General features: G+C 39.2%; 2 protein-coding genes across 3 annotated transcripts; one reads left to right on the top strand and one right to left on the bottom strand.

Annotated features, from left to right (window-relative positions):
- The first annotated feature begins 17,648 nt into the window (after positions 1 to 17,648).
- AGR2 (anterior gradient 2, protein disulphide isomerase family member) lies at positions 17,649 to 28,437 on the top strand. The gene is made up of 8 exons (XM_043589031.1): positions 17,649 to 17,747; positions 20,538 to 20,683; positions 20,897 to 20,960; positions 21,079 to 21,131; positions 21,606 to 21,679; positions 23,871 to 23,934; positions 26,305 to 26,388; positions 27,576 to 28,437. The coding sequence occupies exons 2-8, from the start codon at positions 20,545 to 20,547 to the stop codon at positions 27,623 to 27,625; spliced, it is 528 nt and encodes a 175-aa protein (XP_043444966.1). The 5' UTR covers positions 17,649 to 17,747; positions 20,538 to 20,544; the 3' UTR covers positions 27,626 to 28,437.
- A 5,806-nt stretch (positions 28,438 to 34,243) lies between these two features.
- TSPAN13 (tetraspanin 13) lies at positions 34,244 to 66,454 on the bottom strand. 2 transcript variants are annotated; one of them, XM_043589030.1, is made up of 7 exons: positions 66,277 to 66,454; positions 43,843 to 44,009; position 43,582; positions 43,056 to 43,136; positions 42,064 to 42,177; positions 40,719 to 40,832; positions 34,244 to 35,323 (listed from the first exon to the last, which is right to left on the bottom strand). In XM_043589030.1, exons 1-7 carry the CDS (start codon positions 66,337 to 66,339, stop codon positions 35,249 to 35,251), a joined length of 615 nt encoding a protein of 204 aa, XP_043444965.1. In that variant the 5' UTR covers positions 66,340 to 66,454; the 3' UTR covers positions 34,244 to 35,248. The 2 variants fall into 2 exon arrangements, with proteins under 2 accessions (XP_043444965.1, XP_043444962.1); XM_043589027.1 differs by lacking the exon at position 43,582 and having other exon boundaries at positions 66,277 to 66,383.
- Positions 66,455 to 72,089: the final 5,635 nt, after the last annotated feature.

Below are 72,089 nucleotides of genomic sequence, written 5' to 3'. Positions count from 1 at the left end.
TTATATAAGATGTCTCCCACTGACAATTAATGGGGACAACCGCAAAGGATGTTGATGGATCAATGTTAGGCCAGTCACCAGGATGAAAAACACAACTGAGATCACAAGTACCCCAACAATAATTCAACACATTTTTTGAAACAAAATGACAGCCATCCTCATAGCTCTGGCTGTTTGAGGAGTTAGAGTGACACCACCCTTTCAAGCCATATTCTTCCTTGTGTCAAGTCGGGGAAGGAAAGCTGACCTAGTTTCTCAAACAATGGTTTTAAAAGCCAAATGGGATGATGCACACGAAAGAACTTTGTGAACCCAGACACATTCTGACATGCAAATGTATAAGTAGCTCTATCTTTCTAGGAATAAGAAATCTTTGTAGGAATATCTTTCTAGGATAAGGTTGCACATTATCATATCAACAAAGCAGTAGTCTGATTCTCTAAAATATCTATTTTTTTATTTTTTTAATGATTATTTATATTGACAGAGAGAGAGACAAAGCACGAGTACAGTAGTGGCAGACAGAGAGGGAGACACAGAATCCGAAGCAGATTCCAGGCTCTGGGCTGTCAGCACAGAGGCCGACGTGGGGCTCGAACTCACAAACCGTGAGATCATGACCGGAGCTGAAGTCAGACACTTAAGTGACTGAGCCACCCAGGTGCCCCCTATAAAATATCTATTTTGATAAACATATTTTTACACTCGTGCAAGATTTCCTGAAGTTTGTTCCATTGAATGCTAATAGATATTATGCAAATAAGAACAACAACAAAACACAAATTGTATTTGATCAAATAATTTGGAAAAATGCTTGGTTAAGCAAAGTTAAGCAGACCTCTTTCCCATAGAGCTTCATAATGCCTTTAATATGCTAATGTGCAATACACCAAGGGCACTGTAGAATGCAGTGATTTCGAAGTTTATTTGACTATAAAACCATTTTCCCAGGCAACATCTCTTAGCAATAATGTCCACAGAGTATCATTAGAAAACAGAGCACTAATAAAAATGTTTGGTTTTTGTGCAACTTGCTGAATGAAGCAGAACCTATTCAGCATGTGCCTCAGACACACAGGAAGAAGCCAGAGTAGCAAACACTGATTCCAGCTGGGTTAATCACTTTTGTAACAACATTAAACTAAATTGCTAAATAGGGCTTCTGAGCAGCAGATATTCTAGAGACAAGGTCTTTGTTTTTGTTTTTTGTTTTGCTTCCCAGGATTTAAAGTGAAAGTACAGGTAAGCCGATGTCATTTGGCCGAAATTTACATACCCACATCACAAAGCTGGTCTCCCTTTTCACCCCCCACCGCGAACCCATATTCTAGTATCTCGTGTTCTAACGATTTCTTTTGCTTTTCTATTCAGCATTTAAAATCCTAAACTTACTGGGACTCACCGAGTACCCTAGTGAAAGACAGCATATCACAGTAAATAAGAAGTCTCGTGACTTTGGATTCGAGTCCTAGGTTCAACATCCAGAATTTACTAGCTGCGTGGCAAATTGTTTCACTTTCCCTGGCCTCAGTTTCCTTATGAGTAAATAGAATAAAATAGATATCCTTAGTATTTAAATTTAGGAACTGAATAAATTTGAATAAATCCCTTCCTGTCTGAATTCCCACTACGTCTGTCTGAAAATCAGGAATCAAATTGATTTGGATGGCATGATATCCCTTGTTACCCAACTTTGCTACCCAAGCACTAAATAAATTTGATAGCAAGGAGTATTTGTGGTACCTACCTTGTGGAGTCATTGTGATGATTAAATTAGTATCTGTAACGAGACTGGCACATAGTGAGTACTTCCTAATCCTACTGTTCCAACTAATATAACATAAAAATTCCATGAGTATTAATAACAGACCTCTTCTAGGCGATTTATTCCTACTTAACAGAGGCTCTTAGTACTTTAATCCTTTTATTGAAGGACTGAGCTTCAAATTTTATTTATGTATTCATTTGTTTATTTTTACCAGAGGATCTTTCTTAGGAAGGAAAAAGAACCTGGGGATATGAATCAGGAGACATCCTTTCTAGTCACACTAATTTCTAGCAAAGTAGTAGTCATAATACATTGGGCAGCAATGTGACCCCGATTTCAGTTTCCTCTTCAGAAAAGTGGCACAGATCCCTACCCTTCCTACCTCATGGAGTTTCAGAGAAAGTGAATGTAAAAGTGTTCTGCAAATGGTTAATGTGTAACATTTAGAAAAGGGACTGTTTTCTACTCCACTTGGGCCACTGCTTATTCTTTTTGTGGAAAAAGAAATAAAAAGAAAATTTAGCCAAATAGAAATAAAATTTGGCCAAAAGAAAAAAAAAAACCTCAGGATTACGGTGCTAAAACATGTATGAAACTCACGGTCGTGAACAAATCTGTTCATAGCATATTTCACAGTATTTAACAGACTGCTGGTTGTACAACAGGACATTTTGGAAACAATATTCACTCAAGCCATGAACACTTTATTGAACACCTACTAGGTGCCAGGAGCTGCTCTTGGTGCAACTGTGGTTGAATTATGGAGTGACTCATTACCTACAGAACCAGATGTTGATGTAAATTTTCCCTCTCACCCAACATACTGCGTTTCCTTATCAAGTTGCTTATATTCTTTGCTCAAGCCTCCTTCTTTGTAAAAACGGCCCCCTGTTTCATGAGACTAGGACTATTCATAAGATCACGTTACTAAAGTGTTTGTACTTCCTCAAAAGGAAAGTATAACTGGAAAACAGTCTACTTATCAGCAAAGTACCACAGGACTGATTTCCAGCTGCAATGACTGCTTTGTTGTTCATTCATTTTCTTACCTAGGAAATTTAATAAACTTTATCTAAAGGTCATGAGTTCTTCCTGAATAGCAGCACCAAAGGTATTTGTATAGCATTTAATATTTAGCCAACCTTTTACAATCTTACTGTTTATTTTCCTCTTAGCAACCCAAATTAGTTCATTACTATCATATTCTTCTTAGAAATGAAGAAGCTGAAGCCCCAAGGCATACAAAATTGATCAAGTGTAACCATCAATGTTATCCTCATTCTATGAGTCAAGTGAGAAGGAAGTCATCAAGTTGAACATTTTTAGCTTTTTAAAAATTGTATGCCCAAAGTACATTTGACTATGCAAATGAGATTTAATCCTAGCAGGAAAAAAAGCTTAGATAGAATATGAATCTAGTGCTATACAATAAAAAATATTACTGTGTTATTTAATATGAAAGAAATTCTTCTTTCCCTCTCTACTTCGAATATATTTCCCCCTTATCCAAATTATCTGCTAAATTATCCATGAAATATGCTATCAGCTTATCTCCTACTAGTGTGAAATTGTTGGGGGGGGGGGTTAGAGAGGAAAAAAAAATCCAAGCAATGACAAACTTTAGACTAAAAACAAACAGGCAAAACCACTAAGAATGAATTGGAACTGCCGAGCCACTGCTGTATGATTTCTCTAATTCAAAAACAATTTGTTCGGGGCGCCTGGGTGGCACAGTCGGTTAAGCGTCCGACTTCAGCCAGGTCACGATCTTGCGGTCCATGAGTTCGAGCCCCGCGTCAGGCTCTGGGCTGATGGCTCAGAGCCTGGAGCCTGTTTCCAGTTCTGTATCTCCCTCTCTCTCTGACCCTCCCCCGTTCATGCTCTGTCTCTCTCTGTCCCAAAATAAATAAAAAACGTTGAAAAAAAATAAAAAAAAAAAAAAACCAAAAAAACCAAAAACAATTTGTTCTTCTGAAGAAAGGTTATAAACATCGGCTGTCCATGACTTCAAAGTCATGCTCTGATCTCACTTTGGCCCTCACTGACTTATACCTGTTTTATCCATTCTTATTATGTCTTATCCCATTCACAACTCGTGCTTCATCCCCAACACATAGGGTGTGCAAGTTGCCTCAGTTTTGGGTAAGTGGAGTTTTACTATTTATGATGAATGAAAGAGCCTTTTCCTTCTCCAATTTCCAGCTTCATTTAAGCAGACAAAATCATCGCTTATTTGCAAAGGACACTAAAGCAAATCACATCGAGTTTCATCAACTTCCCTCTGCCTCTTTCCCACATTTCTTCCTGCTGCTCAAGAAAAGATACTCCACCTTCTTGTCAAGGAAAACCCTTGCACAAGAATTCCTCCACTGCTTCCCTAAGGCTATTTTCAGTCTTTATTTTACACCACCCCTCACACAGTATATGTGTAACATCCGCAAAAGTTAAATTCTAGAAACTATCTAGAAATTTCTGTCATCCTTAACAGTTGGGGGGATTAAGATCTCTTTTCCCAAGGCTCATAGGATCTCTCCATATATTTTTCTCTTGAAAGCCTTCAGATTATTCTTAATGGAGCAATAATTTGTGTTGTTTATGCAATAAATGTTGTTATAAAGATAGTGTAACTAGAGAAAAGTAAGGGCTAGAAAAGGGGAAAGAGGAGAAAATCTATTACTTGGGATAATATGTAACATTTGCAAAGGTCTTGGTGTGTTCCAGGTGTTATTCTTAGTCCATTACATTAATATCATTTTTTCTTCTAAAACACTTTGTACCATAGCTACTATCTTATCCCTAGTTTACCAATGGGAAAGTGAACAACAAAAAGATTAGTAACTTACCTAAGATCCCTCAGTTACTAACCAAGATTCAAACCCAAGTGCTGTCTTTGTGTCCCATGCTGGTAACACAGCATCAGATTGTCCCAAAGGACCACGCCATGGTCCAGATTAATGCAGGGCACTGATGATCACAGCTCAACATAAATCAATTTTTATGGTTGTTCACGGTTTTATGTTATAAAACTCTCCAGCGAGGGGCACCTGGGTGGCTCAGTTGGTTGAGCATCTAACTCTTGATTTCAGTTTGGATCACAATCTCATGGTTCATGAGTTGGAGTCCCACATCAGGCTCTGCACTGGCATTGTGGAGCCTGCCTGGGATTCTCTCTCTCTGCCTCTCGATCCCTGTTCCTCTCCCCCGCTCAACTTGTGCTCTCTCTCACAAAATAAATAAATTTAAAAAAATAAAGAATAAAAATAGAAATTACTGGTAAGTTTCCCCTCCCAAAACATATCTCCCATACTGTCAGTAACCATCCCTGAAATTCTGTCATTAGAATTTGTAGTTGTTTATGCAAGTCTGTTTCCTCTCCATCCCTATCTTATACAGTAAATTCCCTGGGGGCAAGTGTCATGTCTCCCTCCTCTGTGTACCTCCCTGAGGGACCTAGCACAATGCCATACGTGCAATTAAATACAAAAGTAAATTTCTATGTGCGAGGAATCAAATTGAATTCTCTTTGAGTCTTAAAGGAAGTTCATCCTCAAGCATCCTATAGAGGCAAAGTGGGTGACAACCAGGTATCAGCCAGGACCTAGGCCTCGACAGGCTTGTCAGATGACTGATCACCGCAGAGCAAGGATTCTGAGGCAATGCTTCAGGGATGCAACATAGGCTGAAACTGTCGAAGTAGGAATTGAGCTGGCTTTCAGCAGGAAGTTTCATGGGCTCTGCCATTGCCAAGGCCAACCCTGGGAACAAAGTGCGCCCCCTCTAACACCACCCAGAATTCTGCTCCACCCTTTAATCCAAAGAATTTGCTCACACAAACATCCCAGCACTTTGGCCCAGTGTTCTTAGTTTCATGGAGATTGGACGAGGTGCCTTCCGCCGCACCCGGAAATTTCCACAGTCCTTCAGTGGAGCTCTGGCTTTGTCTCCTACTCTCCCCTCCTAAAGCACTCAGCTCCACCTCCACAGACACTCCTTCCTCCACACATTTGCCCTTGCTCTTGCCTCTGCCTGGCTGGCACCCTTAACCTTTTACTCTGTGAGGTCTTCCCGAAATGCCTGATTTAAAATTACAGGCATCCACCACCAGCTCTCCATGTCCCTTCGCTCGCTTTATTTTCCTCTACCCCACTTACCTCCATCTAACACACTCTAGGTTTGGCTAACTTACTTTATTTATCACCTGCCTTTCTTCACAAGAACGTAAATTTAATGAGGGCAAGAATTTTGATGTTTTCATCACTACTGAATCCCCTATGCTTATAAAAGTACCTGGAACAGGTAGCACATAACAATCATTTTTCGACTGAATTAAGTTTCCTTCACTTTTATAATGGTTCATTACCACCAAAATACTTAGGCACCTGGTATAGACATAGATGTAGATATAAATATAGATGATATACACATATATACACGCACATATAAATATGTATTTATATGTATACATATATGTATACTCACATGTACACACAAACAGCCCTGGATAGAATATTAGCTAAGTTAAGAAAATGGTATGGGGCTCTTGGGTGGCTCAGTCGGTTAAGCATCCGACTTCAGCTCAGGTCGTGATCTTACAGTCCGTGAGTTTGAGCCCCGCGTTGGGCTCTGTGCTGACAGCTCAGAGAGTGGAGCCTGCTTCAGATTCTGTGTCTCCCTTTCTCTCTGCCCCTCCCCTGCTCATGCTCTGTCTCTTTCTATCTCAAAAATAAATAAAACATTTTTTAAAAAATCAAAAAAAATAGCATGGTTAGTATTAAACACTGTGTGTTCTTGTAATAAAGACACACATCCTAGGAAATATTCTAACTCATCCTCTATCCCATTAGCTTACTTTCTTAGATGTTTACACTAGGGCACACATATCCTGAATGTTATCACTTCCTATTTTGAGAATAAATATATAAAAGCAGGAAATAGAGGCCATCTTCTACCCTTACAGAAAGAATTAGATAGTATTGTCATTCTACCCAGCCTGAATCAGGCCTGTCACCGGGTACCCATCTGCTATGCACTACATTTGTAGTTACCACCTGGCTCATCCCAGGCTTGTGGCCAGCTCCCCTCCTCACCTACTTCCCTTCCTTAGCCTCCTCTCACCAATCAATAAGTAAAGCCTAGGGCTGGCTCCACCACAACCTTAAATAAAGACACTCCCTCATCGCCATGGCAATAATCACTTCTTAGGCAACACTCTATGCTGGCCCACTGGATCCTCTTTTCCGCTGAGCAAATACAGAGTAAAAAGTAATCACTTGCATGAACACAGATCAACTCAGACCTGGATATTGTAGGGGACTGGGTTGCTTTTATACCCTACTTATTGCCAACTGACCGTTCCAGACAGTGCCAAATGGTTCAGGAAAAGTGATTTTGGTCCAAGATAGAGAGCTAAAACTACGATCTCTGCTGAAACAAGAGAACAGGGGAAAAGGGGCTTGAAAATCCACCCTGTGGCCAAGAAACACAGGAAAACAACTTGTCTTTCCAGAGACCTAGTAAAGAAAGTCAAAATAAAGCAAACATGGTCTTCTTAAAAAGCCAAGTTCTATGCTTGTCATATGCGTGGATATGGAAATGAAGTTTACCCTATCCCCATTGTGTTGGAATCTTCTAGAGGAGAATATAAAAACTGTCCTCATCAAAGATACTATTCAGGCACCTGCCACACACAAATTTGAAACTTCTCTATAGAAACGTATCTACAACCCAGCAACTGGACTCCCGCAGAAAAATAAACCCAGTGGAAGAATGCGTTCACAAGCAAAGAGTACAGACCTCTGCAAAAACTGGTTCCCCAAGGAAGAGTTAACGAGCAATTAACAAAGAAGAGGTTTGGTTAGCACTGCCAATTCAAATAAGTAGGTTTAAAATTACTAAAGCAATGTTTAAAGGAAAGAAACAATAATGGTATAATGCGATATAAACAGGTGGGTTGATAAAGAACCCAATTAAACTTCTAGAAATGACAGAAAACGTCGTTTAAAAATAATCAGAGCATACCATATCCATGAACTGGGGTAGTGTAAGTGGAACGTCATCCGGGTGCTCTCCAGGAAAACGTGAAGTGAGTTCATTTGAATTCTATAAAAGGACACTGTTCCAAAATGTCAAAGGATGGCACTCTGCCCCAATTCTAGCAATGAGAACACACGATAATTCTCTTCAGAGCCCCAGTGCCATTATACTAACAGAGGAAAGACTCCATTCTGGTTTGCACGACTTCTTGTAACATAGTGCTCTGCCTAGTGAATATACAGGCAACCTTGGAAGAGGAGCTTTGAGAGCAGCACATGTAGCTGCGGAGACATGCTGAGGGTATAAAGAGGGCCCAGGGTCTTCTGGATCTTGCTGTTAGGTGGAAAAAGCACTGTCTTTTTTCTTCTTCTTCTGCATTAATCATTCAGGTATGATTCTGGAATTACTTTTTTTCTTGGACTTCAGATAACAAGACAGACTAAACAGTGCATTTTTGTAGCCATATATTCGATGCTGACTTGTGGTTGGAAATAAAATATGAAATTCTTTATACTCACCCAGCACCTGGCAATAGGCTAGCATAAAGTGGTGCCCTGGGCACCACTTTTGCATTGGTAGTGTCCTTCTTCTGAGCATCATACATCAGTGTTGCATTATTACCTAACCTGAAACATTCTTCCAGAGTGCCTTGCAAAAGGGAAAATGGCCACAGAATCTGAAACTCAGAACAGTATGCAAAGCTACCTGTGAACGCTGTCATTTTAAAAACATCATGAACTAGTTCAATCTGCAGTTCCACTGAAACCTGAAGTGTTTCCTAGGATGTATTATTGTTTCCAGCATGATATGCTTTGGGGATTCATTTTTTAAGTTTAGCCTTTCTTGGATCACATGCCAGAATAAATATTCTGTTACTTCATATTAGATCTCTGGTTTAATCTAGCTCAGAACATGTAGTCAGTCAACAAAGGCAGGCAGTTTTGCCAAAATTCAGTAATGTATACTGTTTGGAATGGTTACAAAAGTAACACCCAAAACCAATAGAAATAAAAAAAATTATTTTTACTTATGAGAGTAATTTTGCAGAAAAAAATTCTTCATTAAAATTCATGTGTTAGTTTAGTAATCCCAAAGCTATCATTTGAAGTCCTTTTATCCACTTTTCCATAGTGCAGTAGTACTAAACTATTTAAATGACTCTAACAGGCAAAATTATGCAGGAAAAGCTATGATAAACATTGACAAATGGGACTGCAAGGGGAAAATGGTCTAACCAGGGCACCCAATTTACTACCAAGAGTCAAGAGAGGCACCTGGGTGGCTCAGTGGCTTAAGCAACCAGCTCTAGATTTCGGCAGGTCATGTCATGACCTCACGGTTCGTGAGATTGAGCCCCATGTCTGAGCCTCGTGTATGGCTCTGCACTAAAGGCATGGAGCCTGCTTGGGATTCTCTCTCTCCCTCTCTCTCTCTGACCCCCACCCTGCTCTTGCACAGGCATGCTCTCTCTCTCTCTCTCAAAATAAATAAATATTTTAAAAAAAAAGAATCAAAAGAATATTCAACATAGGATCAGTAGTCAATTACATTTTGAGAAAACTGTGTTTGTGTTAGCACCTTAATAAAACTTCAGAGATCATAGCTATAGCTATCAATAACAATTTAAGACATACACTAAAATGTATTATTTCAGAAATTTCAATCATTTGCACAGATTTTTTTTGCATTATTTCCTTTGTCCATCTTCAGAAAGCCATTAATCCCTGTTTTCTAAACTGATCTGAGCTGTACATGACACAAATTTTGGACATGTCACATAAAAGTCTTTTGCAATTACTTTGAGGAAGTGAAGATTTTCATTTAAGAGTGGTATAAAATGAGTCTGAGTAGGGCTAGTGAAATGAATCAGATAAGAATAATCTTTAAGTTGTACAAAAGATGTCCATGTATTTGTTCGAATTTTTTAAAAAAAAATGTCCTATACATAATTTGGTGCTTAAAAAAAAAAATCCTTGTACTAATTCTAGTATTTTAAACAAAATGACCTGAATGATTCCAAATGAAAACCTCCTTATAGAATAGCTGCCTTTCAGGTTACCTGGGTGGCTCAGTTGGTTGAACGTCTGACTCTCCACGTCAGCTCAAATCATGATCCTAGGGTCTTGAGATTGAGCCCTGCATTGGGCTCTCTGCTGAGCGTGGAGCCTGCTTAAGAGTCTCCCTCTCTATGCGGTGCTGGGGTGGCTCAGTCAGTTAAGCGTCCAACTTCGGCTCAGGTCATGATCTCACAGTTTGTGAGTTCGAGCCCTGCGTCGGGCTCTGTGCTGACAGCTCAGAGCCTGGAGCCTGCTTCGGATTCTACATCTCCCTCTCTCTCTGCCCCTCTCCCACTCATGCTCTATTTCTCTCTGTCTCAAAAATAAATAAACACTAAATAAATAAATTTAAATCCTAAATATTGACTGAATTAGAACCCATTTTGTCCTACTGTGGAGAGTTGAAAAAGCTATAATGAACAAATGTGATATTTACATTGGAAAAAAGATGAGAAAAATGCAATGTGGTGAACACCACAAAACTTAGTCTTGAAATGATGACGAGGTCTTAAAGAAATCAGGAAGAAAGTAAATGTGACGAGTTTCTTCCCTGTTTGCTTTCAGGGCTGACTGATTACTGAGGACTTTGAGAATAAAGTTATTGCAGAATGAGTCACACAGAAAACACAGGCAAATAGAATACTGAGAACACGAGTACGTGTTACTGTTTCATTGGTGCTTAACTTTAAGGATAAAACATAAAAATTGGATAGTGCAAAGTGTCCCAAAAAGATCAATTTGTGAAAGCCATTAGTGATCATATTTCTTTAAGTCAACAATATAGAAGTGTTTTTTTTTTTGAAAACCTCACAATTATCCAAACTCTTATTTTGAAACCAATTATTCCATTTGGAGAAACAATATAACAGAATTAATTGGTATATAAAAGACACACACAAGCACACTCAAGGGAAATTTAAAATCACAGAAGGATTATTTTGATCTTCCAAGAAATATATTCAATTGTAGGCACACACAAAAATGAGGTTTTAGAAAGTTACTTACGACTATCTGTAAGGTGAGAAAAGTATAAGTATAATAGTACTTTCTTTTTTAACCCATTTGTTTTAATAGTAAAGAGTGTTTTCTGCTGTAGGTGAAAATATTAACATTTATAAGCTTTTTGCTTGTTAAAGAAGACCTCACTAATTTTGAAGTGTTGTATTATGTGATAGAGTATACCATGTGTTTTATATATCAAGCTGATATTGACATGTAATGTTTTTGTGTTTCCATATTGCATATTGTATTCATTTAACACTGTCCCTTACAAAACACCTGTCATGTCAGTGCACAGAGGGTCAGATAATAAGATAGAAAACTCTACTCGTGACTGTATGACGATGTATTCACTTTGGATATGAAAATAATGGTATAATAGCTTTTAAAGGAATAAAGGTAAAAAAATCACCAGAAGAAATTTCATGGATCTGAAACTATATAGTAAAACTATCTCAGAAGGTAGGATTAGGCTTTTTAAAAACGTCACTTGCATAAGGAGGAATGACAGCTTCAGACAGCATCTTTGCTTGTTCAGGTCCCCACCCTCAGAAGTGTATTTGTCATGTAACAATATTGACTCTAGGGTCAGACTCCAACTGCTAAGGACACGTCTCCTTAATGTATTAGGAAACCTTCATTCATATATAGCTAAAGTAGTTACAGCATCTAGTGTATTTTTTTTAATTACCCCTGATCCCAGCCTATCCAAACTCGTCACTAGCATATCACTTCAACAGAAGGTTCTAAGTATTTATGAGGTTATTCACTTCAAACTCTCCTGATTTTCAATTCAATTTAACAGGACGATGTTAATGTTTCCTTTATAAATACTCATCTTCAAAAAGATTTTAGAGTTCATAGGGAAAGCACTTACCCACACTGGATACATTTTAAATTGCTTTTTATTTTTTCTGCCCTATAATAAGGCACACCTCTACCATGATCTAAAAGGATTTCCAAACGTGGACCTTCATTCAGGTCAAACAAGAGATTTTAATGCCTATGAGATTAGGATTCCTTCCAGTTTAGTACCAGGTATAAAATTTCTGATAGCCAGGAAGAAATGTTAGACTGTGCTATAAAACAAGTACAAATGCAAAATCCTAAAGCTGTGGGCTCCTTATGATGGCTAATAGATACACAAATGCTTGAGCAAGAGTTTTTAACCTGGGGTGTACGGATCCTGCAAAAGGATCCTGAAATTAGTTTCAGTGTACAAATGAGCCCTCTGAAATAACTGTAAAATCATCCGTGTGTGAGTATTCTTCCAGAGACAGCTCTGGAAACCATTCGAACGCTTATAAGCCCATGCATAGGGACCCTGCTCCAGCCCTGAACTGTCTCAGCTACATTTGACGCTGGTTGTTGACTAGGGCTTGGGGGTCCTGCTACACTTGGATTCAGGGCATGGCACGTCTCGGATGTCCTCGTACTTTTCTGTCTGCTTTTTTGTGTGCTTTACAAGCACATTTTTCTCACTCTTCTAAATGGAAGAATATGACCAAGGCTTGGTGCTGATGCTTCTGCTCTACACTTGCCCTTGAGAAACACACCTAATTGTACAACTCTCAATATAACATGTCAGTGACGATGTTGCAGCCTTTGATGCCTATCATAGTCCCAAACTTGAGTCCCAGAAACATTTGTCCACGTGAGAGGTAAATCTGCTCTCTCTTTGCTAACCCCTAGGAGGAATGGAAGTAAGAATAAAACTGACAAAGTTCCTCACTCATATTCATAGTATCAAGACTTCTATGTGAAATGGAAGAATAAGTTTTGAAAGCATTGGAATACCTTTATGTGTTTGTTATTTAAGTGTTGGTAAGATAGAAGAAAAGCTAATATTTTAAAGAATCTGAATATTAGCCTGTGACTGATTAAAAATAAACCAAAATTAGACTATTAATTTGAAAATGATATTTACTGTTCATGAGCAATATTTAAATGATTCATAGTACTCAAATTACTATCCAGTAATTTCTATTTACAATATTTACAAGAATTGCTAAAGTGCTTGGAAAGGTTTTGCTAATGACATCTGCAAATCTGCCCTGTGGGGCATTTCAAAAGTCTAAGAGAACTGGGGTGCCGGGTGACTTAGTCAGTTGAGCGTTTGACTCTTGATTTTGGCTCAGGTTGTGATCTCACAGGTTCATGGGATCAAGCCCTACATCAGGCTCTGCACCGAGAGCGCAGAATCTGCTTGGGATTCTCTCTCTCTCACACATACACAATAAACAAATAAACATAAAAACAAGTAAAGTTTAAAAGAATTAGTTATGCAGGTATTAAATTTGTGAACTCGAGTTAAAAGCATTTGAGGGAATTTCATTAACAAAGTTTGTAAATAAATTATTAATTGAATTTAATCTATTGGAATAAAAATATCAATTTGTGATTTTTTTAAACTTTTTTTAAGGTTTATTTATTTTTGAGACAGAGAGAAACGGAGCATGAGCAGGGGAGGGGTAGGCAGAGAGGGAGACACAGAATCCAAAGCAGGCTCCAGGCTCTGAGCTGTCAGCACAGAGCCCGACGTGGGGCTCGAACTCACGAGCCGTGAGATCATGACCTGAATCAAAGTCGGACGCTTAACCAACTGAGCCACCTGGGGGTTCCAATTTATGATCTTTTAATTTAATGTATTGAAGTCCATAGGTTACATTTAATCTGGTAAATTTAATTTACTGAAATTGAGTCTTAAACCTGTAGATTTAGGAAAAGGCTAGGCTTGAAATTTTTACCTTTAATAAACTGAATAGCAATTAAACCCCAAGACGTGGGAAACAATTAATTTTGTACACAAAAGCCCCCATCGTATGTCAAGATTAAACTGCAATGGCAATCAACTCATCCTATATGTCAAAACACTAATGCTATGTGTCTATTTCTCTAAGCTAGAGTTTAGAGAAAGCTTATTTATTCAGCAGTCTGGTTTGCTGGTTAGATGAATATTTTTGAAAAGCCTCCAGCAGAGGCAAAGTCCTTGAGGACATGAAGCTATTTTCATCTTCCTCTACACAAAGCTCATCATCATTCCATTTGGGAAGGTTAACATTTGATTACGGTTTCCTCTCTTTACTTCCTAACATCAGAAGGCAGCTTGGTAGACTGAAAGGAATATTGGATTCATTATCAGCAATTATGAGGGCTTTGAGTCATCTCTCTACTCATCAGTTTCATGTCATTGGATCAGTTACCTCCACACATCTGAATTTATTTTCTTTATTTTTAAAAGAATCATATCTGGTGAGGTTGTTACGATGACAAATTCATTTTTCCAACAACATGGTTTGAAAGTTTAAGTCCTATGATAGGCTATAATCAAAGAGGAATCAAAGATTCTTCCATCACAGAGTTCACACACTCAACATTATGTAATGGAGTTAACGGACTAAGGCCTCAATGATTATAATACAGAGAAGCAAGTGATACCTTCTGTAACAATAACTAATATTTTTGAACACGTACTATGTGCCACTTATCATTCTAAGCAGTTCTCTTCAGTTATTTTACATAATCTTACACGGATTATATAAAGCACGTCTTGCTGTCTATCCACACTTTACAGATGAGATGACTGAAGTACAGAAAGTTGAAGTAATTTGAAGGGGTTAGTAGAAAATGTAATAATCATAAAGGTAGATTTGAACTCAAACCAGTCTGAATCTACTACTCGCCCTCTTTACCACTACAGGACACTTCCTCTTAAGGATGAATTCCAGGGGCACCTGGGTAGCTCAGTCAGATAAGCAACAGACTCTTGATTTCAGTGTCGGTAATGATCTCCCGGTTGTTAAGAGCGAGCCCTGCACTGGGCTCTGCACTGCCAGCGTGGAGCCTGCTTGGGATTCTCTCTCTCCGTTTCTCTCTCTGTCCCTCCCCCACTCACTCGTGTGCATGCGCTCCCTTTCAAAATAAATAGAAAATTAATAAAATGTTTATTTATTAACAACAGATTTTTACAGTATCAAGCAAGTCTGAAAGACTGATTACAGGACATCGCTATTAAATGTAACGACATTTAATAACATATAAGAAAAACTGGTACCATCTACAAAACCCTCATTGCTTCACACCAAGACAGATATGTGAGCCAAGGATACCACAGTCATTACGATGTGTGTAAGATATGTTCGAATAATTACTTCCTTCCTGCCGTATCTTAGTCACTACGACAAATACTGGGTATTTATTGACAAAACAGCAGGCACAGGAGTATAGTAAAATAGGTACGATATTATTACAATGAATTATAACAAACCAGAGATACTTTTAATCACCAAGTGTATGGTCTGAATTATCCCCTCAAAATTCACATGTTGAAATCATAACCATCAGTACCACAGAATATGCCCATATTTGGAGATAGGGTCTTCAAAGAGGTAATGAAGTTAAAGATGACTGGTGTCCTTATAAGACAAAATTAGGACACAAGTACAGAGGGAAGGCTGGGTGAAGATGGGAGAAGATGGCATCGAGAAGCCAAGGAGAGGCCTCAGAAGAAACCCAATTTGCTGATATACCTTGATCTCAGACTTCCAATCTCCAGAACTGTGAGACAATGAGTTCTGTTGTCTCAGCCACCCAGCCTGTGGTCATTTGTTACAGCAGATCTAGCAAACTAATACACCAGGTACTTTCTCATTTCTTAATTCATTAAAATCTCATCTAGCACTCAAAACAGTCATCTACGATCATAGTACCCCCATTTTATAGGAAAGGGAACCAAAGTTTGAGAGGAGTTAAATGCCAGCTCTGATTGTCCAGGGAGCATGCACCAGGATGCAGGATTCAGACTGAAATCCTGCGACCCCAAATGCTACCCACTGTCCACTCTGAGCAGGTGATGCACTGGATGACACCTGGGCTTTGGTCCCGACAATGCCCTAAACTAGTTGTGGGACCTTCAGAGTCATTCATTTTTTTAACATCTTTACTATTTGATCTGCACAATACGGGGGCTGAGTTGAATCCTCTAAGAGCTGAATAGACTAAGGGTTTATGTAAAAGCCTTTCCAGTTTTAAAGTTCAGCTCAGGGCACCTGGGCGGCTCAGTCGGTTGAGGGTCCAACTTGGGCTCAGGTCATGAGCTCACAGTCTTGGGCTCAGAGCCTGTGGCCTGCTTTGGATTCTGAGTCTCCCCCTCTCTCTGTCCCTCCATGCTCATGCTCTGCTCTGTCTCTCTCTCCCTCTCAAAAATAAGTAAACATTAAAAAAATTTTTTTAAATAAAGTTCAACTCAAATAATTGTCTTCGAATATCTAAAGAAATTATCTCTGTAAACTCATTTATTTATTAGTTTTTTTTTTTAATGTTTTTATTTTATTTTGAGAGAGAGACCGAGACAGAGCATGAGCAGGGGAGGGGCAGAGAGAGAGGGAGACACAGAATCCAAAGCAGGCTCTAGGCTCTGAGCTGTCCACACAGAGCCTGATGTGGGGCTTGAACTCACATACTGTGAGATGATGACCTGAGCCGAAGTCGGACGCTTAACCGACTGAGCCACCCAGGTGCCCCGAATTTTTTTTTAATGTTTATTCATTTTTTGAGAGAGAGAGAGAGAGAGAGAGAGAGAGAGAGAGCATGAGTGGGAGAAGAGCAGAGAGAGAGGGAGACACAGAATCTGAAGCAGGCTCCAGGCTCCAAGCTGTCAGCACAGAACCCGATGCGGGGCTCGAACTCATGAACCACGAGATCATGACCTGAGCCAAAGTCAGACACTTAACCGACTAAGCCATCCAGGTGCCCCCTCTCTGTAAACTCATTTAGAAGTGAAAGAAAATTCAGCATTTTGGGAATCACTATTTTTCCCATGGAAATTTTGGTTTTATCAAAAAAAATATATCTACATGAAGGTGTTTGGAAACATTATGATCTTAACTCATTTTAAAAAGTTACTTTCATAGGGCTTGTATCCCATTAGTTAATTTTCTGTTGCTAAAGATTTATCCATTCTGAGCTTTTAAGGATTGCATATAGCTTCATGAACAAAACACAGGATTGAAATGTTTTACATAAAATCTGAGTTCAGTCTTAAAATCTTTCGTGAATCATTACATAATCTTGAGTGAAAAAAGAAGTCGCAGACATGAGGCTCCAGGTCTGAAAACTGAGGTAAATGGCTTCTGCATGCCTAGCAGGGAAGTTTGCCATTAAATGAGAGTATGTGTGGATCACTTTTGAACTTTTTTGGAGGGAAGTTGTTGAATATTTTCAACAACAATGTAATTAATAAAAACTCATAGTGTTAGGTATCTTCTTTCAATGACTTCCTCAGCTTTGAAATACTTTGTGCATGCATGCTTGATTTGCAATTTTTTCATAGCCATGGTGAATGTACATCTTGTTCGTCAGGAAGAGGAAGTGTATGGCAGAAAATAATGTGTCCCACAATGGAGAGTAGCAGGTGCAATGACTGCCGAAGTTTGAATTGTGAATCACCCCTGGGTGTTCTCAACTCAAAAAAGGCAATCTGCCCAAGGGGGAGAAAAAAATTCTACACACCACACACTCCATCCAATCATGTAAAGACAAATCAGCCTCCAGGCAAATCAAATGTCTTCATTTAAAGCTTACCTGGATTTGGCACGCTGCCCACTTTCCAAATCTCTTTAACAATAGACTTTCACAAACAGTTAAAAACAGGCACACTGAAAAGCATACCCTTCGCGATGCTATTTTTAAAAACAAGGGACTCTTGAGCTAATTGCTGGGGAAAAGGAAAGTTCCTTTCTGAGTTTGCAACCTGTCCTTACGGGATTAGTGGGTGGGATTGAGCTGTGCTCGGGAGCATAAATAGAGGCTCAGCTGAGCTGGCTCACTAGGAGGTTTGGACCGCAGTGAGGCCAGCTGGCTCGCACAGACAAGTGGGTGGGGAAATCCAGGTAAGGCTCCTGACAATAATGTTGGCAGGGCACTGGCTAAGAGTGAGTTTGGGGCTCTGATTACCGTGTAAAGTTACAGGAATAAATAGAGAAAGAAGTGCAAGGTAGTTCCCAGGGCAATGAAATGAGATGTGGGGAGGGAATTTCCATCAAAGTCTTACCAGGGCCTTTCCTTGGCCAGAGCTGGTGGAGGGCTGCATTCCTGAGCTATTTCAAGGTAATGCTTTCTCCTTTTAGAAACAAGGGGTTTAAGAGTGGGTGAGCTCTAAGAGCTTTCAAGCCTGGGACAGGGCCTACGGTCTTCTGTCACTATGCACTGCTCATCATCTAATGCTCTGTTTCTTTCCCACTGGCTAAAGCACAGTTCCCCAGGACTACGAAATCTCAGCTCAGACTGCCTGCTAGGAACTACACTTGGGAATATTACAGCAGATCAGAAAAATGGTTCTTTTTCTCTGTTGTAAAGATATTCTTGTTGCACCTTCAATCTTGAAATTCATGGGATGGGCTACAAGAAAAGAGATGGGCTGGCTTTCCTGAAGCATTTACGAACAGGGACAGTGAAACTTCCTGCAAGTTCATTCCTTGCTAAAGATAAGAGGACGGACATACAGCCACCGTTTCATAGAGTGTGTGTTTGTATCCAAATTCTCATCATTTTCTATGGTTAGCATTGTGATTTTTTTTTGTTTTCTTTTGTTTTAGAGAGAGAGGGGGAGGGAGCATGAACAGTGGCAGAGGAAGAGAGAATGTTAAGCAGGTTCCATGCCCTGCACAGAGCCCAATAAGGGGCTTGATATCACGGCCCTAAGATCATGACCTGAGCTGAAATCAAGAGTCAGGGACTTAACTGACTGAGCCACCCAGGTGTCCTGGCGTTCTGTTTTGAGGTGGTTTATGCAGGAAATTTGCAGGCAGAGTCCACTTCGTATGAAACCTCAGTAGAATGAATGTCAGGAGTGAGCCCACAGCGGTGTATTTATAAAGCAGGAGTGACATTAGCCTTCAATGGGTCACCCTGCCATAAAATGCATGTATTATGTGAGCAGTTCCAGCCGGTAAGCTGTGCAGCTATTACAAGGGGTCCTGACAGTCAGGCAACAAGAACGGCCGGTGAGCAAAATAGATAAAACGTCTCACTACCAGTTCGTGATTATTTTTCCTAACATAAAGAGGTGCTGTTGCTATAAGTAAAATACAAAATCAAATGTTTGTTGATAAAGTAATTATTTGCCACAAAGTAATTATTTGTTATGAACCAACTAACATCTAAAAAGTAGAATCATTCTCATGTCAAAGTTCTGTTTTGTTTTATTTTTTTCTTTTCTAGTGTTAAAAAGATGTCTTTGTACTAAGAAGGCTGGGAATTGTTGGCTATCTGTGTAGAAAATGAAGGAAGCGTATCCTTGCTTTTTGTTTGTCTTTTTTGAGTTAGACATCTGTGGCTACCTGTGATGGTTTGGACAGTAACTGGTCAGTTTAATCCAAGCCATCATCTGGGTTTGGTAACTTAGCAATGCTTTTTTTTTTCGAAAACAGCTAACGCTCAACAACAATTTCCACTCAAGCTATCAGAACATGAGAAAGGACCCCCCCCACCCCCAGCTTAAAAATACTAACCATTGATAACCCATCCTGTTTCCTCTGCAGAATTTATTCAGACCTACACCAGTATTAGTGAGATATGTTTAAGCAATTTCAGTCTTTGTCCTTCCTGGAACCCCATCCCCAATTCTGCATGTGATCAATAACCACAGCAACTTGCTAATGCAACTCTCTTTACTAGCTAGCTCTCTCCCTCCCTCACTCCTAGATCTCATCTTACCATTCACTTTCCTACTTATAGGCATCTGCTTTGTAGTAGTGAAGCTTTCCCAAAGACTTAACTGTGAAATACAGGAAGGGAAAAAAAATTAACAAAGAGATACCCATGGGTTGGTTCTCTGTATTATGAGTCCCATAGAATATTTTGTGCACTGAAAGACATGCCCACAGTCACCTACTGATACAGGCCCATGGAGAGAGTCGAAGAACTGTCTCAGTAGACTGAACTTGCATCGACATATTTTAGTCAATTCAGAACTAAAAATGGAATTTGAGTAAATGTTACACTAGGGAGTTATGTGGGTACAAGTTTTCAGTGAAGCGACAAAGTTGGCAGGTTTTAATTTAAATAAGGATTCATTTTACTTAGATCTTACTCTTTAACGACAATGCCCCCATTTTTCCAGAAGGCTGGAGACGTGTGTATGTTTAGGGCCCTTGTTTCAGGATGGGAAAATGGGAGCCAGCCCTGCAAGATGGAAAGATCCATAAGACCTCCTAAGCTTTCAACTCTCTGAATTTCAGACTCTTCACCTATAACATCAGGCATGGGTAGTGGGAATGGAGGAGTAGCCCCTAGGGTGCCGTCCAGTACTCAAAATTTCAAAATATAAAGCTTAAATGTAAACTCCTTTAGCTATAAGAGTATATACATCTATCTATTTTCTTAAAAAATATCTATATACTTATTTCTATACTGTAGGTTTCTATGGAGATCTACATCAGTATACACACACACACACACACACACACACACACACATACACACACATGGCTGTATGCCTGTTAGTAGAAAAGTCAATAGATATTCACACTATGTATTCTTAGGAAAATTATGTGGAAGGTAGTTTTTCATACCAGCTAAGCCTCAATTCCTTTGTATCCCATGGCCATGATGCAGTCTGAAGGTTTTAAAGCTGCTCGTTCCCTTTTGTTTTACTGATATTTTGCTTATTTCCACATCAGATTTGCCATGGAGAAGATCTCAGCGTCAGCATTCTTGCTCCTTGTCGCCCTCTCTTACACACTGGCCAAAGATATCACAGTCAAATCAGGAGCTAAGAAGGACACAAAGGACTCGGCACCCAAACTGCCCCAGACCCTCTCCAGAGGTAGGAGAGAGCTTCCGGTCGGCTTCCAATGCCACTTAATTGAGAAGCTGAGACTTGTGTGCCAAACATATTTTTGCATGTGTTTTTTCTAAATTCATCAAAGTTTATCAATGTTTCTGCTTTGTATATTTATCCCAGTCTTCACCATTGCTTTTCAACATTTTTAGTCTGAAATTATAATAGCTTTAAATATACTGGTTCATTTTGTTCTAGGTTGGGGTGACCAGCTCATCTGGACTCAGACATACGAAGAAGCTTTATACAAATCCAAGACAAGGTAAAGAGGAGGGTTACAGAGTTCTCCTAAAGCTCGCAAATGCGCCACCTAGTGATACATAGCTGTACATGAAATCTTACTCATTAAAAATTACCCAATCGCTCTTTGTCTCTTACAGCAACAAACCCTTAATGATTATTCATCACTTGGATGAATGCCCACACAGTCAAGGTAATTTGTTCTTCTAAATATAATTTCCTTTATAGGCTTTTAGCTTTAGGGCCAAGGTTCAGGTCATTCATCTTTATATCCTTAGCACCTAGCATAGTTGAATAAAACATAACATCTTATGTAGTAAGAACCTATTTTAAAGTAACTCCAGGGGCGCCTGAGTGGTTCAGTCAGTTAAGCATCTAACTCTTGATTTCAGCTCAGGTCATGATCTCACACTTTGTGAGTTTGAGCCCTCCATCAGGCTCAGCGCTGACAGCACGAAGCCTGCTTGGGATTCTCTCTCTCTGCACCTCCCCTTCTGTGTGTGTGTGTGTGTGTGTGTGTGTGTGTGTGTGTGTGTCTCAAATAAATACACATGTTTTAAATTAAAAAAATAATAATAAAAGTACAGTTCAACTTAAAATACAATAGAAAGCAATGCTTTCAGCCACTGATGAGATGGATACTTAGTGATTCTTCTTTGTATTCTAGCTTTAAAGAAAGTGTTTGCTGAAAATAAAGAAATCCAGAAATTGGCAGAGCAGTTCGTCCTCCTCAATCTAGTTGTAAGTTCACTTTTTTCATTGCTGACATTCCTCCATGACTCATTATTTGAAATCGACAATCCATCTTTTCCTATACATTCTAGCCACACGGCACGGACTGGGGTCTGTTCCAAATGTCTCCTCTCACAGATTAGAGAGAGAGAGAGAAACATAGTTCATTAATAATCTATCTCGCATGCATATGCTTTTATTTAGTGATTAATAATTTTAGCTTGTCTGAAAAATGTGCTCTTGTGGTCAGGATTTTCTCTGTGGCTATAATAATTGGAAGGTTTTTGTCTTCGCAAGTCTCTTCCTGTGCTCCTTTGCCTGCAGTCCTTCTTAGTCCTTGTCTCCTCTCTCCCTGGGAGAGACAGTTTCCTGGTGGTCTAAATGAAATCACTGCACATGCAACATAGCTTCCCCTCATTCCCACTTTCCTTCACCATCAACACCCCTCCTGTTGGTCAGGCTTTCTGTCTGCAAGTTCTTTCTACTGCAAGTTCTCTCTCTCTCTCCCCCTTCTTTCCAAGTTGACATAGGTTGGCTTCTTCAAAGAGCATTCTTGGGGCGCCTGGATGGCTCAGTTGGTTAAGCATCTGACTTCAGCTCAGGCCATGATCTCACGGTCCACGGGTTCGAGCCCCATGTCAGGTTCTGTGCTGACAACTCAGAGCCTGGAGCCTGCTTTAGATTCTGTGTCTCTGTCTCTCTCTGCCCCTCCCCTGCTCGTTCTCTCTCTCTCTCTCTCCCCCCCATCTCAAAAATAAATAAACATTAAAAAAAAAAACCAACAAAGAACATTCTCATCTTCCTCAGCGCTCTTCCACGGGCTCACTTTCCTCTTTCTAACTTTCAGTATTAGTGACTTGGTGAATCTCTAGTTGACATACTTGTCTTTTTCTTATTTTATATTCTCTATGGACAACTTCATCTACAGCTGTCTTTAACCAATGCCCACACACTGGTAATCCCCACATCTCATCCAAACATGCGACAATTTCCAACTTGTGTGTGCAATCGTGGTCCAGATATTGCATTAGTTAAGTTTCAATTCAACAGGTCCAATGCTGAATTTATCACCTTGGTTCAAGATTTTCAAAGAGTTCTTCTTTCATTATTCCCTTTCACTGTAAGTGTTACTCCAGATGGCAATCTCCTACTCACCTTCAGCAGTCAAGAAACCCTGTGGTCTAACTGCTACATATTCTTGCTATCGGCCATTTCTCTGTAGAGTGAGGACTACTATTTAGTGTCACAATTTTTCTCCGCTTAGTTGACTACAACATTACTAAATGGCTCTGTGCCTACAAAATAAGTTCCAGCTAGTCCCACATGGCCATCAGGGTAATGATTCCAAAAACCAAACTGGGGTTATGGTACTTCTTCTAAATCTCTCCAGATGTTCTTGTCTACTCATGGACAAATGCAAACACTGGCATAGTGTGAAAGACTGCTCAAGAGCCAGCCCCAGAAGCAGCTCTCTAGCATCTTCTCTCGCCAATACCTCATGCATCCCCTATATTTCAATCCTCCCAAAACACATAGTCAGACCAGAAAGTGCTGTGCCTTTCTTCTACCTTTGTGCAGTCATTCCCCACTGTCTGCAGTGACCTCATTTTCCACGTAACCGACTCCTGTTCATTTTTTAAGACTCCTCCCTACTCACTTCAGAAAGTCGTAGTAAAACTTGCACACGGGGCTAAATGTCCTGCTCTGGTCACCCACTTCACCTGAACAGCCTCCATCATAACACTTCACCAACTGGATCCTCAATATTCATTTTCCTACCTGTATCTCTCAATTGACAGTGCATTCCTTAAAGGTAAGTGCTATAAGACAAGCCTGTTTGTTTCTGTAATTTCTCTAAATGTGACTTCTGTTTCTTTCATTATTCTATTTCCTATCTCACCCAACATGTCTTCCCAAACATTATAACTCCCTCCATATTCTGACTTCTTGAATGTTTTTCCTCTTGATCGTATCATTCAGTCCTCTACATCAGGTTTTGAATTACAGTCTGTTCTATCTTATTTATTATTTCATGTGTATAACCTGCCTCCCCATGTGTATTATAAACTCTCTGTGGAAGAGATGTGCCTTAGAGTATCTCAAGATGCCTAGCCCTGTAATGGACACATTTCTGGATTAACAAGTATGAAAACAACTAAAGAACAGACCAACTAAAAGCTGTCTTTTCTTTTAATCTTAGTATGAAACAACTGATAAACACCTTTCTCCTGATGGCCAGTATGTCCCCAGAATCATGTTTGTTGGTAAGTAAAAGTGACAATGAGATTAAGCACACTGATCATTTCCCACGTGCTGCGGTATCTCTTCTCGACTCCCCCTCCCCATCTGCTGTTCAGTCATGGCCATTGCCATTGTCATGCCCTAACAAGGGGTATGACATTCCTTTACACTTCTCAACCTATTTTCATTAGAAAATTCAAGCTTCTGCCTATTTCCTCATTTGTTTCTCATCTGCTAACATTAACTTATCATGTCCTGTCAAAAATACATCTGAAAAGGAAGTATAATGAATTCCCATTAACTCTTTAAATGCATTGCCCATTTTCCTGAATACATCAGGCCTGTAAATACTTATTTTTCATCTGGCAAACTTCCAATTCATATGTTGGATTTTTCATTCTGACATTTTTGATAATTATTTTGGGGAAAGTGAGGAAGATGCACTGGAATAAAAGAAAGCAGAGGAGTCATGCTCTTTCCAGCCACCGGTACTTTTCAGGTGCTGTTCTCTCTGCTGGAAAGGTCTTCCTGCTTCCCCCATGCACTTCCCCCATCACTGAGTTAACTCCCCAGTCATCCCTGTCATTCACTGACCTGGCACAATCCCCACTATGTGCTCTTGTGACATCATGTTCCTCTCAAGAGACACACTTACCTCAGTGATAAGTTTGCATTTAGTGGGTGATTGTTTAGTATATATTTTCCCCCACAGGACCACAGCTCTTGGGGGCAGGTACTGTGTCTGTTTCTTCTCACCCTCCTATTTGCAGAATGACCCTCTGGTAGGCTGGCAATAAATATTTGTTAAACGACTGAACAAATGAATTGGGAGTGGCTTTGAACCAAGTCAGAGTGATTTAAGGACACTGCATAAATAAATCCACCCCATGGCAAAGCCCACACTCACTGAGCTCTAACTCACTATTGGACCATCTAACTCACTAAAGACACATTAACAGGGGAGAGGAACAAGTGAGGGATATAAAGGAAAAAAGCTGAACTGGAGCTAATAGTACAGATTCCATTTTGTTAGGATTTAGAAAACTGAGAGCCCTTAAACCGGGACTTTATAGGTCACCCAGTTACATTCTGTGCAGTTCTTTTCATAGTATCCCTGTCTAAGGGCATTTTAACCCACATTCAATGCCTTCCAAAAAACCCACCTCAGGCAGCTTGCTTGCTCTTCCAGCTCAGGAGTTTCCACACTGCCTGCATATTAGAATCACCTAGAAGATTTTAAAACTCAAGCTGCCCAGCCACATCTCAAACCCATTAAATCAGAATCTTGCGCAGGGAAAGGGGGGGGGGGCGGCTGGAGGTATTTCTTAAAGCTGTCTTAGTGGTTCCAGGGTGCAGGCCATGGCTTGTGAGCCAATGGTTGTTAAAAAGCTTTTCTTATGTTAATTTATTACAAAGAGTAGACCGTGTGTTTGTATCCTGTGCACGTAGCAGAAGTATAATAGGTTTTAAGTCTTTGTTGAACAAATAGATGTCTGCTTTCTGTAATTAATGTCAGTTGGTACCATTCCAACATTCTGAAATGAAAGATTGCCCACTTAAGTACCAGCAACAGACTCTGCATACAAGCGTCTGGTTCTCACAGGACCTCTTCATCTGATTTTCAGGACATGTACCTTAAGCTCCTTCAATCTTCTCTTGCAAGACAAGGTGCCTAGACGTGTGTAGACCCTAGTATCTCCCTTTTCGATACACCTTATTGTTAAAATACCTTTTTTTCTCATTAAGTGAAAAGTTAACTTGAAAGCTTCAAGTTAACTACAAAACATGAAAAAATGGACTTAAACCTATAGGGACATATGTATGCATGAGGGAAGACTCTTAAGTCTTTATTTTTCAAATGTATCCAGATAACAATAAAGTAAACAAAACAGGGGAACTACATGCTTATTTGAACTTTGCTTCTCTTACGGGTTGGCATTCTTTACTTGATTAAAAACAACCTTGGGTTCTGAAAACTAGCATTGGATGTGGGTTTCTAATTATCTAGGTTGCTCTTGGTAACACACTGCAATTACCACATAAGCATTTCAAAAGTTTAAAATAATTCTTTAGTAGGGAATGCCAATGTTTCCACCAAAACACCAAACACCACCCCGAAAGTATGTATTATTCTGTTTTCGAGTTGCTATAGATAGGACAGCAGGGTTCATAACCTTTCCCACAAATAGCATTCCACAGCTGTCAAATACTCCGGGCCCTGGTTGGGGGACTGCAGCCACTGGCAGGGATGCAGAGTGGATGGCATGGAACTCCGTGAGACAGATCACACGCTGTGTTCCTTGCATGGACCACGGACAAACACATAGGCTTCCTCACACAGCAGAGCTTACTTGAAAACAGAGACTTCATTCCTGTTTGGTTTTTCTTTGTAGACCCATCCCTGACAGTTAGAGCTGACATCACTGGAAGATACTCGAATCGTCTCTACGCTTACGAACCTTCAGATGTAGCGCTCTGTAAGTGTTACCTCCTGTGAACATATCTATTACTGTTGCTCTAGGAGTAGAGCTCTGGTGAAGAGAATCAGTTTGATCCTAACTAGCCTTGTGCAAATCATACTCACCTAGATCTCATTTATTTTAAATCTCAATGAAAGACTATTTAGATTAGGTATCCTTTTCTCTTGGAGGATTCTGTGAACACATTACCTGCTTTTCAACTTTCCCTTAGGCAGTCTATCCCATAACTCCTACCAAAGAATAAATGCAGTAGTAATTGTTTTATTACAATAGTAATAGTGGTAATCTGCATGCCTTATGTAGTTTTTCCAAAAGATGAAAATGAAATAACGTAGTCCAGTTTGTTGACATTGAGTTTAAGTTTAATTTTAAAGATCAGAAGGAAAGACGGCTCCCAGTAGTTGGAAAGATTCTCACTTTGCCTGGATTTGCCATAACATGGAAAGACAAGACAGTGCAGATAAAGCACCTCAGTGGGAGACTGTACCTAGTTGTCACATGTAATCAGTCCTTCTGGGAAGAAAGTTGGGCTTTACCCCAAGAACCAATTCTGCTCAATGACTAGTGGCCGCGTAGAACTATATCGCCCAATATGTGAGCCATGAGCTACACATAGCACTTCAACATTCAATTAATTAAAATTCAAAATTCAATTCCTCTGGCACACTAACCACAGTTTAAGTACTCAGTGCACCGGCACTGGATATTTTTCATCATCACAGTAATGTCTATTGAGCGGCATTGACCTAAAATATTACGCTGAGAAAGACAATGAAGCTGCATCTGGGCAGCAGCAAAGATTATCATGGTCCATTGGCAATGCCTCTGGTGGGTGCCGGGAGGACCAGGGAAGCACATTCCAAGCACTGGACATTCTCGAGATAAGAGCATCTATCTTAATAAGACTTTGGACTCCTTAAAGGCAGGTATCCTGCACAGGTAATATCACAGTGCTTTGTAGAAAAGGCATGTAATAAATATTGGAAGAGAACTGGAATGTAAATAAAAGCCATTCACATACTTTTGGGGAAAAAATTTCATAATAAAATTACCAACCCTTCACCCTATCATGAAATAGAACCCCATTTAGACAATGAATAAAGTACCCAAGTTTAGGGGTTTACTAGATCTATCAACACAATTGCTGGTGGCATCTTGACTGTGGCAACCTTTTCCCCCATTAGTGCTTGACAACATGAAGAAAGCGCTCAAATTGCTGAAGACTGAATTGTAGAGAAAAAGCAACATCTTCAAGCTTTTCCTTCTGTGTCAGGCCTTGAGACTTAAGAAGATCCAAGAAGACTTTGGAGAATGCAGGAACACAGATGGACACACTGATTAATTAGATCAGGGTTATTGTTACAACAGTTACTTTTTTTTAATTTGAAGTATACATGTATGAAAACAATCTTGCATACTACCATAGTCAGCCATGATTTTAAAAAAAAAAAATAAATCCTTTTGGGGGTGTTCAATGTTATTTCTTCCCCCAACTTAGTCCTTCAGAGAAAAGCTATTTAATTCATTCACCAAATAGGACTTCTGGACACACAAAATGTTCAAAGAGAAGACAAGACAAACTTCACTGGAGCAATGAAGACCAAAGACAGTCAAAGTTATCACCTCACCTCATTATGTAGTTTGTCACTGGGTGCCTAAAAATAGTCATGAGCTTAGTCAACAGAAGTATCAAAACAGAATATGTGTTAGTGTAAAAGAATATGTACAAAGGCATCCCAAGAAGATTGGGCACCTAACTGAAGACAACCCCTCCCCACCCTGGTGGGGAACTCCTTATACACACTTTAAGAATTCAATTTTAGTTAGATATTGCACAATTTAACCCTCTCAGAGAAAGCATCTAGCAGACAGCTTTCTCCATCAGAGCACTAATTCAGTGAAAAGGTCAAAGAACATCTGCACCCTTGAACATACCCTCAAGAAATGCTAAGAACTAGCCTTATGATACATTTGATCTCTCAAAATCATTCAAGAAAAACAGAGTTCTGTGAAGATGCCAATGGCAACATTATTTAAACATACTTTTAAAAAAAGGCAACCTGGAAATATAATGGTTACATAGTTTATGAACTCACAGGGCACTATGTTGTCTATAAAAATAAACACTATGAAGAAACAAAAGGATAAGTGAAAAAGAATTTAAGAATATGTGCTGTGATGGCAAAAGCAGGAAGTGTGTGCACACACAGGTTAGAAAGAGAAGATGCAAACACACAAACTTTTGCTTTAAGCATATGGAAACATCAGCAAAGCCTGTTCTAACAAACCCTTTCTTGCCATCTCCCTATCTTTCCTTTGTGTTCAAATAAATTTAAGCGAAAGCATATGTTGACAACCTAACTACACAGAATTGGAAGAATGCTGTAGGTCAAGGGAGTATTATTTCAAACAGCTGAATAAAAAGGTTGGTAGCACAGTGTCAACATAAAATGGCGCAGCCACTATAAAATATATATATATATATATATATATATATATATATATGGCCGTTCCTTACAAAATTAAACCCCAAATTACCATATGATCCAGTAAATCCACTTCTGAGTATGTCCCCCAAGCTCCTGAAAGCAGGGAAAAGCTATCTGTGTACTGATGTTCATAGCAGCATTTGTCACATAGTCAGGAAGAAGAAGCCACCCAAATGTCCATCGGTGGATGGATGGATAAACAAAATGTGATAAACACATACAATGGAATGCTATGCAGCCTTAAAAAGGAAAAAAAAATTGTGACAAATACTACAACATGGATGAACCTTGAAAACACTATGCTAAGTGAATAAATAAGTCAGTCACAAAAGGACAAATACGTTGTTTCCACTTACATGAGGTGTCTGGATAGTCAGATTCACCAACACAGCAAGGAGCATGGTAGTCACCAGGGGCTGAAGGCTAAGGGGAATGGATGAGGCAGGTGTTATTGTTTACCAGGTGTGCACTGTGAACTTGGGAAGATGAAAAAGCTCATGGTGCATAGACACTTTTCCAAAGAAGACGTCCGGATGGCTAAGAGACACATGAAAAGATGCTCAGCATGGCTCATCTTCAAGGAAATACAAATCAAAACCATGATGAGATTCAACCTCACACCTGTCAGAATGGCTAAAATTAACAACAGAAGAAAAACAACAGGTGTTGGTGAGGATGCAGAGAAATGAGAACCCTCTTGCACTGTTGTTGAGAATGCAAACTAGTTTGCAGCCACTCTGGAGAACAATATGGAGGTTCCTCAAAAAACTAGAAGTAGAACTACCCTACAGTCCAGCAATTGCACTATTAGGTATTTACCCAAAGGATACCAAAAAAAAACAGATTTGAAGGAGTACATGCACCCCAATGTTTATAGCAAAATAATCAGCAACAGCCAAACTATAGAGAGAACCCAAATGTCCATCAACTGATAAATGTATACAGAAGATGAAGTATATATATACACAATGCAATATTACTCAGCCATCAAAAAAGAATGAAGTCTTGCCATTTGCAATGATGTGGATGGAGCTAGAATGTATTATGTTAAGCAAAATAAGTCAATCAGAGAAAGACAAATACCATATGATTTCACTCAGGTGTGGAATTTCAGAAAACAGATAAATGTATGGGAGGGGGAGAAAGAGAAAAGATGGAAACCACAAGAGACTGAGGGCTGATGGAGGGAGGGAGGTGGGGGATGGGTTAGATGGGTGATGGGTACTAAGGCGGGCACTTGTTGTGATGAGCACTGGGTGTTGCATGTAAGGGACGAATCACCAAATGCTACTCCTGAAACCAATATTGCACTGTATGTTAACTAACTGGACCAGATTAAAAACGGGGCGGGGGGGGGGGGGGGCGCCTGGGTGGTTCAGTCGGTTGAGCGGCCGACTTCGGCTCAGGTCACGATCTTGCGGTCCGTGAGTTCGAGCCCCACGTCGGGCTCTGTGCTGACAGCTCAGAGCCTGGAGCCTGTTTCGGATTCTGTGTCTCCCTCTCTCTGACCCTCCCCCATTCATGCTCTGTCTCTGTCTCAAAAATAAATAAACGTTAAAAAAAAAAATTTAAAAACGGGGGGGGGGGAGCTCATGGTGATGGTTGTAGAACAATGTGAATGTACTTACTGCCACTTAATTATACACTTACAAATGGTTAAAAATGATACATTTTATGCTATGTGTATTTTACCACACTAAAAAAAAAATTTTTTTCTCAGTTTTATTGGCGACCCCATGGCTTAGGTGGAAAAAGAGAAAGTAATTTAGGAAAAAATTTGGTAACATAAATCACCTGTGAGTCATTTACACGGATGTTCAACATGCCTGGTTAAACCATTTTCACCTGCTTAAGAGCTGCAGGCTTCAAATGATCATCTATGACTGCTTAGCTCTGTTTTGGTTTTTTGTGTGTTTCATGCAGTCAGTAATCCTAAGTAGCTTCTAAGGTCTTTATATTTAGCAATCACTGGTGAGTACAGGAGCTGGCGGAGAATTTAAAACATGCTCTGTGTCAAGAACAGAACTTTCTTCAGTCACTCACCAATGAGTCAAAGTCCAAAGTCCAAGTAAAATGAGCCTAACCTTTGAAAAAGCCACTCGTCAAGTTGTGACCTCCTAAACTGTAAAACGCAAGAACTTGAAAGTAAGCAAAGGTGGTTTCACCCTCCGAGTAGTATCACAGTCCATTGTTTGCCATATATTCTAACTCCAAGCAACGCCCTCCGGCCCTCATTTGAAAATGAATTCCAAAAGCTGATTTTCCTGAGGAGACGGATGAGAAGTAGCCTGGCACATGGTACAGGAGTCTGATTTTCCCCCTTGCCCACTATCTCCAGAGGTATTTCAGTGACTACAATTGCCCGGTTGTGATCACGACAAACAAGAAGACCTCTGTTCTCTTCTCTCTCTCTCTCTCTCTGGGGTTGAATGGAGGCGTGGGGTAAAGGGCATTACTGGGTTGCTCCCTTAAAATTGTTCAGAAAGCATTGACCAATAACACGCACTCTAATTACATTTGGCATTGTCAGGTGGAAAATTAACTGCTAGCCCCAAGCATAACAAGTGCATAGCAACTCCACACAAATCCCCTGGAACTTCCAGAAACCTGAAAAACGCGGTACTTAACTTTATTGTCAACTCTAATAATAAAATAGACATGTGAATGATCCTATTTGTACAATCACAATGTCTGAAAGTGTTTTTCTCTCACAAAATACGGTGTAAAAATGTGATTCTAATTTGTGCAATACCAGCTATGAGGTGAAATCGTCTCATACATTTACTCAGTGCATTTTCAAAAGGACGCATGAACTAAAACAGGGATAAACAAATATTAAAAAAAAAAAAGGTAGGAGGAGGTTTTTGGCGTAAGGGAACTAAGATTTTAAGCCACTATTCTGGATTCTTTTCTTTTCTTTGCACGGTTGTACTCAGTAGCATATTAGTTAGGCTGAACATGCAGAACTGGTTTTCATACCAAAGTCACTGTTTAGATCACAGAGCATCTGAGATGAATGTATGCTACATGAACTCTGATTTTAGGAATTTTAGCCTCACATTTTTCCCTTGTATTAGCATAATATTAACTAAAATTTCACCCTTCATATCGAGGTTGACAGGGCAAATGTTCTAAGAAATAAATATTCCTCTTAATGGAATATGTAAATAGTTTTTTCTATTTACATATTTACATAAATATTTACATACATGTTTTACATACATACATAATTTACACACATATTTACATATTTACATAAATTTTAAAAACAAGTGTAGCTTCTTTTTTTAAAATAAATGTTAGGTTTAGAAGAGAGGAGCTCTAGAGTCTTGAGTGTGCATGACAGCCGTTTGTCATAACTCAAGGACTGACCCTGATCTGAAATTCACCCTCCTCTGATGCCGTGTGTTTGTGGCAACATCTCTGTGCACGTAGGCAGTGGCCCTCCTGTAATGCTGGGATCAGCCTGACTTCTGTAGCCGCATTAGCGGCCATTTGGGATTCAGGATAGACCCATTCAGAGGCCTTTCCAGTGGGTTTATAATAAAGTGTGCAATGGGAGCTTTATCTCTGCCTGCAGAACACAAACAAAGATCCACAGGAAACCTCCCAGAAGAGGCTAGACAATCCATCACCTTCAGATCTGCCCAAGGGAACAGCAGGCCCAGATTAATCTAACAAGGCTGCTCTTGGTACTTGAGAATGTATTATTTCTTGAATGGTTAATCATTAGCTACCACCCACTCTTAGAATGCTATAGTTTAGTAGCCCTAAAGATTCATGCTTCCCAGGCCCTGATTCGTAATTGGGTTGACCCAAATAAAGTCACTGCAATTAGAGCACAAACAGGGCTATGAAGAGCCCTTTCCACATATAATCATTTTGTACCAAGAAAAGTATGTATTACATCAAGAGATACCAGAATCTCAAGGGAACTTCCAAATTTAACAAAGCAAACGAGGAAAATACAAAATGCCTTAAAGTAAAGACAGTGTTCAAAAATCTCACTTGCTTCATGCATCACTTCCAATCTCATCTTATGGGATAAGTAGGAACAATGTTACGGTTGCCCAGGGCTCAATGTGGCATTGAAGGAGAGTAGACTATGCCACTCTTTGACATAAAGATTATTTTGAGCTGATTATTTTTTTAATGTTTATTTTTGAGAGAGAGAGTATGAGCAGGAGAGGGGCAGAGAGAGAGAGAGAGAGAGAGAGAGAGAGAGAGAGAGAGAGAGAGAGAGAGGATCTTTGGATCTCTGCAGACAGCAGATAGCCCAATGTAGGCCTCTAACCATGAGATCATGACCTGAGCTGAAGTCAGACGCTCAACCAACTGAGCCACCCAGGCACCCCTTGAGCTGATTATTCTTGAAAAAAAGAGGACACAGGAGCAGTTCTGCAATGAGAGTAGAGGTTAATCCTTCTTTAAGGAAAATTTACATTTATAAAGGAAATCCCTATATGTAAAGGTGTCTCCTTCTCTGCACCAGGAAGAGAATGACTCTAAATTACAAGAAAGGTAGCAATGTAGAAGTCACTGACCAAAACCCATTTTACAAGACGTGCCTTTGTTTACAGTGCTTTTCCTGTTAACCCCTATAACTATCCTTCCCTCCAATTTCCACCTCCCAACACACACCCCTTTCTTTAGTCTTTAGCTAAAGACAGTATTTAAGATGATGTCTTGGGCTATCATGGGGAGTTTCTCAGTTTTCGGGGGTATTTCCTATGTATACATAAGATATTCATGTTAATAAACCTGTTTTTCCCTTGTTGATCTGACTTTTCTTACACATGGTCTAAGACAAGAACTGGGAAGAACAAAGGGAAAACTATTTTTCCTTCCTTACAGTACCATGGGAACTGCACAATTTGGTTTTCTTGTAAGATCAGCCGGTCTTCCAGAGTCATAGAGGTGACACCACCACCAAATGCTCTAAAATTCTATATATCGACCATTTGCCCCCTTTCTTGGCCTAAAACCCATCACCGTGACAATTACCAATAAAAGACTATATAGCACATAGAATGCAAGAACTTATGAACTGTCAATAACATGAAGGAACTTACATATTTTCCACAAATAAATACGAATGACTTCTCTTTTTAAAAAAAAAACGCTATGGAGAATTCTCACTGTGGAGAAAATATTAAACACTGAAACATTTCAAGAAAGAATGTGGGGAGGACTACCAGTAGACATCAATGCTGGGAGTTCATTTCCATGGCTAGATTATACACTACAATGGCAGGACTGGACTGTCGGTCAGAGCGAATAAAGCAATAAAGAAAAGAATTCCATTTCACTGAATTCATTTAGCAATTCTTCCATTAATTTAATTGAAACATTCACACACAAAGAAAGGTTTCCATTCTTTAATTTTTTAACATAATCTACAGAACCACAATACTATTTCAAATTCAAATTATGGGAGCTCACATTCAAATATGCTTGGATTTGACGAGTTGCTGTCACAATACTGAGAAAATTCATGAAAAAGGTATTTAACAATTTGTAAGATAATCAAATATCTTTTTGCTACATGGGCCAATGCATTAATAGTAACTTGTTTAAAAATGCAGTCTTTTGGACTTCAAATTATTATAAAAGAATAAGAAGGCTACATAGCTAGGCTTTCTCAATTTCCCAAACTCATTACATCTCGAAACCTGAAGCAAATGTTACACATCGGAACATTCATGAGACCATTTCTCCTTTGTACTTACCTATAAGAATCAAAAACTAAACCACACGTTCCTAAAGACATAGCTATTTCTAGGCTACATTAGTGTAATCATAAAAGACTACTGGAACTAAAGTATCACTTTTATGTTAACAATTTTCACAACACAACTTTCCTAAAAAGACAAAAAAAAAAAAAAAAAAATGGGGGGAATTTGGATTTCCCTTACTGAATTTAACCTAACAGAATTTCACCCTTTCTGGCTGTAATAAATGTCAACTCTTCTTTCCAGTAGGAACTATCTACACAGCACAGTGCTACATACAATTAATTATTCCAGTGAGATGTATATTTAGATTTACAATATGATCAACACAATCGTGCCATACAAAGTTTTTCTGCAGGTAAAAATGCTAAGAAAGGCCACAGTGGACAGTGCCAGACACTGTGAATACAGTAGATTACAGGTACCACTGAGGTTCAGAGGAGACCACGAGTATCTAATTTTTTCAGCAATGGAAAAGGAAAACATTTAGAGAAACGTAAGAATAAAAAATATATAATTCCACTGTCAATAATGTAACTTTTCAGATACTGCTTCCTTAAACAGGCAAATTAGCTGAACTTTAAGTTAGAGAAAGTGAACAAGATCAGAATATGAAAGATGTTCCTTGTTTTCTCATCAAAGGAATGCACTAGGATTAGCACGAGGATCTTTCTGGTTCCTGTATCTGTAGGTCAGCCAAACACCCAGGATCTGGAATAGAAGAAAAAAAAAAAAAAAGAAAAAGAAAAAGAAAGAGAAAGTAACAGTTGTATATATTTCTTCAGTGCATCAATACATAATTCTGGACCTCTGAAGCGCTTTGCATTATTTGTTCAAAGAGGAAGAGGTTTCTTTTTTCCTTTTAAAGTGTAGTGACTAGCCCAAATTAGAGGCCCTAAGAACAATTACCATGACTACTGTGGTAGGCCAAAAAATGGCCTTCCACAGATGTCTGCAACATAATCCCCAGAACCTGACAGAATAGGTTACCTTACATGGTAACAGGGACTACGCAGATGTGATTGGGTTAAAGATCTTGAGACAGGGAGATTATGTGGGTGGGCTGGCTGATGTAATCATAAGAAGGAAGAAGGACAAAAAAAAAATCAGAGTCACAGAGAAAGGGTGATGTGATGACAGATGCAGAGGGGACAGTCAGAGAAAGGATGCTGCACTGCTGCCTTCGACGATGGAGGCTAAGTCCACGTGCCGCCTTCGAAGATGGAGGCCACGGCCACAAGCTGCACACTGTAGGAAGCTCTAGTGGCTGCCAAAGGCAAGGAAACAGGCTCTCCCAGAAAGCCTCCAGAAGGAGTCTGCATTTGACACTTCTGACCTCTAGCAGCATAAAATCATAAACCCGTGTTGCTTGAAGCAACTCCAATCGTGGTTATTTGTTAGAGCAGCACTAGGAACCTATTACAAACACTGAATTGTCTGGATAGCTAAAATATCACATATTCTGATAATTCAGAAACAAGCTGAGTTGAGGGAAAATTCAGCAGTAACAAAAACCCCACAGTAACAAATTTTGCTAATGGAGATCATTAAAAAATGTTACAATTCCTACCTCCCGAAGGGCACAAAGATCCGTAATTTTAGAAAAGTACTAAGTTGTTATTGTGCTGTTTCTTACACCAGGTTTACCAAAGCGTTAACCAACATAATTTTTTTTTAAATTAAGAAATGTGTTCATTCTGTTTCTGCCCTCTCAAAGTTGATTTACTTAAAATAATCAAAAATTCCTAGACTGAAAAGATATAAAAATTTAACAGAACAAAATGAATTTCAAATTATATTTTCCACTTTAGATCTATAACAACTTTTCACCTAAATTTTGTATATTTGACTTCATTACTACTCATGAGCCCTCTAAACTACTTCTAGAGAATTATGATCACTCCACAATTTTCTCCCTTACCACAATAATAACCCCGGTGTTGTTATAAAATTGTCGACCAGCACTGATTAGTTACAACACGTAAGAGCTGATGGAACTACGATCGCTGAGGTGAATCAAGGAAAAATAAGTCTACTTTAAGGAAGTGGAAAGTTTGGGTTGAAATACATATGACAGGGGGAGAAAAGGAATGTATTTAACACACCAAGAGTACTTTGTGACATGCTCTGTTCTTCACACTTTACAAATTCAAACAACTTCCCGAACACCCTACTTGATGGGGAACTATCCTTATCCTTATTCCACCAGCAAAGGAACTGAGGCCAAGAGAGGCTAAATAACCGAGTGATAGTCACACAGGTCATGAGTGCTAGAACCGTGGTTCAAACCTGGAGTGATGCTCTCAGTGTTTGTGGTTGTATGTGAAATCTGATGTGCTGAAGGCCATTCTCAGGCTTACATTCCACCTACCACTTCAACCAGGCTGGTTGTTACAATGCTGAAATATTTACACACCCGTTGTCAAAGAGCAACTCCATGGACACCCCCCAACCCGCCCAAGCATCATTTCCTTCACTCTGCCTCAGAAATGCTGCACACGGGAAGAGCTTTTGGTGAGAATTTTTGAGGTTTTAATTTTTTTTTTTTTAATGTTTACTTATTTATTCTGAGAGAGAGAGGGAGAGACGGAAGGGCAGAAAAAGAGAATCCCAAGCACACTCCTTGCTGTCATTGCAGAGCCCAACACAGGGCTGGATCCTGCAAATCAGGAGATCATGACTTGAGCAGAAATCAAGAGTTTGATGCTAAACTGACTGCGCCACTCAGACGCCCCTTAAATATTCTGACTATCAGCCCTGGATATATGCCGATAGTGTACGTTACAGTTCTTAGGGGAAACAAAGCAAATGGGTAAAATTAGACCCTCATAATCGGAGGCCACATTTTACCAAAACTTAATTCCTCCAATTCAGCTGTAAGTGACAAAATGAGACAGTCTCTTCTTTTGCCTTATTGTTGAGCCACTATCTCATCCCTCATTTCCAGGGAGTTTGGAAGGGAGGCCACACCCAAAGTGCAAAAAGATCAAAGTTAGATAATGGATTTTAAGCTTACAAAGCTGCTTAAAATGATTTGAAGATTTTCAAGGGTAACTTTGACTAGAAGGGATCATGAACTCGGCTGATCCTAGAACCTACATCTAGAATGCATGTCACCAACACAGAAATTGTGTCATAAGCCTATATATTATGCTTTATGTTTATTTGTTAAATATAGGAAGACAAAAGGTAATATGCCAAAATATAAAGATTAGTATTTGTAATTTTAGTTAGTAAATACATGTAATTTTTCATCTTAATAATGTTCTGTATTTTCTACAGTTTCTACAAAGAACGTGTGCTAACTTTTTAACTTTTTTTTTCAGATTCTAAATGTTTTTTTTAGGGTTAAAGTTTATTTTCAGGCATGATAAATAGTTCAAGTCAAATCATTCTGTTTCACCTATGAGAGGAAATCATTGGTTCGGTTAGTTAGCCTCATCCCTATGATTCGGTGAAATACTGAATACAACAAAAAATTGAAAAGTGAGAGTACCTATAAAATATTTACTATCCAGAAAATATCATGTGGGATAAATTATTTTTAAAATCTCTAATCAGGTTTCAAAGGACATGGTATATAAAATATAAAGCAAGAGTCTATGAAAGAACAATGTCTTCTTAGCTCTTAGATACCTAAGACTCAAGAGTTTATATTCTTAACAGAAATGATAAACAAACAAACAAACAAACAAACAGTAGAAGGAGGGATGAATAGGCAGAACAGAGAAGACCTACAGGGCAGGACAGCAAAAAATATTCTGTATGATATTATAATGATGTCATTATAATACATGTCATTATACATTTGTCCAAACCATATGATGTACAAAAGTAAACCTTAACATAAACTATGGACTTTGAGTGATTATGATGTGTCATTGTGGGTTCATCAATTGTAACAATGTCCCACTGTGGTGAGTAATGGTGACAATGGAGGAGACTATGCATGCCTTTCTAAGGGCAGGGATATATGGGAATCTCTGTACCTTTCTCTCAGTTTTGCTATGGACCAAAACCTGCTCCAAAAAAATAATAAATAAAGTCTGTTTTTAGAAAAAAAAAATAGGTGGAGCGCCTGGGTGGCTCAGTCGGTTAAGTGTCCGACTTCGGCTCAGGTCATGATCTCGCAGTCTGTGAGTTCAAGCCCCGCATCAGGCTCTCTGTGCTGACAGCTCAGAGCCTAGAGCCTGTTTCAGATTCTGTGTCTCCCTCTCTCTCTCTCTGACCCTCCTCCATTCATACTCTGCCTCTCTCTGTCTCAAAAAAAATAAATAAATAAACGTTAAAAAAAATTTTTTTTTTAAATAGGCATAATTGAAGGTAGTGTAACCTGATGAGAAGAAAACGGAGCTGCTCAAAAGAATCAAATTCAGGGCACCCGTGTGGCTCAGTTGGTTAAGCATCCAACTCTTGATTTCAGCTCAGGTCATGATCTCATGGTTTGTTTTTAAATAAACATTTTAAAAAAATAAAAAATAAATAAAGAATTAAATTCTCAAAATAAATCCCAAAATAAAAAGGAAACCAAGTAGCAAAATCCTGATAATTGTTGAATCTGGATAATGGGGTAATGGAGATGGCTCATCCCGATTTTTTTCTATCTCTATTTTTAAGTTGTTTCATGGGGAAAAAAAAAATCATACTGATTAAAGGAAAGGAAGAAATAATGCACAGAATTGTTTTTAAACAATACATCAATTTTCTTGTCCGATGTCACAACCAACCCACTAGACAGCTCTTTCTTGAGAAAAAGTTAAACAGAAAAAATGCTTAGAATAGGAAGAGATGTCAGGGGAGACTTCTTTTAAAAAATGAATATTAACCTTGGTCTTTATCTCCACTTTGTAAATAACAGCCAAGTGTGAATTTTTTCTTCTCACGAGGAGAAAAAAAAGGAAACTGAAAACAATAAAATATATAACATATATACATGTATATAACATATAAATATATAATATATGTAAATATATTATATATAAAATATATAATATATAGCACATATATAATGTGCTATAGGGGTGCCTGGGTGGCTCAGTCAGTTAAGTGCCTGATTCTTGATTTTGGCTCAGGTCATGATCTCACGGCTCATGAGTCTGAGCCCCATGTCAGGCTCTGCATTGACAGTGCTGAGCCTGTTGGGAATTCTCTTTCTCGCTCGCTCTCTCAAAATAATGTATGAGTTAAAAAAATTTTGATACATATTGCCAACTCAGCTTTATCAAGAAATGTCCACAGAGATTGAGAATTTAATAAAAACAATGCAAAAGGAGTTAGCATTCCTCTACAATTATCAAACAATATGAGTGTGGTTTTGCTTACAGACACATATATTATCTGTAACTGTATTAATATGAAAAATATATTAATACAAGTTATATAAATAAGAAATTAATAATACTGTTTACCTGTAGGTTTTGGAAGGCTAGGAACAACAGAGGATGGGTTTGGAAGGCAATTTTTCAAAGCTTATCTTTATATGTGTATATGTGTGTATGTGTTATATACTATATATATTAAACAGTACAGGGGCGCCTGGGTGGCGCAGTCGGTTAAGCGTCCGACTTCAGCTCAGGTCATGATCTCACGGTTCGTGAGTTCGAGCCCCGCGTCAGGCTCTGGGCTGATGGCTCAGAGCCTGGAGCCTGTTTCCGATTCTGTGTCTCCCTCTCTCTCTGCCCCTCCCCCGTTCATGCTCTGTCTCTCTCTGTCCCAAAAATAAAAATAAACGCTGAAAAAAAAAAAAAATTTAAACAGTACGAATGTCTTACCTATTCCAAAATTTAAAATTATAATTTATCATACAACTCTATAAATAGAAGAGACTCTAGAAATAAACGAGTCCAAATTCATTTTATTAGTTCATTAAATTTTAAATGATTTAATGATGAAGCATCTCACCCTGTCTAAAGTTCATGCTAGATCTGTGAGGTCTTCTGATTTCAAGCCAGGGTTCAAACATTTATAATACTAAGTCTCAGTGAAAATATTCATCAATACATTCCAAAAGTTAAGGGCCATGCTAAGGTAAAATGTAATGCTCTCTCTCCATATAAAATGGATCCCTATGACAAAAGTGGAAAGATAGCGAGATATTTGCACATACCTCTGTGAAGCTGAAGAAGAGGCCAATGCCACCAACAAATCTCAAAACCTCTCCAGCATATTTTCCTATTATTGGAGCACACAGTGAACATGGGTGGCTGCTTTTGACACAGCTCTGTATCAATTTAAAAAAAAAAAAAAAGAGGACTTTTATTTCAAAGTACAGTTATAAAAAGCCGATAAAAATTGAACCCACATAAAAATGAGTGGCTGGAGTATTATACCCAGTCTGGGCCTTGGCTATTTAGTACTGTCCTAAATTCTTAGATGGCTCGTACGATTCCCACCCCCAGTGTACACACCTTGAGTAATCACCCCCCTTGACTGTGGATGGGATTTGTGAATACGATAGACAGTCACTCCCATGTTTGCGGTGTGTGTTACATAAGATATCATCTTAACAGAATGGAAATATCAAGCTGACTTTGATGCTGCCATATTGTGAGAGCAAGAAAATGGGACCTAAGTCCTACAACCACCAGACAGACACCCAGTTCTGCCAAAGAACCCACTGAGCTTGCCAGAGGACCCTAGGCCTCTGATGAGACTGCAGCCTTGGCCGACACCTTGATTTCCCCCAGGGGAGATCCTAAGTGGAAGACCCAACTAAGCCACACTCACGCTTCTGACCCATGGAAACTGAGATAATACACGGGTGTTGTTCGTGTGTTCCACAGCAGTAGAAAGTTAATAACCCCATGAAAGAGGCTTCATTGAGGGACAAGCCAGTTCAGGGCTCAGAGAGATGGTTATAGGAGTTTCCCCAAAATTTTAACACATGTGAACTTCCTAGGACAGCTAAGCTCCAACTCCAACCTCATACAGGGGTCTGGCCTGGGACAACAGTATGGCTCTAATTTGTGCATTGCTAGCTCAGCTCCCACACAGAAGGAGCATGAAGTTGTAATGGGGAAGGAAGGAGGGAGGAAATAGGATCCACATATCCTTCCCCCGTGACATTTAAATGGTTAAAAAGCACAATTTAGGATAGACAGGTCTCCTCCCACTACCCTGATATGCTTCAAAACCAAGATATTTGTACGGCTCCTCTGCATCTTGAAGGTTGATGGGCTCTTACTTTTCTTTCACAACTTGTTTTAGGAAGAGTTGAATGGGAATGAATTAGGGGCAGAACCAGAAACATCTGTGTCTGGCAGGGCCCTGGGATATTTAGTACTCTCAGCAGTAGATACTTGAGGACAGACAAATGATACAATAATGTCCATGGTGTATGTACAGCATTTTAAAAATACAACTGAGCATCAGAAAATCCATTTCTTTCATGGTAATCATTATTCATCTGTAAGCAATACATCTCCAAAAAATACATTATGCTTTGTACTTACAGCCAGACAGGTGTCATTTGGGTTATAAGTTCGAAACCCACAGCAATTTAAATTTCTCTGGATGTCATTTCGAGCACTTGCTGTATTGTTCCAACCAACTTCGAGAAGCTGACCCTAGAAAATGCATTAGTATATGCATTAAAATGTGTTATCCCTGGACAAAATGTATAAAGCTAGAGACTGCAACTTTTAATACTGAGAGTATCTAAAATAAATATTCTTTGGAAGACCATTAGAAGTTTTCAAAGGGCAAGAACTGAATCTGCAACAAAAATTAAAGCACTGTGTCTATCCCAAGAAAGAAAAGTCTCAATTTTCACATGCATTTTTAAAAATTTTTTTTTTCAACGTTTATTTATTTTTGGGACAGAGAGAGACAGAGCATGAGCGGGGGAGGGGCAGAGAGAGAGGGAGACACAGAATCGGAAACAGGCTCCAGGCTCTGAGCCATCAGCCCAGAGCCTGACGCGGGGCTCGAACTCACGGACCGCGAGATCGTGACCTGGCTGAAGTCGGACACTTAACCGACTGCGCCACCCAGGCGCCCCTACATGCATTTTTTAAAAAAGCACTTAGTTAAAAAAATTCTCAGACTGAAACAAGACAAATTTTCCATTGCCCCAGAGATCCTTATTCTTTTACCAATTAGAGTTTGGAGAGCATAGTTGTTAGAATGGAATCACAAGTGTTTCATTGCATAATGGTGGGGAAAGACTGGGTGAACATCTTTTAGTAGTAGCACTTTTTACCCAGGGAAGGCAAAATTCTACTTCAAGGATGCAAAAAATAGCAACACCTGATGGTGTCTCAGGGCACCAATCAGCCCCACGAAGGCAATCGGGAACAGGCAATCGGGAACAAAAGATGTTAGGTATGTGGAGTGAAATGCCATTCTGAGCAAGAAGTTACTTTATATTCCAATCATTTCTCCCCCTTTTTTCTTACACACCCTATGTGGCCTAACAAAGCTGGAGATAAATGCCTTTGCTTACCTGTTGCTCCTCGTTCAGGGCTAAGCAAGCACATGATACAGAAAACTGAACAACAAATACGAGTAAGAGAATAATCATGTACTGAGAATTGAAGTTAAGGCATTTCTTGATACTCTTAAAATAATATAAAATAGAGGTACTGACAACATCAGAATGTACTAGAAGGGATTCAATCAGAAAACAGAACAAATGGCACCTAGAGAAAGTTCAAAAAGAAGACACACGATTGTTATTTTCATTAATACACTGTAGGTATAAGTTCGTAATAAAAAATACTAATATTTAACTAACAGCTGATCTACCAGAACTTCATTTAGATTATAATAAACATTTTTACATGCATAAAACAAGAAATAAGTATAGATAAACATACATAAGATTTCTTACTATTAAATCTAAAAAACAATCACTGAAATTCTCAACCAAATATTAACCTTCTAGAAAGGGTCTATAGGTCACTGAATCAGTTCAACCTAACTTTGAATTTGCAACACATAAAGAGGACTATACTGAACTCTCAGAATACACTCTTCACGATGTGAAAAGGAGAAAATGGAAACATATGAACATACAGTAATTTCACCGTTAAGAAATACTCCTAATGTTGATTACACAACAAATTGTTGTGATTACACAACAAATACACATAGGGCATGCTAGGAGTTGCTGTCTGGCAATTAATTTCCTAATGATAATTCCAAATCTGTTGTAAGTTATCGAAAGAATAATCAATAAAGGTAAGAACAAATTCAATTGGGGTAAAAATTCGGCTTTTAAAAAAGGATACAAAAAAAGCAACACCTGATGGTGTTTTACAGCTCCAATCAGCCCCACCAAGGCAATCAGGAACAGGAAAATGCCCACTGCAATGACGACGCCGACCACCCGGAGGCTGGAAATCAGCCCAAAACCAATGCCCCATGCGGCGATTCCAATTAGCAACAGACTAACCAACTGCAAAAACAACCAAAAGGGCCAGGGATGGGGTAGGGGAAAAAGGAAAGAGAAACAGGGGAGAAGAACATCAATTTATATAATAATATCAAGAACATTTTTCAGTATCTTGCAAATGACTGTTCATTACTCAATACTAGAATACACCCAAATCTTAGTAGATAATGTTGTTTTAACAAATCAGTCATGCTTTAAAAAAACTAATAATAATCTATGAAATTATTACGGAGACTCAGAGGTCATCTGGTTTACTAAGCTCTATATGATTTCTCCCTACGCTTTTGAAATAATGGCATATGAAGAACTTCTCAATGCCAATACATCTCAGTCCAACATGTTGGTTTCTTCACATGGTAATCACTTATGTTTCCTTCAAAGCCCAGTTGCACTGTAACCTTCCCCATCCCTAATAAACTCTGTTCTTTAAATATGGTTCTACTGTTCCCTTCAACACACTCACATTCTGTCGCCAAGCCTGTCTTTCCTGGGAGACTCAGAGGACCTTGAGAATGGGCCCCCATCTTCTTACCTGTCTATAGCCCTGAAACCTATCTCAGAACCCAGACCTTATGAACAGTCCAAAATTTCTCAAGGAACTGTTGAAAATAACTTCTTTAGATGTCATTATGTATTCTATTTGAATTCAGACAGTGAAAGATCATTAAAACTCTTAGGACAAAAACAGTGTAAGAAACTTGCACTATTTTGAGTAAAATGGCATTCTGAGCAAGAAGAAATTATTTTACATTCTAATCATTTACTCATAAAATAAAATCAAGTGAAGAGGTAAGTGAAACTTACCTGTAAAACTCAAAGTTACAATTACTTCTTTAAAAGAGCAAATAGAGAGCATGCCTTAGAAAGATTATGATGAACTGATAGAAGATAAAGCTCAAACAGGTATGTGGGAGGGATGGGGTCGGTGTTGTGGGGCAGGAAGGAGACAGTATCTTCAATTCAATTGAGAGCCAACCATTTCTTGGAGCAGATGACAGTGTAATACAATTGAGAGGAATCAAAATACATAAAATCATAAAATATACTTCTGGCACCATTTCAAGACCCAATAAAATTTGTTTTGAAATATAAATCAACAGTCACTCAAATGGATTTTCATTCAAATATTTTATTTTCCATATGTAATTACAGTTTATTAACACAAATTTTAAATATCCTGGTATCTAAAAATTCTTACACGTGTCGAGACACAAGCAAAGCTGCCAAACATTGACAAATAGGACACCTATTTGTATTTTTATCCATTTATCATAAAGCAGAACTTGAGAAGGAAAGAAACGGTGTGCAGTGTGACAGAACCAAGTTAGGGAGATACACGGACTCGTTGTTCTCCACTGCAGTTATTATGCACAAAAAGCTTTTGTCTTCAGAGGTTGAAGAAGAAGGAAGAAATTCTCAAAAACTTTGCCATCCGGAAGTTGCTTGGTCCCTCCCTCAGTTTCTCCAGTTCTCCTATCAGCAAGCCCGTTTGCTTCTGTCTTGTTTTTATCACCTCACTTACCATCTTCTCAGGACCTCAGGCTATCTTGGACTGAGAAAAAAATCTTCTACTCCATCACCAGTGAGCTTATTTCTGACACTATGGTATCCAAATATAACACGTTTCCTTGCACAAGGTATGGAACGAGGGGAGTTGATGAAGGGACAGCCCTTTGCCTTGCCTACACTCAGCATCCTCACTGCACCGTGGGACCCAACACTTCAGATGCTCCACATTTGCAACACATCACAGTAACCTGCTGTATCAGTCAGGGTTAGCCAGAGCAAGAGAACCAATAGGATATATATTTAGAAATAGAGATGTATTTTAAGGAATTGGCTCATGCAGTTGTGGGGACAGCATGTCCATAATTTGTAGGACAAGGACAGCAGGTTGATAATTCAGGCAGGCTTTCTATGATACAGTCTTGAGGCAGAAATCTGTCTTCTTTAAGAAACCTCAGTCTTGGGGCGCCTGGGTGGCCCAGTCAGTTAAGTGTCTGAGTCTTGGTTTTGGCTCAAGTTATAATCTCGCGGGGTTTGTAAGTTCGAGCCCACGTCAGACTCGTGCTGGCAGTATGAAGCTTGTTTGGGATTCTCTCTCTCTCTCCCTGTCTCTCTGCCCTATACCCCACTCATGCCATCTCTGTCTCTCTCAAATAAATAAACATTAACAAGAAGAAGAAGAAGAAGAAGAAGAAGAAGAAGAAGAAGAAGAAGAAGAAGAAGAAAAGAAAGAAATCTCGGGTTTTGTTCTTAAGGTTTCCAACTGATTGGATGAGGCACACCACAATGGGGGTAATCTGCTTTACTTAAAGTCAATTCAGTGTAAATATTAAATCTAAAAAGTGCCTTCAAATCAATAGATACACTAGCATTCAGTCAAATATTTGGGCACCATAGCCTGGACATGACACATAAAATAACCATCACACTTCCCAACTTCAGTTCCTAGGTATGATGCCTATTTCCTAATTCAATTAAATTTGGAAGCGGGGTTATCACTCTCTAATTCTTTGAATCTTAGAGCCAAAAAGATCAGAAGCATGAATGATAGAATAAATACACTTCTTCTAACGCCCTAGTTTGTTTGTTTTTTTTTAATTTTTTTTTTTAATGTGTATTTATTTTTGAGACAGAGAGAGACAGAGCATGAACAGGGAAGGGTCAGAGAGAGAGGGAGACACAGAATCCGAAGCAGGCTCCAGGCTCTGAGCTGTCAGCACAGAGCCCGACGCGGGGCTCGAACTCACGGACTGTGAGATCACGACCTGAGCCGAAGTCGGACGCTTAACTGACTGAGCCACCCAGGCGCCCCACTAACCCCCTAGTTTTAAAAAATCCTTTTGGGAATCATATCAAATCCTTACTATGTTGATGAAATTCTTACAAGTCAAATACTCAGTAACAAATGACTAGTGCTCACTATACGCTAAAGGCCAGGGACAAGCCCTACTAGAACAAAGGTGGGCCAATTTTCTCTGTAAAGGGCCAGATAGCGACCATCTGGCCTTGTGGATCACACAGTCTCTGCCACAACTATTCACCTCTGCTACTGTTAACACAAAAGCATCAGCAAATGAATGAGCAGGTCTGTGTTCCAGTAACACTTCATTTACAGGTACTGACATTTAAATTCATATAATTTTTGTATGCACTAAAATATTACTCTTCCTTTAATTTTTTTCAATCATTTGAAAACATAAACCCATTCTTTTTTTTTTTTTTTTTAATTTTTTTTTTTTTTTCAACGTTTATTTATTTTTGGGACAGAGAGAGACAGAGCATGAACGGGGGAGGGGCAGAGAGAGAGGGAGACACAGAATCGGAAACAGGCTCCAGGCTCTGAGCCATCAGCCCAGAGCCTGATGCGGGGCTCGAACTCCCGGACCGCGAGATCGTGACCTGGCTGAAGTCGGTCGCTTAACCGACTGCGCCACCCAGGCGCCCCCATAAACCCATTCTTAGCTGACAGTCTACAATAACATGCAGTGGAATGGATGTGGCCCATGAGCCGTGGTTTGCGGGCCCTTGCTCTAGAAGTCAGTGTAGGAGAGAATAAAAAATTACAATGGGACAATCTCTTTATCAGACATTTTTATAGGATGGGTCAGAGGGCATAACAATAATCCAAAAAATCCAGATAAATAGAGGAGGGCAAACACTGCAAAGAAATAGTAAAGGAGTAGGTAGTAAGCCCAAAAAATGACCATACTGTGAATATTATTTTGTAGAACAAAAGAATGAATATTATTTTATGTGGCAAAAGATGTGACTAAATTTAAAATGTTAAAAGGAGGAGCTTATTCAGGATGATCAGGTTGACCCTAAATGTCATCACAAATATCCTTAGAAGACAGACGCTGAGGGAGACACAGAGAGGAGTTGGCCACGTAGTGACAGAGGCAGAGAGCGGTGTGGCTCCAAGTCAAGGAATGCTGCCAGCCACCTGAAGGTGAAAGAGGCAAGGAAGAGATGCTCCCCCAGGGCTCTCAGAGAGAGTGCAACCCTGATGATGCCTTGACTTTGGGCATCCGTCTCCTGAACTGTGGGAATAAATGTCTAATGTTTTTAAGCCACCATGTCTGTGGTAGGTAATTCATCAAAGAAGCCCTAGGAAACTAATATGGAACAATTCACACGCCTAGCACTGGACAAGGCAGGAACGACTCGCTTAACAATTACAGAAACCAGCCTAATATTTTACCACTAATGAAATCCTACCATGCAGCTGGAGTAAAGTGTTCAGGGATCCTTGTCAGCACCCTCCTAGCACACCAAATCCTTTATGTACAGCAGCAACATCTCAGCAAAATGAGAAAACTGTCTTCTGCTCTCTCAGCTACCAACTTACAAGCTCATTAATAAGAATCTTTTGCCTTTTGAAAAGTAATGTCTACAACTAAAAGAGAAGGATACTTTATCACATCTATAAAATATTCCAGGTCTCAGGCTAGGCATTATGCTATTATTGGAAACATTATCTAGAACATTCTAGTGGTTATCTCTACTCTGATTTTTTTGTTTGTTTTTTTTTTTTGAAGTAGGGGAAGAAACAGCCTACTCCCTTCTATATAGCTCTCTGTCAAGAGTATTCCTCACCAAGTTTACTCTCTGTGTCTCTAACATAGTTGTCAGTCTATCCCTGTAACAATACAAAGCACTCCTCCTTTAAGAACATTGAAGAAAGTATATCAGTTCCCTATTGTCACTTTAACAAATTAGTACCAGTTTCGTCGCTTAAAACAACACAAATTTATTCTGCTGCAATACTGGAGCTCAGAAGTGCAATATGGCTCTTACTAAGCTAAATTACACTGTCAGTAGGGCTGCAGTCCTTCTGGAAGCTCTTGGGGCAAATTCACTTCTTTGCCCCTTCCACCTTCTAGAAGACACATGCATTCCATTGCCTGTAACTCCTTCTACCACCTTCAAAGCCAGCAGTGCAGCATATTCAAACCTCTCAGACTACAACCTATTTTTTTCAGCGTATCTCTTTCTTGGAGGATAGGCCTCCTGCATCCCTCTTATAAGGGCCTTCGTGATTACACAGGGCTTTCCCAGATAATCCAGAATAATCTCCCCATCTCAACATGTTTAATGTAATCACATTTCAAAGTTCCCTTTGCTATGTAAGGTAACATAGCAACCCATATCCAAAGATTAGGATGTACACCTTTGGGGGCAGAGGGATAATATTCAGCCTACCTTAGAGGGTTCTGGGATAATGGGCAACCGAGCTACCATAGAATCTCTCCTACTACAAATACTTTAAAAAGACTGAAATTCAATAAAAAATATTGAAAAAGATTGTAATATTTTGTTTAAATATGTAGCTGAGCACTAAAAAAACTATGGGAAAGTCCTACAGGCCAGAAAGGAAGGGAAAATGCAAACTCAGACTGTAAGCATACACCTGGTAGGGGGTGGGCAGATGTTCCTGGATGGGAAGGATAGAAACGAGTTCCTAGATCAGAAGAGTCCCTAAAGAGGAGGAAGTTGGGTTTCAAACCAGGCAGGACTGGGAAGTGAAACTAAAGACGCTAACATAATGAGGTCTTCCAGAAAGCTATATAAGTTATATTTTCAGGGTAAGCAGTTATAGAAACTGTACTACCACATCCAGGAAGACAGCGAACAATTTTGAGTCCTTTTAAAAAGCTTTTTGTAAAAAAGAGAAACTCCAAGCTTAGAGTCTGTAGTCTAAATGTATGGAGTCTCAATGTCACTACCCAGACGTGCAGGAAGCTTCACGCCAAGCAATCCAGATAAAAGCTCATCACAGGCAGTGATGGTATTTAGGGAAGGAAAACTCACAGAAGCAAATTCAAAATGATTCACAGGGAACATCTGCAAGTCCTAGCCCTCACACCATTCCCAGGGAAAAAAGTAAAAACTTTGTTGTCAAAAATCACAAAACACATAAGAAAAAAAAAAAAAAATCTACCACTAGAGAGATACAACAGACACAGCAAAAGAAGAATTAGAGTCCCCAAGACGTTGAGGTACTAGAACGAACCAAATGAGACTAAAATTATTACTATTTTTTAAAATATTTTAACGTTTATTTATTTTTGAGAGAAAGAGACAGAGAGTGAACAGGAGAGGGACAGAGAGAGAGGGAGACACACAATTGGAAGCAGGCTCCAGGCTGAGCTGTCAGCACAGAGCCTGACGCGGGGCTCGAACTCACAAGCAGTGAGATCATGACCTGAGCCGAAGTTGGAGCTTAACTGACTGAGCCACCCAGGTGCCCCTAAAATTATTATGTTTAAACTGACTAAAAAGATAAAAGAAGAAATGAAAACAATATGAACAAAACAAAACCATATTTAAAAAGAGAGACTGGAAAAAGAGCCAAACAGAGCAAAGTCAAAGAAAGTAGGAAGAAGAGAAGCATATTATAAGAAGGATAAATAAAGCTTTATTAAAAAAGAAAAAAAAAAGGCGACAGGCATTCAGCAAAATTATTTTCTAAGAAAGAGAACAAGAGTAAATTCTCCCAAATTTCCTTAACTGATAAAGAATAGCCATCAAAAACCCAAGGCAAAAATCATACTCCATGATAAAACCTGAGAAACTTTCCTTCAAAATTCAGGAACAAAACCAAGGTGCTATCACCCCTTCTATTCAGCATTGTAATGGAGATCTTAGACAACTGAGTAAGCCTGAGCACTGAACACAGATGAGAAGGAAACACAGCTCTCGTTATCCATATTAATAGGAGTATCCACATGGGAAATCCAAGAGACTGCAAACATTAAAATTGGTAAGATGAGAAAAGTTGCTATAAATAGGACCAATATACAAACATTAACAGTGTGCTCATGCATTCCCCCAAATTTTTAATGTATTTTTTCGGAGGTGATCTGTAATAGCCCTGCAAATATCAGGTACACCGAAATAAATCTACCAAAAGTATTAAAGACCTTCATGGAGAAAATTATAAAATTAATTTAAGAACATAAAAAACTAAAATGAAATATAACATGTTCACGGGTGGGAACGCTGACTATAATAAAGTATCAATTCACCTCCAATTTAGCCTACAAATTCAATGTATTTCTAGCCAAAGCTCGAAGAGGTTTGTTTTGGATAGAACTTTATACAATGATCCATTAATTTATGTGGAAGAATAAATGTCACCAAAAGGCTAGGAACATTTTTAAGCTTAAGTAGAAAGGCTATAGCTGTTGTACTCTTTCTCAGCCCGGCTGCACTGTCACCAGCACTATGCATAAGAAATGCTCTTAGTGGCAAATGGAAATGACTTTGTCAGTGCTTACAAGGAACTGTCCCAGACTCTTTTTTGTTGCTTTCACCACACTCTGCAAAACCTGAGCCTGACTCTACATCTTTTGGGCATGTTTTATTATTTTTTTTTAATTAGTAAAATTAAACATATAAATAAAACTAAAAAAAACCAAATAAGTTACAAATCCAAACAAGTATCACAACTTACTGTAACAGTTTGGTAATTAAAATCAAGTCGTTGACACAAAACTAAATAAGCCAATAGTCTGGGCTTGGAAGGAGATAGAATTCCAAATAAGTAGGGAAAGAGTAGTCTTTAATTAATAGCCCTATGACAATTCCCTGCCCATTAAAACAAACAAACAAAAAATAGCAGTAGTCCCTACCTCATACCATAGATTTAAACCCTAAATATAAAAGGCAAAATAGAGAAAATTGTTTTGACTTTGTGGTTAAAGAAAAACTTCTTAAACACAATGCCCCAAAAATCAAATATTATACTAATGTAATGTTTACTATGTGCAAGGAAGTATTCTAAGTGCTTTACATAAAGCACTTAGTACTCTAAGAGGTAGGTAATACTGTTGCCTCCATTTTCCAGATGAGGAAAGTCATGCACAGAGATGTGAAGTAACTTGCCTAAGGTTACACAGCAAAGAGGGGACAGAACTGGGGATAAGAGGGGATCTGAAGCCGGAGGCTGTATGGCTGTGGATTCTGTGTTCTTACCTATCACACTACACCTGATGTGAAAATTTAAAACTTCTACATGATAAAAAAAAAACCACCAGACAACTGTGGAATAAGCCTAGGACTAGAGGATATTTCCAGCACATAAATATTAAAGAATACCTGCAAAACAATTTAAAAGGACAAAAAGCACACTGTAAAGTAGCCAAAGGCAATGATAGGCAATCCACCGAAGAAGAATCCAAAAGGCAATTAACACGCGGAAGACGTTAAATCACATTATATATCAGGAAAACAAAAATTAGAACAACAGGATACCATCTCACATGCAAAAATTAGGCCTGATGACACTAATGATGTGGAGAGTCTAGCACTCATTTAAGTCAAAGTGTAAATTTTTGTAGTCACTTTACACAACAATCTGGCAGCACCTAGGACAATTAAAGAAACGTACCCCTTACTAAACCAGCAATTCTGCTTCTAGATTAATACCCAAGAGAAATACCCATGTCCCCAACTAGACATCGTACATCAGGATTTTCCTGCAGTCTTGTTTGTCACAGTAAAAAATTGAAAACAACCTCAGAGACCATGAATATGACATTCATAAACTCTAATGTGACCACACAGTAGAATACAAATGATTTTAATCTATTTCTATTAAATCAATAAGTTTCAAACAGAAAAGAAATGAAACACATTACATAAATACTGATAAGACATACCACTTCATCAATTTTCAAACACCTAAAAAGCCACCGTATGTTCTTTGTGGTTAATAGTTAAAATTGTCGTAAGTATATAAACATGGATGGAAATGACAGATGTTGATTTTAAAATAGTGACTACTTTCAAGAGGGGAAAAATGGGAAAGGGAATGGAGTGATCCTTTACCTGTATTGTAACACCGAATTTCTTTATTTATTTTTTATTTTTTTGATGTTTATTTTTTTAGAGAGACACAGAGTGAGAGTGGGGGAGGGGCAGAGAAAGGAGACACACAATCCTAAGCAGTCTCCAGGCTCTGAGCTGTCAGCACAGAGCCCAAAGGAGGGCACGAACCCACAAACCGAGAGATCATGACTTGAGCCAAAGTCAGACGCTTAACCAACTGAGCCATCCAGGCACCCCTGTACACTTAACTTCTAAAAAAGAGGGAGATGTGGCAAAACACTGGCATCTGTGTAATTAGCTTGTTGGGTTCCCAAGAGTCTACCATATTTTCTGTGCACATGAAATATTTCCTAATTTAAATGAGCCTTGAAAATCTAACATCCCCTTTCTTACCAGGGCACCAATTCTCAATTCTCCTGCTGTGCCTTCCTTTGTAAATTGTTCTAACTTGCCTCATCAAACCTTTGTTCCCACTATTCCTCAAACACAGCCACATAAATCAAGATATTCTCATTCATTTCTCAAATATTCCACATTAATTTTCATCTGTGCACCTGCAAGTACTGTCCACATTCTATCCTGTAATTTGCTTCCGTTTAGGAAAAAGGAAGGCTTGAAAACAATGGTGGTATATACTTGAAAGCAGTAGCCAATAATTTGTTGAATCTTCCCTTGTTTATAACAGAAAGCAACACTCTAGATCTATCACACTTGGATGATCTCATGTGTGAAAATGACACCACACTATCTCCCCTTCCTGTATCCAGCTCTCAAGCACAGGCATGTTGACACACACACATACATCCTCATCTGTAAGATGGAAGAGACCATAGATTTAACTGTCCAATCCAAAACAAACTTTGCAGTTATGACTATACTTTGTCCAAACATAAACTTAATTGGGCTAGTCAATTTTCTGATAACCCCCAAAATATGTTTGTTTGTTTTATTTATTTATTTTTTTACATTTATTTATTTTTGAGAGACAGAGCACAAGCAGGGGAGGGGCAGAGAGAGAAGGAAACACAGAATCCGAAGCAGGCTCCGAGCTGACAGCACAGAGCCCGATGCAGGCCTCCAACTCACAGACCGTGAGATCATGACCTGAGCCAAAGTCGGACACTCAACGGACTGAGCCACCCAGGCGCCCGTTGTTTTTTTTTTTTTAATAAAATAATTGAAAACAATATAAATGTTTTGTTCTGTGTGGCTGGTGTTTCTAACACATTGTAACACAAAGCCCTCAATATACACAATTTTTTTACTTAGAAATAGCACCCAAAGGTTTATGATATGGCTTTAATTAGACTTGCTTATTAGCATTTCTTTGACTTACTGAAAAGAAGCCCTTTAAAGATAGTAATGCAACAATTTATTTCTGAGTAGTGGTAATTATATGTTATGGTTGGTTTGTAATTTTGAAGAGAATAGGACTGGATGAAGTCTTCCAAACTAGTGATCTAAAAATTATTGATTCCAATAAAATTAATTCTAACTGTATAATTAAAAAGCCTAAGTTTGTCACCAGAACTTGGTAGACAAAGAAATTGCAAGAATCCTTTGTTCAATAATAACAAGTTTCCTTATGAGACCAATTGTAATAGAAAGTAAATTTAGATCTATAACAAATAGTTTCCTTCGCATGGGAGACAGAGTACTGATAAAAACAGATTATGGATCCGTTAACTCCGCAATAGCAATGTTTTTATGAGCAGGAAGCACCAACCCTTCCTGTTTTCTCTTTAAAACAAAGAAAAGTACATCACATAAAAAGAGCTTCTAGAAGAGAGATTAGAAGAGCTATAATGGAAAAGCCACACCAAAGCAAGATTATAAAAGTATCTACAACTGGCATTACTTCCCCAACCAAGTCCTAAAAGGAGGAGGTGGTGGGAGAACCAGTAGTTCACACAGGGATGGATTGTGAGGAAGGAAGCAACAGGAGGGTGCTAGCAGAAGGGAAAGCAATTCTCAACCAGGGCTCACAAGACAGCACAAACTCACAGAACAGTGAGGCACAAAGCTACCTGGCCAGTGACATATCCCCTTCCTTAGAGGTGATAAATCAGAACGGCTAAGTCACACGCCCAACGACACAGAGCAGAGCTTTCTGCTTGGTGCATTTTTTTTTCCATATCACAGTGCCTAGCATTATATTTAGGTAATTATTAACACTCAAATATAATACTGAAGACAGTATTATACTGAATAAGATGTACTTCTTGCCTTGTAGCCAGATCGTTACGGGTTTGTACAGTATCTCTTTAGCTTACTCCTTATGAGACCTGACGGCACAGCCATGTATAAAAGAACAGGGAAGTCTTCTACTCACAGGATTTTTCTATTAGTTAACCACCAAATGGTAGCTTGTTCATTTTGTGCTTTCTATTTTCCTTTTACCCAACCTAGAAATGTTGTCACATAGGCCTACTTTCACACAAAAGCACACAGTGCATCGCCCAGAGTAGAGGGGAAGAGTAAAAAGTCTATCTTCAACATCACTGCAGCAGGTAAAATTGTTTAACACTAATAAACATGTACTTGTACACTTCTGGATACATGCAATGCCATTACAGAACAAGGAAAAAAATACATTGTGTATAATGTTCTTTATAATCTAGTTTAGGTTTGTGTTGAAGTACTAAAACAAAACACTAAGCTTTTCGAATGAGGGAGCTGCTAGAATATTCTAGAATTAGGAATAGAAGAACCAAATTACTGCTCAGAAGAGGAATGACCTCTGTAATGGACACATGTTTCCTTTATAAGCCAGCACATTCATCCCTTGTAAACCTTTTTTTTTTAATGTTTTTTAATGTTTGTTCATTTTTGAGAGAGACAGAGTATGAGTGGGGGAGGAGCAGAGAGAGGGAGACAAAGAATCTGAAAGAGGCTCCAGGCTCCAAGCTGGCAGCACAGAGCCCAACATGGAGCTTTAACTCATGAACCAGTGAGATCATGACCTGAGCCGAAGTTGGCCACTTAACTGACTGAGACACTCAGGTGCCCCACCCCTTGTAAACCTCTTAATCATAGTATTTCACTTGCTCCATCTGACCAGTACCGGTGGCAGAGACACACAACATAGGCCCATCAACCATGGTTGTTCATCCTCCTGTCCACAGTTACTGGTCCATGGGATGGGTCCATAAACCAATAGGGATATTGAAAGAAAAAAAAAAAAAAAAAAAAAGAGTTTCTCCGGCACAGTAAGTTACAAGCACAATTAAAATTGATTCTGCCAGTGGCCATCTTGGCACATGGTAAGATCTTCAAAAAGAATGTAAGCAAGCTGAGCTGAGAAGTAGATAAAAGGAGCAAGAGAGTTCTGACCTTTTCTGATCCCCTTGGTCAAGCCATACTTGACAATCCAACTACTGGATGTCCCAATTCTATGTATTATTTCAAGAATTTGTGCTCTCTCATCAATGTAGTCTTTAAAGCTCATCTATAACCCATCAAGAATTCTGGTTAATACAAGCTTCATCTTGCAAATGTTTATCATAAGTTTTTTCATACCTCTATACTTGTAGAGACTTTGCCTTCACAATTGAGACCACTTTCCCTACCTAGACTAAATCATTCACCTTGAATGTAGGCTTTTAAAAAAAATGAGCCCTTCCTTTTTAGCTGAAAACACCTCCCTCCCAAAAACTCTTTAAGGACAAAACAAGAAGGTAAATCAATGATCCAGAAAAATGTCCACAGCATTTTCTTTGTGCAAACACGCTCTTGAGAATTACCAAATTTAACTCCGGCCTAAATTTTACTACTGAGCAGGTGAGTGGTTGCTTGCACATGGGGAGCAGGGGTTGTGCAGCAGGAGAGAGGGTTTACAAAGGAGGATAAGCAAACTGTGAGGGGTAATAGATATGTTCAAGGTCTTGAATGTAGCAATGGGTTCACAGGTATATTTCAAAACTTATCAACTCTATACTGTAAATATGGGCAGCTCATGATATGCAAATAATACCTCAATAAAATTGTCTCAAAAAAAGACACACCTTTCCAAGGAAAAGCATTTTACAGTATCATTCTTGTTCTGGAATGGAACAAATCATAATGCCTGGAGTTGCTGATGTAACTTGGTGAAAAGGAAGAAAGTTACATGCCAAGGCTGGTAGGGCAGGAAAACAATGAAGACTGATGCCTGATAAGATCCTTGAATTGTGCCCCTGCTCTGGACTACCTGCTTCTGGACATCTTACTACATGAAAATAACAAAGCTTACTATTTTAAGCAGCAGTAGCTGGGTTTCTATTACCTATTGCTAATACAGTGGTCTTTGGTCCTTTTTTAAAGCCAGCAATATCAGGCCATTCTCAGGCCAGCTATCTTTTGCCTCTAATCTTAGAATAAAGTCCAAATCCCAGGCTAACAAATCCAAGGATGTGCAGAGCCTGAATTACCACTGGAGGTAATTCATTGGCCACTATTCCCCACCTCCAGCCATACTTCCAATTCTTCCAATGAGCCTTCTATAACTTTAAGTGCCACACAAGCAAGGCACATGTTTTTCTGATATTCCTAGCACCTGGCTAAGTGCCTGGTACAGAAGAGGTACTTAAAATACACTGCTGAATGAGAAAGAGCTCATGATAGCACTCATTATGTTTTAAGGACAGGCAAATGCTTAGTCCCTAACCAATACAGTATTTGGGAGAAAAGAAATTTAGCTTAATGATGTTCCAGATTATCCTTTCTCTATATAAGCTATAAAAAAGATTTTCATTGTTTCATCAAATATCCACATTTCAAAATGAGATGCAAAGAAAAAATGTGAATTGTTTCCAAAATATTTCTAGTTACTTCTGCATTTTTTTAGCATCTGAATTCTATGTAAGTGAACTGCTTTAAGGATGAAAAAGGAAGATAGAACATTTGAAAATGACTGGATTCGATTCTGTAGTTAAATTATTCAAAAATGGTTTGTCAGCACTGAAACAGGAGAGAGGTTGTGATGGTAGCAGAGGATAAGAAATTCAAAACAGTAATAAGGTTCAGAGGGACTATACCACCAAAACGTACCCACCACCCAGACATATAAAGAAAGCAAAGGCCCCAGACTGTCTTCCCTGTACATGCTTCAACATTCACAATGAGCAATTACACTTGAACGCTCAATTCTCCCTCTGAACTTCTGCCTAATGTGGAAAACTGAAGAACAATTCAGCTATGGATGATCAAGCATGTGTTTCTACCATGCCAAACATCTGGATAGAAATCTGAAGATTCTATAAATAATCTAGATATTGCTAAATACCCAGACATTTAGTGTTGAAGCCAAGACCTCAGTTCTTTGTGTCATTTTCATTCTTCAAATGACACAAAGAAGCCTGAAGTGCATTTGTCACATATTTTTCTTCCTTATGTTCTCCCTGGTGCCAAGCAGATTTTATACTTACCAGGCACAAAATAACATATACTTATTATATAATATCTGCTAAGAAATGATATAGAAGGTATCAAAGGTAAGGGATCCTGACTTAGCATGTTCCAAGGATCACAGTTTGAGGCGGCGCTCATGGCTGCCAACCAAGTTCCAACTGTATCCTACCCCTTCCTTCTCTGGAGCAGTTCTGGCAGACAAGAAATAGAGTTATGGAAGCAAGAGCCCTGAACTGACTCCTTCATTCAATTAACTAAATGTCAACTATATGTCAAGGCTGTGTTGGGCACCCAGGAAAGGAAAAGTGATTAGGACCTTGCCCATACTGCTGAGAGGTACAAAGTTGATCATATGAAAAGGAGGAGGGCAATTGCTCTTTCCAATGATTCCACTGATCAATTCTAGAATCAAGTCTTAGTCCTCATCTTACTTAACAGCATTTGACACAGATGTTCAATTCTGTCTCCTTAAAAAGATTTGCACTTGGTTTCTAGGACACCAACCTCTACCAGGTTTTCCTCTTACCTTTTCTGGCTTCTTTCCTGGCTCCTGAAACTCTTACTAGGAGTGCCCCTGGATGAATCCACAGATAACTGCTATTCTCCCTCTAACCTCACTAACTTGTGGACGTCATCCAATATAATCTCTAACTACCATTCTCTATGTTGATGGCTCCCAGGATTTAAACTTCCAGCTACTTTTCTCCCCTGAACTGCACTGTTGGTAGTCTAACTGCTACCTGACATCTCCATTTGGGTATCTGATTGGCCAATCATATCTAATACTGAACCCCTTATTTTCCTCCCAAAGCTTTCTCCACCCACAGTCTTTCCATTCCTATTAATAGAAGATCCCTCTTTACAGTGGCTTAAGCCATAAATCATGAGTAATCCATGACTCCTCTCTTTCTCTCACACCTCATTCCAAACCATCAGAAAATAATGTTGTTCCATTGATATTATACTGGTACACCTCTCGCCTGAATTACTGCAGTAACCTTACATATGATCTCACTGCTTCCATTGTTGCCCTCTATCATCTATTCCCAATTCAGTAGCCAGACAATCTTTTAAATGAAAATTAGGCCCAAAGCTACCAATGGCTGCCCATTTCATTCTGCATAAAAGCTCTCATCCTTCCAGGGTTCTCAAGGCCCTTCACAATCTTCACCTCAGACCTTCTCTAACTCACATCCTGTACCACTCCACACCTGGCTCATTCTGTCCCAGTCACAATGGACTCGTCTCTGTCCCTTACATAAACCAGGAATACTCCTCTTAGTGGATCTTTTTCAAAGTTCCATCCATCTGAAACACTTTTCCTCTTTGTCTTTCATCACTTTCATCACTTCCTATTTCCTATTTGTGTTTCATCACTTTCAAATCTTTACTCCAGTGCTGTCTTCCCAAGCAGACTAATCCTGGCCATATATTAAATATGTACTTATCCTCCCGTATCTATCCACTGCCTCACCACTCTTCATTCCTCTTACTCCATTTTTCTCCACAGCACTTGCCTACCTTCTCATAAGATATATAATGTATTTACTTATTTATCATCTAACTTTGTCCCATAAATAAAAGACCAATAAAGGCAGCACATTTCGGTTTGTTTTGTTCACTGCTCTTGATCCTCAGTTGGTATTTATTATTGGAATGAATAAAGGAAAGAAAATTATTTGGTTTCATCTTGTATTTATATTAGACTAACGGTATATTAGACTAGTAATGTGAAATCCCTAGCCAACTATGATTTACAGTCCAATTTTAGAGGAAGTGGATTTGTTCATGGGAAACATTACAGGAAAACCTGAGTAGTAGTATATGAAAGGTTGGCCAACAGTAGAGGAAAAAAGAGTATTTCAAGAAACACATTAGATTCTACATTGGATATATAAATGTAATGCCTACTTAATATTATTTTGTAACCCAATGCTAACTTCCACATTTTAAAATATTTGGCTGTCTTCTAGATTTAATTTTGATCAAATTATCATTTTTATGAAGTTTTCATTAGGTATGTTTTACTCCTGGTGAAAAGGGGGCAGCCAATTCTCTCAATTCGATTCAAGAAGTATTTGAAGAGTATAGCCAGCCTCTGTGTTTTAAAAAAAGAAAATGCTACACACTGAAGGATCCAACAAAGGGAAAGCGATGATCTCTGCCAACAACAACAACAACAACAAACGGTTAATAGTTAGCTGGGGTAAATAGCAAACACAAAGCAATCTACAATATGGAGAGTAGGTATGGTCAAGGGCAAAGACAGAGTAAAACAAAATCTTACATTACTGACTCTCAGCCTTCAGTGTAATTTAGAATTAGGCAGGAAGTTTTAAAAAGGTTTAAAAAAACAATCACATGCCTTCCCTCTCTCCTGGATCTGACTGAATTAGTCTGGAGTGGCACTCAAGTATTAAGATACCCAAGGAAAAATTTAAGGAAACAACGCCTTTGAAAAGAAATGAGGCTTTATTCGAGTAACTTTACAAAGACAGGGCAAGGTACTATAGGTTGAGGGCAGGGGATCAGCAAAGATGGAAAGGCAACAAAGGGCATTTTGTGTGGGGAATTCTGTGTGGCTGGAATATGTAAAGGGATGCAGACAGGAGGGGTGGGTGGGGAAACATCTTGAATGGAGTGTTAAAGAATTTGGGTTGATTTCACTAAGAGTTTTCCTCTATTATCACAAATGGGTTTGGGTCATTCATTTCACAGCCATAAAATAATTGGGAGGATAAATTCAGGTGAAGGAAGAGTATCTAAACCTAACCTGCCTTCACCAGTAATCCAAATGTGTTCGAAGTGATAATAGCCCATTTTTAAACCACTTAAAACTGTGTGTAAATCAAGCCACTGACATACTCAAACCTCACTTTTCGAATTTGGGCTGAAATGCAATTTTTCCCGAAATGAATTGTTTCTTTTTTTGCAATGCCTCTTGACTCATGTTGTTAAACTTTACGAAAGTCAATAACCTCACTTCAAGTGAGAAATGGCATAAATAGCACATTTGGGTTACCATTTTTAAATCGCAAGTTGGGAAATTTTACAAACGCATTTTGCACAAAGGCAGACTATAAATATCAGCACAACAGCATCATGTGAAAAATCTCAGGTTTTGTCAACAGTGAATCATTTTTAAATTCAAAACGCAAGAAAATATTCAGCAACCACGTAACCATTTTAAATTCATTCAGCAGTGTGAACAGGAACACAGGGAAAAATCACATACACCTAACCACACATTAAAATATGAAACAGGAATAATTTGAAAACTGACGCTCCGAATTTTGAAAAATGACAAGTGTCACCATTTGAAAGTAACAGCAATACATAGGTTTTTCTTTGGCTGCAGTGCTGGTGGCATTTATTTTAGAGTTAAGACTGAACAAAATTATAGTTTTCCAGCACCCTAATGACCAGAGTGACTAAAAAAAAAAAAAAATACACAGGTTAATCATTCCATATTTACACCTACTGTGCTTCCATCATTTTTTCCCTACAACTGAAAGATTAACATTACTATTTTCAGGCCATGAACTCATGCCTCCATAGAGTCTGCTTGAGTCAACACTAACTACCCTTAAGTGTTAGAAACCCCAATAGCCTAAAAATATTTTCATCATCACACGCAGGTTTGTAATTCAGAAATTTAAAATAAACTTTTTCCACTTGAGGCTGAAACAACTTTTTTTTTTTTTTTTTTTTTTTTTTGGCTTTCTGTAGTACATCCAAAGCGTTTGCCCACATTTTTCCATTTTATCCTAAAAACTCATTGGGAAGAGTGAAAAATATCATCACCAGTTTATAAATGGAAAAACTGAAGCTCAAATAAAGTGAGCTGTTTGCCCAACGATAAATTGCAAGCAAGTTGTAGAGTTGGTATTTAGACTTACGTTCTCTTCCTGAATCCAATTCTTTTTCTCCCTATAGACTGTATAGATATATTTTTTATCTATAAATATGGTATGTTTTATCTATTTTAAGACAATCCAATTTCCGAGAGAGAAAGAGGTAAATCATTATAATTCAGGCTCTTAGAATGGATGTAAATCAGTATAATTTTTGATGCTGTATGGAGATTTTTCCCAAAGCAACCAAAGGTATAGGGGAAAAAAATTGCAAAAAATAAAAGAAATCAATAAAACAAACTTGGAAAGAATTTAAAGAATGAATATGGAAAAAGAAACAAACTCCTGAGATGACATTTCTCATTTTAAGATTAGTTATTTATGTTCTTTACATTCTCAATTAAAACTATTCATACATGTGCATGTGTATTTTATATATATTATATATATATTGAAAGTTAGCACAACTCCTTCAAGCCTCTTCTTCTCTGTTTAGGAAGCACAAGGAGATAAATTATAAATCTTCTAAATGTTAACATATTTTAGTATAACATTTATTTCATATTCTGAAAATTCCCCATAAATCAGAAGTATAATTATATATTTTTTTAAATTATTTATTTTTGAGTGCATAAGCGGGGGAGGGGTAGAGACAGGGGGAAAGAGGAACAGAAGCGAGATCTGCACTGTCAGCAGCAAGCCCAGCCGGAAGTGGGCCTCAAAGTCAAGAACCCCGAGATCATGACTTGAGCCGAGTTGGACGCTCAACTGACCAAGCCACCCAGGCGCCCCTTATAATTTAAAAAAAGTTGTTTTTCATGATTTGTCAGAACATTTCCAACCAAAATTATTTTCTAATAAACCATGAAAAATAAAATAGACCATTTTCCCAAAGTAGCTCTCATTTGCATTTATATCCTAAGCAGTATGAAAAGGTTTCACACTCTTTCTATGTTTCCCCTGACTCTATTACAGCTTCTTCCCTTCCCACTTTTCTAATCCACAAAGATGTCTCCTAGTCCTAAATTTTACGTCAGCTAACGTCAGTCCCTCCCTTATATCACATTTAGTTTTCCCACTTCACGATTCCCAATTACATCCTGTTTTCACAGAATTGGTATTTGCCTTTGTATGTGTTTATTACCTCTCAGTGTTCTCAGCGGGATATACACGAGGCAAATTTATTCACTGAACAAAGCTCCTGAGGTCATACGGAAAAAAAGTACATTTTAAAAAACGAGGCTTCACAAAGCACATTAATTTTAAAGCCCAGTTTGGTTCACTGCTGTCTTCTCAGGCTGAGAACAGTGCCTGTTATAAATAAATAAATAAATATTTACTGAGTGAAGAAATGTTCAGTTACTTTAATACGAAGTTCTGAAGCAAGCCTTTCTTTTTCTCATAACACCATGAAAATGCAGGGAAGAGAACTCGGCTTCTCCTCTTCCTACCATATCTGTAAACAGTTTATATTCACTACACTAACTTAAACTTATTCAAGGCTAGGGATCCTATTGATTTAAAATGACCCAACCATAAATAACAACAAAAATCAACTGTTGTTCCGTTGGCTAGTGATCAGAAGTCCAAGACAGGTTCAGGGGAAGTTCCTTCCAAGCTATTTTAGTGACATGCATTCTGGTCTGATCATGAATTCTGCTCTCAATTTAGGCTCACCAGCAGGCCACTTGAGCATGTGGACAGTTGGGCTTGTAGAGTCCTAAGTTCCTCAAGAAAATGCTTCAACAAAAAAGCAGGCCATGGCCTTTACACCTGCCACTCCCGTATGCAATCCTGATCTTACTAACACTTTCAGGAATGATCTCAGACTCATCCTGCAACTTTGCGCCTATTTTAGAGGTAGTTACCCTGGTGGGATTGGAACCCATGAAAGGTCCACCTAGTTCCACCTTAGAAGGAAATGTCTCCTCAGTCTTCACCCTCAATCCTTCACCCTCAATCCACCCTCAACCTCAATCCTCAATCCTAACTACTTCACATTTCTCATCTTAAAATGTTCCAAGGAAGATATGGAATCTAAATAATAGTAGTGGCTATTGTCAGCATCTATTTAAGACCTGGTCCAACTTGTAAGTCTCATTCACCTCCAATTTAAACTGCTGAACTTACTTAAGCTTGTTCACAATGCATAAAGAGTAGACGCTAATTCATCTTAAGAAATACCCGTTCTATCTAAAAAGTCTAGGATTTAATAGGGTGCTAACTATTATATAGCCTTGTGACTTCTAATTAAGGTTTACTACATAACTATTAAAAATCAATAGAATGCATTCTGAAGGCCAATAAGTTGGAATAGATATAAAAATCTTAAAATGTTCCTTTAGATCACCTTTCTCCTTGCTTTCCTGATACACACTAAATACAACCAAAAGTGACATATCTTGAAAACAACTAGACTTAAAAATAACTTGTCTCTTAACATGTATATATAATATATATTATACATATATATGTGTGTATAGATATATAGATATAGATATACATACATAGATTGCACATTAGTTTATATAGACCCCACAGCCAAGTAAGCATGCAAAGTAGACTTTCTACTGTGTGTAAGCAGATATTATAAGACTAAGTGTCTGGGGAACAGGTGACCAAATCATGGGGAGAGTGCGAAAGTCAGGGCACAAAATGATGAATTTGAATAGCAGGCCATTCATGCTAAGAAAAGAAAATACCTGGAGAATTGGTCAGCACTTACTTAATATACAGTCAATAAGATAAGCATGCTTCAAGCAAGACAAAGGTGAATTTTGGTCTGAAACTTGACATGGTTCTCCAATTACAAGGAGCTGAATCACCAGGTGTTTTACAATTTTTCTCCCGAGTCTACTATCTGTGACCATGTTGATTAGATTCCTACTAACTAACCAGAAAAGCAAACTTGATTCCACTGTCTCGCCTTCAAAGCTTTGCAAGCATGTTCATGTACAAAGGAACATTAATGGTAAACCAATCCAGCCTCTCTCTCCTGTTGGTGACCACAAGGCAGCCTCTCCATTCCTAGGATGTAACCTAAGCTTGCACAGATGGCCTAGCTTGCTGCTAATACAGGAGAACTGGGTTTGTTTTCAGGGTGGGTGCTGCAAACCAGCAGGTGTATTTATAGAAGGGAGATAGACTATGATGGAGGGATGATGACAGAAGAGGAAGTTTCTTCCACCTGGGAGAGAAGCCTTTGGAAAGATCTGGATCTCACAGCGTAGGTTCTATTCCTGACTTGCCAACTTATTAAAACCCTTTTTGGTCTGTTATCTTATGTTTAAGATTTACACAATGCCCCTTGCCTCAGATGGCTGTCAGAATGAGGAATGAAATCATGAATGAAGACCTGGGCTGTGATAGGCAATCAATAAAGGCAACTGCTCTCCCATTCTCCATTCGCCCAGAATTGCACCTCAAAAATCACAGAGGTAGACTGCACCATTAAAACTAAAAGGCCCAAGCTTATTAGCAGAGAAAGGAATGACTTGGGTGGAGGCTTGCTTATTTACTGGAGGATTTTGCTTAAAATGGAGTTAGGATATTAATAAATCGGGAGACCACATGGAAAAAGCATCCAGTATGAACAAACTGACAAAAAAAAAAAAAAAAAGACATCCCTTTATGTAAGCACGAAACAAACTTCGGAAGCTGCGGATATCCTGTGAACCTACTCGGTGACCTCAATTTAAATCACAAGAGCACGGAGAGCTAACCAAGATGCACACCATCCATATGCCGCCTTGTCAGTTTCAGATCACGCTATTTTTGCAAAACTGTCCCCAAACCTGAGGCTGCTCTCCCGCCTCCAAACCCGCCCCAGACGGGGTTGGAAGCCAGGAGCGAGTATCAGAAGGGATAGGGATGGGAAAGTGGAAAGGTCTGGTCAAACGACAGAAAAACAAGGCGGTGGGTGAGGGGGCGGGGTAGAGCAATGTGGCAGAGACGCGGCCAGTGAGCCAGAAAGACGGCGGCTTCACAATGAGGGAAAGGAAGAGACTGCGACAAGAGCCGGCTCCTGGTCTCCGGCGGGGAGTGATGGTGAGGTCAGGGGCGCGCAGAGCGTGGGAAGACGGGAAGGGGTGCGGAATGAAGTCAGAGTCACTGGTCAGGCAGGGGAACCAAGGAGCAACCGAGCAGGTGCAAAGCCCGCAGGCGGGGAGGAACCGGTTCAGGGTACTCACTGTGTACAGCAGGTTGAGAGCGCACAGGCAGTTCTTGGAACACGCGAAGCCCCCGCAAACCATCTTGGAGCCTGTGGTTGCCGAAACCGCAGGTAAACGAGGCTCGGGCGGAGCCTCCGGCACAGCCTCTTTGTCCTTGCCTTTGAGGCCTGGCCGAGGCCGGGGTGGGAGGCCTGGGCTGCGGCTGCAGTGCGCTGAGCGCCCGCCGCGGCTCGAACCCGCTCTGGAACCTGCAGCCGCAGCAGCTGGAGCCTGAGCCCGAGCCCCGCCCAGCACCCCCGCCTCGCCCCGCGCGCTGATTGGCCGCCGGCAGGGAACAAAGGTAGAAATATGCAAATAAATGCGCTCCGCCTGCCGGCAGCCGGGAGAGGCTAGACGGCCCGGGGCCGAGGGGGAGGGGGTGGAGGCCGTAGGGGACCTAGCTCGAGGCCAGACCGTGTGACAGCGGCCTCCCTGTCGTTTCCTGGGGAGCAGGTGAGGAGAAGAGGGCGGGGCTCGACGGAGATCCACGCTGGCAGGGAGAAATATGACAGCACCTCTCGGTTCTTGGCCCTGGTGGATGACGTGGCACCATTTTGAACGAGATTTTTAAATTAAGCACCTGGCCTTGTTTGAAGGAAGGCAGGAATAAATGGAGAAATAAATAAACGAATGTGAATGATTTAAAAGAGAGAATGAAGTGGGGGAAAATAAAAGGAAGGAAACAAGGGAAGGAATAAAAGGAGAGAGCGAATTCTCGGCTTCTCTAGGAAAGTAGGTACAGTACATGGCCCATAAATGTGACTCCTGTCACGTCAAATTTATCCTACAGGAATTTGCAAATATTGATAAACTATGAATACGTGCATGCCAGAGAAAATCAGGAGAGATTACTTTTGTCTTTCAATACTAAATATCAATAATTTTTTCTTTTTTTCCCAAATAAAAATTGTGAAAAATATTTATTTTTTTTTTAAATTTTTTTTTCAACGTTTTTTATTTATTTTTGGGACAGAGAGAGACAGAGCATGAACGGGGGAGGGGCAGAGAGAGGGAGACACAGAATCAGAAACAGGCTCCAGGCTCTGAGCCATCAGCCCAGAGCCTGACGCAGGGCTTGAACTCACGGACCGCGAGATCGTGACCTGGCTGAAGTCGGACGCTTAACCGACTGCGCCACCCAGGCGCCCCTGTGAAAAATATTTAAATGATACAGTCTTCACCTCAAGTCAGTCCATTATCACTTTATTGACTGTCTACTGCGGAAATGCATCTTGTATCCTCAGATTTCTCACCTATAAATTGAGATATTATGTTAAGCACTTTTTTGCACAGTGCCTGGCACAAAGTAAGTGCTCAATAAGTGTAGGCCAGTATTAGTAGATCTAATAGGCTTTTTTCTTTTAATGTTTATTTATTTTTGAAAGAGAGAGGAGCGCCTGGGTGGCTCGGTCGGTTAAGCGTCCGACTTCGGCTCAGGTCATGATCTCATGGTCCGTGAGTTTGAGCCCCGCGTCGGGCTCTGTGCTGACAGCTCAGAGCCTGCAGCCTGTTTCAGATTCTGTGTCTCCCTCTCTCTCTGCCCCTCCCCTGTTCATGCTCTGTCTCTCTGTCTCAAAAACGTTAAAAAAAATTAAAAAATTAAAAAAAATTAAAAAAAAAAAAAGAGAGAGAGAGAGAGAGCACAAGCAGGGGAGGTGCAGAGAGAGGGAGACACAGAATCTGAAACAGGCTCCAGGCTCTGAGCTGTCAGCACAGAGCCTGAGGCAGGGCTGGAACCCACAGACGACCTGATCTGAAGTCAGATACTTAATTGACTGAGCCACCCAGCCACCCCAAGACTAATAGTTTTCTAATGCCTACTGTGTTCCAGGCACCTAAGCTAAGCCAGTAAAGGCTTGGTTGTTTCATAGTACCATCTACCAAAACAGGTTCTTATAAAGAAATGTTCAGATATTTATATGGAACCTAAAGGTTCATAGTGAGTAAATTATGTGATAGCAAATGCTAAATATATGGATTTTTTAAAGTTTATTTATTTATTAGAGGGGAACAGAGGGAGAGGGAGAGGATCCAAAGCAGGCCCCATGCTGTCAGCACTCACAAATGGAATGCTGGGATCATGACCTGAGCCAAAATCAAGAGTCCCACACTTAACCCACTGAACCACCCAGGTGGCCCTAAAACATATGTTAAGTAGAACACTGCAATTAGTTGAAATAGTTAGTGTTCTTGGAATTTCCTGCTCTGTCTTCTAAGCTCTCCTTACTTCCCCAAATCCCACCACACCAAGAAGGCTCCATTGATTCTTTTGCTTTTGTATTCCACATTAATCTTTTCTGCACACCCCGAAGTATTCCAAAAAATCACTCTAGAAAATGACCATCCAACCCAAACAATACAATGCTGCTCAGACTTCCACTGTAAAAGCCAAAAACTTACTAAAGAAGTCCGAGCGAGGAGATGGGTTCATCCACTTCTCATTCCTGGAGGCCACCAATATTGTACCACTTCATTGCTCCCCCCAGTCATGGCAACTCTTTTTTTTGTCTCCTTCATAATATCTTCTACTATCTCCCTGTGGGCTGAATCTCTTTCTTTATCTCAGCGAAATGCCACCTATTGGTTAGGGGTCCAGCAGGAAGGATATAGTTCATTCAAATAGCATAATTGAAAAGAGTTTAATAAAGAGATTATTTTTTAAAGCGTGGACAAAGTTAAAGGAAGCCAAGAAAAAATAATGGAGCAGCTCAGCTCTAGCAAGAATGGGTAGTTATGAATTCCCTAAAGGGGAATTTAGGGAACAATTACAGAAGCCGGGCAAGAGCTGTAGTGGTAGAAGCATTGCCTCATAGGATTTATGGGCTTTGATGGGGAAAACCGAGGAACTACTGCGAATTGGGAGGAGGGTGGGAGGTAGTGAACATGATGAATTTCTCCTTAGGATTTATAAAAGACCACTTATTTCCATCCCAATAAGAATGAGCCAGATATGTTACAAATTCACAGTTTAAAACAAAACAAAACAACAACAACAACAACAAAAACTGTCAGAGAATTGAAGACCTAAAGACATCTAAAAGAACGAAAATCCGGGAAGTAATAAGACAGTCTTAGGAAGAAAAGTTCACAGTTGCCATTATCTTGTGTGGGTTGGCTGTAGAAAGAAGACTGCATAGAGAGGGACAAAGAGAAATGAGGTGGTCTTTTAACCACGTTTTATTGCCCATGTGTGAACTGGTGTGACAGTGTATAATCCAGGGGGCTCCAGCTACAGAGTGAGTCTCTGATTGCTTGCCAGATTTAACCCATGAACCTTCACTTAGTACAGGGGTTACAAGTTTCAAAGTCTGTGGTCAGAGAAGAGTACTCCTTCCCCAACTATCTCAAGGTTCACAGATCTTCCCCAAATATAAGAAAGTGGTTAACAGCTGGATCAGGATGGGCAAGACGAGAAAGACCCCTGTGGAGCAATCTGACTCTTGACCTAATCCAAGGCATTGGCTACTCAAGGCTAAGGGGGTAGAAGAGAGAAATCCCCCTATGATATATTGTAAGAATCCTCCATGCCTGAAATAGAACAGCAGGATAAGGAGAGATCTTACAAAGACATGACTGAAAGCAGAGAACATGACTGGAGAACAAAGACCACTCCACAGCAGACAAAATGGCAGCAGCCAGGTTATAAAACAGAGAACTTCCAAGGCTCAGAAAGCTGGTGACTGAGCACAAAGTACAAAGCGTTCTCCATTCAGACTTCCTTCCTGTAGAAAAAAGGTCTTGATCAAAAGATTTGAAGCCAATGCTGACTGAATCTAATTAAACCTGTATTTTTTCTTCTGTCGAGGTAGGCACCCAGCATAGCAGCCTGATAGAATAAGGCCTGTATCATTTAATACATTCTCAACAGTTCTTTTATATACACTCTGTGACACACAATCAAAAATTATGAAAGGTGTGGATAATCAAAAAAATTTGGCTTATGGTCAAAAGAAAACCTGATCCATAGAATCAGGCCCAGAGATGATCCTGATGTTCAAATTTTCAGACAAGTCCTGAAAACTAAACATGATAAATGTGTTAAAGATTCAGTGGAAAACATGCAGGAACATATGGAGAATTTCAGCAGAAAGATCAAGATTATTGGAAAAAATGTACATGAAATGAGAAATACAATCAGAAAAAAAATTTAATGTGATTTAAGAAAACTGGATAAAACAGAAGAGAAAATTCAGTTGAAAGAGAGATAAATAGAAATTACTCAGACTAAAACACAATGATAAAAAAAAAATGAAAAAAATGGTTCAGAGCCTCTGATACCTTTAGGACAAAATCGAATAGTGTGTGTGCAGTTCCAGAAGGAGAAAACAAAAAAAATGGGACAAAAGACATATATAAAGAGAATAACGGTCAGGAATTTTCCAAAGTTAGTAAGAGATATCAACTCACAGATCCAAGAATGGTCACTTCTACCTACTGGTATGCCCGCAGAAGTATGAGCCTGCCCATATTAAGGTGAGGGAACACAGACCTATTATGGGAGGGTTGCAAGGTCACATTGCAGAGGAGCACATATATGGGGAAATGCTGCAGTGTGTCTTTGGAAAATAAAATCTGCCATAGGTAATGTCCTTTTTCCATATAATGCCTCCATATTGCCCCTTTGTTAACAAACTGCCTTTTTTTTTTTTAATGTGAGAAAAAGAATAGAACATTGGACTATAGTTCTCAGAGAGTTTCAATGGAGACTAAGCTAAGAGACTATTTTATTAAGTGGAAGAGGAAGTTTTGTATTTGCACAATAAAATTGTCTTTGGCCATAAAATCAATAAAATGGATAATTGAAACTTACTTTCTTTAAAAGTTGGGTCTTCTGGGGCACCTAGGTGGCTCAGTTGGTTAAACATCCAACTTCGGTTCAGCTCATGATCTCATGGTCTGAGTTTGAGCCCCATGTCAGGCTCTGTGTTGACAGCTCAGAGCCTGGAGCCTGCTCTGAATTCTGTCTCTCTCTCTCTCTCTGCCCCTCCTCCACTTTCACTCTGTCTCTCTCTCTCTCTCAAAAATGAATAAGTATTTAAAATAATTAATTAGTTAATTAATTAATTAAAATTGGGTCTCCTAAGCATATTGTTTTTAATAGTTTTAGATGGAAATAACAAAGATAAACTAAATTAATTAGTTTTACATATAATTTCTTGGTCCTTGAATGTGAAATGAATTTTTAACAATTTAGGAGATTGCTATACTCCTCTCTCCTTTGTTTTAATTTTTTTTTTCTTGCTTGCTTGCTTGCTTTCTTTCTCTTTTTTTTTTTTTTTTTTTTTTTTTTTTAGCCAGGGAAACAGCATTCTTGTGCGTTAGTCCGGATCCTCTGAGAAACAGACAGCAAGACTGTACTAGATATGCAAGAGATTTATTGGAAGACACATCTGTGAGGTTTCCCAGGTACTACAGAAGGCTGTGAGCACTAAAAGAATGCAACAGAGGTCTGACTTCTGTGAAAGTAAAGAGGAAAGGAAAGAAGGGAGAGAAGGAGGGAGAGAGGAAGGTGTTAGACTTCAGGGCAGTGTTAAGATTTGGCAAGGCCAGCAGAGTCTTTGAGTCAGATGTGCAAAGAATCTAGCACACTCTCCTGCAATGCAGCTGCCTCAGTATCCTTGCCACACTCAGTCACTGGCTAGAAACATCAGCACAAATGCAGTGATGGACATTGGGACTGGCTTCAATTATGCTCTCCGCAATAGATCTGAGAGGTCCATTTTCTTGAAAAATAAGTCTAACTACATTTTCCCCTAAAAATATTTCCCTAGTCACATTTCAAACCGTCTTTG

The sequence above is a fragment of the Prionailurus bengalensis genome, chromosome A2 (assembly GCF_016509475.1).
Source record: "Prionailurus bengalensis isolate Pbe53 chromosome A2, Fcat_Pben_1.1_paternal_pri, whole genome shotgun sequence".
Classification (NCBI taxonomy): domain Eukaryota; kingdom Metazoa; phylum Chordata; class Mammalia; order Carnivora; family Felidae; genus Prionailurus; species Prionailurus bengalensis.
This window is presented reverse-complemented; position numbering and strand designations above follow the sequence as displayed.

Bases quoted from the DNA above. Each gene is read 5' to 3' on its own strand.
- TSPAN13 (XM_043589030.1), bottom strand. From the start codon at position 66,339: ATGGTTTGCGGGGGCTTCGCGTGTTCCAAGAACTGCCTGTGCGCTCTC. The intron at 42,178-43,055 runs GTAAGCAAAGGC...TGCATTTTCTAG, and splicing joins CCCTGAACGAGGAGCAACAG to GGTCAGCTTCTCGAAGTTGG. The intron at 35,324-40,718 runs GTATGTGCAAAT...CTTCTATTCCAG, and splicing joins TCTTCTTCAGCTTCACAGAG to ATCCTGGGTGTTTGGCTGAC.
- AGR2 (XM_043589031.1), top strand. From the start codon at position 20,545: ATGGAGAAGATCTCAGCGTCAGCATTCTTGCTCCTTGTCGCCCTCTCT. The intron at 20,961-21,078 runs GTAAAGAGGAGG...TGTCTCTTACAG, and splicing joins TTATACAAATCCAAGACAAG to CAACAAACCCTTAATGATTA. The intron at 26,389-27,575 runs GTAAGTGTTACC...TTCCCCCATTAG, and splicing joins ACCTTCAGATGTAGCGCTCT to TGCTTGACAACATGAAGAAA.